A 72,089-nucleotide genomic window follows, 5' to 3' on the forward strand; every position below is an offset into this window, starting at 1 on the left:
TTGTGTCAATCCTGTGGAATTGGTATATGTAATACTTTAACTTTAGTAGAAATTTCATCATTGTTGTGGTAGAGATTGGACGTAGGTTGCATAGCACAAGGTAACCGAACCAGGATACATAATGGTGTTAGCTTTTCTCTTCTCTGCTATGTCCTGTTTTCTGATATTCAAGAGACAAAATGAAATTGTCTCATAAATTTTTCACTGCTAAGTTCAAACAGATTCAGACTGCAAGATCATTTAAAAAGGGTCTGTTCAGTAAGTTAAAAGAGAGGCATAGATTCAACTCCCCTTCTCTAAGCCTTCTACAACCTTCAAAGCAAGGTTCATTATTTTCATTCAGAAAAAAGGGATGATGGCCCTTAACAGCTCGGACTTTAAAAAAGAAGTTTTTGAAATTGTGGAACGACTCATCAAAAATACAAAACACCTTCCAACCTTGAATAGCTCGGAAAGAGACCCACTGCTGTTTGTTTTGAGGATTAAAAGGTCTGGTCAAGTGAAAAAAATAGAAAAAGACTATCAAAGAGATCGAAAAACCAAGTTCACGACTAACAAGCTGGTAAATTTTAAGAAACCCCCAAGAATTGGGGTGGAACTGGGAAGGGGCACCCTATAGTGGGACAACGCCACCATTTTAAAGGCAGAAAAAGGAAACGTAACTTCTAGACGAGAAAACAAACAGTCATACATGAAAATAAAGTGGGGTTCCAACTCAGTCACCCTCCAATAGCAAACCCGATCCTCAGGGTCAGGGGCAACTATTTTGTATTTAGCTTCGTCCTCAATAGAATTACAGATCCTATGATGCTTATGAAGTTCTTCTACGAAAACATTATCAACAAAAGGGTTGGATACGAGAACAGAGGAATCTACCCATCGCAACAAATCTTCAGAAATCTGATGATTAAATTTTTGACGGTTTAGAATTTCACTAATGAAATCTCGTTGTAAAGTATAGTCTCTAAACCAACAATAATCCTTTCATACAAAAATTTGTTTGTCACAACTACAAACCCCTAAAATCTCTAAACCGAAGTATTGAACCTCGGGTCGTTCTCCCTAGGAATTGTAATGAAGTGTCTTGTTATTGGTTGTGAGTTATTTTGGGGTTTTTGAGATTTTAGACAAGAATTATAAATGGCAAGGAAAATAAACTAACACTAACAAAGCTTTTGGCAAGATATGAGAATTATAAGTCCTATCCTAGTTATCCTCCTCAATTGTGATAACAAATTGTTCATTGCTCCCACTTAGTTAACCTCTAACCATGGAGGAAAGTCAAGTGGATGAATCAATTTGATTCCTCAAGTCCTAATCAACTCCTAAAGGATAGACTAGCTTTAGAAGCATTCAAATCAATTAACAACTTCTAATTATCAATCAACAAAGGAATTAGATAACTCAAGAGTCACTAATTACTCAACCAAGGCCAAGAGGAACAAAACCTACACTAAAACCTAACCAAGCATTTCATCAAACACTTGGAAGGTACAAAAGAAAAGCATAGTAAATTGATAACAAGAATGTAATCTAACAACAATTATTGAAAAGAATTAACAACAACAATCAAAAGAAACACATTTATTATGAATACCTGTAGAAGAAACAAAAGTAGATCTACAACAAAACACAAGAACAACATAAAAGAGATTACAACAAAAGAATGGAAGAAGAATGAATGTAACTACAAGGAATTGAGAAAATAGAAGTAGAAGAAGATGAATTAAAATCTAGATCTAAGAACTAAACCTAAACCTAATCCTAATTCTAGAGAGAAGTGAGAGCTTCTCTCTCTAGAAACTAACTCTAACTACTAAACTAAACTAAACTAAACTAATGGTAACTAGATGTTTCATCCCTATTCAATCTTTGGCTTAAATAGCATCAGAAATGAGTTAGATTGGGCCCACAAGGCTTCTAAAATCGCTGGCCACGAGTTGCATTAAGTGGATCATGTGCCACCATCGACGCATCCGCGTACCATGCCCGTGCACGCTCCTATGAGTGATATAATGATGAGCGGATAATTTATACGCTTTTTGGCATTATTTTTACTTAGTTTTTAGTATGATTTAGTTGGTTTTTAGTATATTTTTATTAGTTTTTAATTAAAAATCACATTTCTAGACTTTACTAGGAGTTTGTGTGTTTTTCTGTGATTTCAGGTATTTTCTGGCTGAAATTGAGGGAGCTGAGCAAAAATCTGATTCAGGTTGAAAAAGGACTATTGATGCTATTAGATTCTGACCTCCCTGCACTCGAAGTGGATTTTCTGGAGCTACAGAACTTCCAATGGCGCGCTCTCAATTGCTTTGGAAAGTAGACATCCAGGGCTTTCCAGCAATATATAATAGTCCATACTTTGCTCAAGGATAGACGGCGTAAACTGGTGTTCAACGCCAGTTCTATGTTGCAGTCTGGCGTCCAACGCCAGAAACAAGTTACAAGTTGGAGTTCAACGCCAGAAATAGGTTACAACCTGGCGTTGAATGCCCAAAACAGCCCAGGCACGTGAGAAGCTTAAGTCTCAGCCCCAGCACACACCAAGTGGGCCCCAGAAGTGGATTTCTGCGCTATCTATCATAGTTTACTCATTTTCTGTAAACCTAGGTTACTAGTTTACTATTTAAACAACTTTTAGAGACTTATTTTGTATCTCATGACATTTTTCAGATCTGAATTTTATACATTTTGACGGCTTGAGTCTCTAAACTTCATTGTTGGGGGTGAGGAGCTCTGCAGCGTCTCGATGAATTAATGCAATTGTTTCTATTTCTCCATTCAAATGTGTGTGTTCCTATCTAAGATGTTCATTCGCGCTTAATTATGAAGAAGGTGATGATCCGTGACACTCATCACCTTCCTCAATCCATGAACGTGTGCCTGACAACCACTCTATTCTACATCAGATTGAATGAGCTTCTCTTAGATTCCTTAATCAGAATCTTCGTGGTATAAGCTAGAATTGATGGCGGCCGCTCTTGAGGATCCGGAAAGTCTAAACCTTGTCTGTGGTATTCCGAGTAGGATTCAAGGATTGAATGGCTGTGACGAGCTTCAAACTCGCGATTGCTGGGCGTGATGACTAACGCAAAAGGATCAATGGATCCTATTCCAACATGATCGAGAACCAACAGCAGATTAGCCGTGCTGTGACAGAGCATCTGGACCATTTTCACTGAGAGGATGGGAGGTAGCCACTGACAATGGTGACACCCTACATACAGCTTGCCATAGAAGGAACTTTGCACTTTTCCATGGATGGAATATTACATTACAGAAATTCAGAAGACAAAGCATCTCCAAAACTCCAACATATTCTCCATTACTGCATTACAAGTAATTAATTCACGCTATTTTATTTTTCTAATAATTCAAACTGATAATTTTAATTGAAATCCTGACTAAGAATAATAAAATAAACATAGCTTGTTTCAAACCAATAATCTCTGTGGGATCGACCCTTACTCACGTAAGGTATTACTTGGACGACCCAGTACACTTGCTGGTTAGTTGTGCGGATTGCAAAAGTGTGATTGCAATTTCGTGCACCAAGTTTTTGGTGCCGTTGCCGGGGATTATTCGAGTTTGAACAACTAAAGGTTTATTTTGTTGCTTAGATTAGGAATAATTTATTTTTGTTGTTATAGAGTCATTAAATTCTGAGTCCTTTATTCCCTTTTCAAAATTTTTCAAAAAAAATATATATTATTTTTCTTTATGAATTTCTAATTTTCGTGAGTTTAGGCTCCGTTTGGTTGATGTATTTGATGAGACATAGACATAGAGACACAGACGTTAAAGACATGAACATAAAATATTTGTGTCTATGTATTGTGTTTGGCAAAAATAAGAAATAAGACACATATATTTAAAAAAGACTAAATTACTCTTCATTCAACCACAAGTTTTACCACTATTACAATACACCTATTATCCCAAACAATGCATGCCATCACCATTAAATTTTTATTTCTTCTAATAATTTTTTATTTCTTCTAATACCATCTTAAATTATCATTTAAATATTAAATATATAATTGTTCTTGAAAAAATAGAAAATTAAAGTTCAGAATTTATCAAAGATTAATCAAAATTTAAATAAATAAAAAAAATTAAATGTACAAAATTTTTTTTGAAAAAAATAGAAAAAGTAAATTTAGTTGTAGAATCTAAAAGAGAAAGAGAAAAAAAAAAGATTTGGGAAGATAAGAAGACAAATTTTAAAAACTCAATAAGGGTAAAAGAGTAAAAAATTAGTGTCTCACAAGTTGTGTCTCAGTGTCTCACCAAATTGGAGGTACACAAATTTAGTGTCTTCGTGTCTATCCATGTCCTCCCGTGTCCTTCGAAAATCTGTGTCTCACCAAACCAAACAGCAGACATGTGTCACCGTGTACCACTGTGTCTATGTCTCAGTGTCTGTGTCTCAGTAACCAAATGCTACCTTAGTGTCTTGTTCTAAGTTTGGTGTCAATTGCATGTTTTTTTCCTTGTCTCTTAATTTTTCGAATTACATGTTCTTGTTCTTCCTTGTTCTTCAAATTGTTCTTGTCAATTTTTCTTGTTTGATCTTTGGTTTGTCTTGTTCTGTGTCTTTTCTTGTTTTTCTTGTGTTTTTTCAAAACATTAGTTTTCAAAAAAAATTATTCTTATCTATAAAAATAATACATCTTTAAAATACGTTACATTTTTAGCTCAGTTGGTTAGAGCGTTGGCTTATGTTCTTGGCAATTGGGTATCTTCTTTATAAAATCTTTTCTTCAAAAATAATTTTTCTTGATTTATTCTTGTGCCAAACTTTAAGTTTGGTGTTTTCTTGTTAATCTTTTCATAATTTTCGAAAATTTTATTAAAGTTTTCTAAAAATTTTAAGTTTGGTGTTCTTTCTTTTGTTCTTGGAGTTCTTGTGAATCTTCAAGGTGTTCTTGAGTCTTTCTTGTGTTTTGATCTTAAAATTTTTAAGTTTGGTGTTCCTTGGTGTTTTCCCTCCAAAATTTTCGAAAATAAAGAGCATTAGATCCAAAAATTTTAAGTTTTGTGTCTTTTATGTGTTTTTCTCTTTCATCATAAAATTCAAAATTCAAAAAAAATATCTTTTCTAACTAATTTTAAACTATATTTTCGAAATTTTTATATAAAAATTCAGATTTCAATTTCAAAATTTTTCAATTCTTATCTTTTTAAGTTTCTAAAAAAAAATCTTTTTCAAAAATATCCAAACCACTTTCTCTCTCCTCAAATTTTCGAAAATCTTCATAAAAGTTTTCAAATTTTTTATTTTTTATTTTCTTTCTTTATTTATTTTATTTTTATTTCAGTTTTTGTTTTATTTTATTATTTCGAAAATTATTCTTATAATAAAATAGACAATATCAACATCCATACCATCTCCCTTGCTCCATCATGGAACTAAGTGGAAATGAACAGTCCAGGAGGACTCTGGGGTCATATGCTAACCCCACTACTGCTTCATATGGGAGTAGTATCTGTATACCCTCCATTGGAGTTAGTAGCTTTGAGTTGAATCCTCAGCTCATTATCATGGTGCAGCAAAGCTGCCAGTATTCCGGCCTTCCACATGAAGAACCTACAGAGTTTCTGGCACAATTTTTACAAATTGCTGACACAGTACATGATAAAGAAGTAGATCAGGATGTCTACAGATTATTACTGTTTCCATTCGCTGTAAAAAATCAAGCTAAGAGGTGGTTAAATAACCAACCTAAGGACAGCATAAGGACATGGAAACATCTGTCAAAAAAATTCCTGAATCACTATTTTCCTCCAAAACGGATGACACAGCTAAGGCTAAGCATCCAAGGCTTCAAACAAGGAGATAATGAATCCCTTTATGATGCCTGGGAGAGATACAGAGAGATGCTAAGAAAATGCCCCTCTGAAATGTTTTCAGAGTGAGTGCAATTAGACATCTTCTACTATGGGCTTACAGAAAAAGCTCAGACTTCTCTAGATCACTCAGCTGGTGGATCTATACATATGAGAAAAATAATTGAAGAAGCTCAAGAGCTTATTGATACAGTTGCCAGAAATCAGCATCTGTACCTAAGCAGTGAATCTTCCATGAAAGAAGAAGCTAAAACAGTAACTGCTGAACTCAGTCCTGTAGATCAGGCTAATGAATTCAATCAGCAATTAGACTTTCTAACAAAACAGCTAGCTGAGTTCAAGGAGATATTACAAGAAACAAGAATGGCTAATATGAATATGGAAGTACAGTTGAAGCAAACAGAAAAGCAACTGTCAAAATAAATAACAGAAGAATGCCAAGCAGTTCAATTAAGAAGTGGGAAAACATTAAATACCTCACTTCAAAGCAGCAGGAAGCCAAGAAATGACTACTCAAAATCCCTCTGAGGACAATCAGAGCCCAGAGAGGAATAATGCTGGCGCTGAACGCCCAAACCATGCTCATTCCTGGTGTTCAACGCCAGAAACAAGCAAGGGTTCAGCATTGAACGCCCAAAGGGAGCACAGTTCTGGCATTTAGACACCAGAAACAGGTAAGAAGCTGGCGTCTAACGCCACTCCAGCTTCCACCCCGGGTATTCAAATGCCAGTGGGGGATCAGACACATATAAGTGCTGATAACAACCCTTCTAAAAAGGCATCCCAATCCACATCTGTAGGCAATAAACCTGCAGCAACTAAGGTTGAGGAATACAAAGCCAAAATGCCTTATCCCCAAAAACTCCGCCAAGCGAAACAGGATAAGCAATTTGCCCGCTTTGCAGACTACCTCAGGACTCTTGAAATAAAGATTCCGTTTGCAGAGGCACTTGAGCAAATACCCTCTTATGCTAAGTTCATGAAAGAGATCTTAAGTCATAAGAAGGATTTGAGGGAAACTGAAAAAGTTTACCTCACTGAAGAATGCAGTGCAGTCATACTGAAAAGCTTCCCAGAAAAGCTTAAAGATCCCGGGAGCTTTATGATACCATGCATATTAGAGGGTAACTGCACCAAGACAGCTCTATGTGATCTTGGAGCAAGCATCAACCTAATCCCTGCATCCACTATCAGAAAGCTTGACTTGACTGAAGAGGTTAAACCAACCCGGATCTGTCTTCAACTTGCTGATGGCTCCATTAAATACCCATCAGGCATAATTGAGGACATGATTCTCAAGGTTGGGCCATTTGCCTTCCCTACTGACTTTGTAGTGCTGGAAATAGAGGAGCACAAGAGTACAACTCTCATTTTAGGAAGACCATTCCTAGCAACTGGACGAACCCTCATTGACGTCCAAAAAGGGGAGATAACCCTGAGAGTCAATGAGGATGAGTTTAAGTTGAATGTTGTCAAAGCTATGCAACATCCAGACACATCAGACAACTGCCTGGGCGTTGATATTATTGACTCCCTGGTGGAAGAGGTCCATATGACTGAGAGTCTCGAATCAGAGCTAGAGGACATTTTTAAAGATGTTCAGCCTGATCTGGAAGAACCAGAGGAAATAAAAGAACCTCTGAAAACTCCCCAGGAAAAGGAGAAACCTCCTAAACCCGAGCTCAAACCACTACCACCATCCCTGAAATATGCATTTCTGGGAGAAGGTGACACTTTTCCTGTAATCATCAGCTCTGCTTTAGGGCCACAGGAAGAGAAAGCACTAATTCAGGTGCTAAGGACACACAAGACAGCTCTTGGGTGGTCCATAAGTGATCTTAAGGGCGTTAGCCCAGCCAGATGCATGCACAAGATCCTATTGGAGGATGATGCTAAGCCAGTGGTTCAACGACAGAGGCGGCTAAATCCCGCCATGAAGAAGGTGGTGCAGAAAGAGGTCACTAAGTTACTAGAGGCTGGGATTATCTATCCTATTTCTGATAGCCCCTGGGTGAGCCCTGTCCATGTTGTCCCTAAGAAGGGAGGAATGACAGTGGTTCATAATGAAAAGAATGAACTGGTTCCTACAAGAACAGTTACAGGGTGGCGTATGTGTATTGACTACAGAAGGCTCAATACAGCCACCAGGAAGGATCATTTTCCTTTACCATTCATAGACCAGATGCTAGAGAGACTAGCAGGTCATGAATATTACTGCTTTTTGGATGGCTATTCAGGTTACAACCAAATTGCAGTAGATCCTCAGGACCAAGAGAAAACAGCATTCACATGTCCTTCTGGAGTGTTTGCCTACAGAAGGATGCCTTTTGGTCTGTGCAATGCACCTGCAACCTTTCAGAGGTGCATGCTCTCTATCTTCTCTGATATGGTAGGGAAGTTTCTGGAAGTCTTCATGGATGACTTTTCAGTATTTGGAGACTCATTCAACTCCTGCCTTAACCATTTAACACTTGTTCTAAAAAGATTCCAAGAGACCAACCTAGTTTTAAACTGGGAAAAATGTCACTTTATGGTGACTGAAGAGATTGTCCTTGGGCATAAAATTTCAAACAAGGGAATAGAGGTGGATCAAGCTAAAGTTGAAGTAATTGAAAAATTACCACCACCTGCCAATGTTAAGGCAATCAGAAGCTTTCTGGGGCATGCAGGATTCTATAGGAGGTTTATAAAGGATTTTTCAAAAATTGCAAAACCTCTAAGCAATCTGCTAGCTGCTGACACGCCATTTGTGTTTGACACAAAGTGTCTGTAGGCGTTTGAGACCCTGAAAGTTAAGCTGGTCACAGCACCAGTTATTTCTGCACCAGACTGGACATTACCCTTTGAACTAATGTGTGATGCCAGTGACCATACCATTGGTGCAGTATTGGGACAGAGGCATAACAAGCTTCTGCATGTCATTTATTATGCTAGCAGTGTTTTAAATGATGCCCAGAAAAATTACACAACCACAGAAAAAGAATTACTTGCAGTGGTTTATGCCATTGACAAGTTTAGATCCTACTTAGTAGGATCAAAAGTGATTGTGTACACTGACCATGCTGCTCTTAAATATCTACTCACAAATCAGGATTCAAAGCCTAGGATCATAAGATGGGTGTTGCTTCTGCAAGAGTTTGATATAGAAATAAGAGACAGAAAAGGAACAGAGAATCAAGTAGTTGATCACCTGTCCCGGATAGAACCAGTAGCAGGAGCATCCCTCCCTCCTACTGAGATTTCTGAAACCTTTCCGGATGATCAATTGTTTGCTATTCAGGAAGCTCTGTGGTTTGCAGACATTGCAAACTATAAGACACAAGGTTCTCCTTCTGTAACCATGGAGAGGAAGCATGAAAAGCTTCTCTCACTGCAGAGTCAACCAAAGCCCGCACAGTCAAACTCTAAGTTTGGTGTTGGGAAGCCACAACCAAACTCTAAGTTTGGTGTTGAACCCCCACATTCAAACTCTAAGTTTGATGTTGGGAGGTCCCAACCTTGCTCTGATTATCTGTGAGGCTCCATGAGAGCTCACTGTCAAGTTATTGACATTAAAGAAGCGCTTGTTGGGAGGCAACCCAATATTATTTAATTATATATTTATTTTCCATGGCTATTTTATGTTTTCTTTAGGTTGATGATCATGTGAAGTCACAAAAACAAATGGAAAATCAAAAACAGAATGAAAAACAGCATGAAAAATAGCACACCCTGGAGGAAGATCATTCTGGCATTTAAACGCCAGAAACAAGCATCTGTCTGGCGTTTAACGCCAGAAACAAGCACCAAGCTGGCGTTTAACGCCAGAAACAAGCACCAGTCTAGCGTTAAACACCAGAAACAGGCTACATTTGGGCGTTTAACGCCAGAAATAGGCAGCAGTCTGGCGTTAAACGCCAGGATTGCACAGTAAGGGCATTTTGTACGCCTAATTGGAGCAGGAATGCTAAATCCTTGACCCCACTGGATCTGTGGACCCCACAGGATCCCAACCTACCTCACCATTCAAATTCAAACCATTCCCCTCCCAAACCCACCCATTCACACACTTCCATCTCCTCCATCTTCTCCACTTCTTTCTTCTTTTGCTCGAGGACAAGCAAACCTTTTAAGTTTGGTGTGGTAAAAGCATTGCTTTTGTTTTTCCATAATTCAGTGGTAGAGCAATTGACTACAGATCAAAGAGCTATGAGGAAAGAGCAACAAAGGCAAGGAAGAGACATAGAGGAGCTCAAAAGCACCATTGATCCTTCAAGAAGAAGAAGACGCCACCCTCATTAAGGTGGACCCATTCCTTAATCTCCTTGTTCTTATTTTCCTATTTTTCGTTTACTATGCTTCATGTTTAATTATGTTTGTGTCTTTACTATATGATCACTAGTATCTAAGTGTCTATGTCTTAAAGATATGAATGTCCTATGAATCCATCACCTTTCTTAAATGAAAATTGTTTTCTGAAAAAGAAAAAGAAGTACATGAATTTCGAATTTTAAAATAGTTTAATTATTTTGTTGTGGTGGCAATACTTTTCGTTTTCTGAATGAATGCTTGAACAGTGCATATGTCTTTTGAATTTGTTGCTTATGAATGTTAAAATTGTTGGCTCTTGAAAGAATGATGAAAAAGGAGAAATGTTATTTGATAATCTGAAAAATCATAAAAATGATTCTTGAAGCAAGAAAAAGCAGTGAAGAACAAAGCTTGCAGAAAAAATGCGAAAAAAAAAGCCAATAGCCCTTAAAACCAAAAGGCAAGGGTAATAAAAAGGATCCAAAGCTTTGAGCATCAGTGGATAGGAGGGCCCAAAGGAATAAAATCCTGGCCTTAGCGGCTAAACCAAGCTGTCCCTAACCATGTGCTTGTGGCGTGAAGGTGTCAAGTGAAAACTTGAGACTGAGCGGTTAAAGTCGAGGTCCAAAGCAAAAAAAAAAAAAAAAAAAAAAAAAAAAAAAAAAAGAGTGTGCTTAAGAACCCTGGACACCTCTAATTGGGGACTTTAGCAAAGCTGAGTCACAATCTGAAAATGTTCACCCAGTTATGTGTCTGTGGCATGTATGTATCCGGTGGTAATACTGGAAAACAGAGTGCTTAGGGCCACGGCCAAGACTCATAAAGTAGCTGTGTTCAAGAATCAACATACTGAACTAGGAGAATCAATAACACTATCTGAATTCTGAGTTCCTATAGATACCAATCATTCTGAACTTCAAAGGATAAAGTGAGATGCCAAAACTGTTCAGAAGCAAAAAGCTAATAGCCCCGCTCATCTAATTAAGACTGATCTTCACAGATCTTTTTAGAATTCATTGTATATTCTCTTCTTTTTATCCTACTTTATTTTAAGTTGCTTGGGGACAAGCAACAATTTAAGTTTGGTGTTGTGATGAGCGGATAATTTATACGCTTTTTGGCATTGTTTTTACTTAGTTTTTAGTATGATTTAGTTGGTTTTTAGTATATTTTTATTAGTTTTTAATTAAAAATCACATTTCTAGACTTTACTAAGAGTTTGTGTGTTTTTCTGTGATTTCAGGTATTTTCTGGCTGAAATTGAGGGAGCTGAGCAAAAATCTGATTCAGGCTGAAAAAGGACTACTGATGCTGTTAGATTCTGACCTCCCTGCACTCGAAGTAGATTTTCTGGATCTACCGAACTCCAAAAGGCGCGCTCTCAATTGCGTTGGAAAGTAGACATCCAGGGCTTTCCAGCAATATATAATAGTTCATACTTTGCTCAAGGATAGACGACGTAAACTGGCGTTCAATGCCAGTTCTATGTTGCAGTCTGTCGTCCAGCACCAGAAACAAGTTACAAGTTGGAGTTCAATGCCAGAAACAGGTTACAACCTGGCGTTGAATGCCCAAAACAGCCCAGGCACGGGGAAAGCTTAAGTCTCAGCCCCAGCACACACCAAGTGGGCCCCAGAAGTGGATTTCTGCGCTATCTATCATAGTTTACTCATTTTCTGTAAACCTAGGTTACTAGTTTACTATTTAAACAACTTTTAGAGACTTATATTGTATCTCATGACATTTTTCAGATCTGAATTTTATACACTTTGACGGCATGAGTCTCGAAACTCCGTTGTTGGGGGTGAGGAGCTCTGCAGCGTCTCGATGAATTAATGCAATTGTTTCTATTTCTCCATTCAAACGTGTGTGTTCCTATCTAAGATGTTCATTCCCGCTTAATTATGAAGAAGGTGATGATCCGTGACACTCATCACCTTCCTCAATCCATGAACGTGTGCCTGACAACCACCTCCGTTCTACATCAGATTGAATGAGCTTCTCTTAGATTCCTTAATCAGAATCTTCGTGGTATAAGCTAGAATTGATGGCGGCCGCTCTTGAGGATTCGAAAAGTCTAAACCTTGTCTGTTGTATTCCGAGTAGGATTCAAGGATTGAATGGCTGTGACGAGCTTCAAACTCGCGATTGCTGGGCGTGATGACAAACGCAAAAGGATCAATGGATCCTATTCCAACATGATCGAGAACCAACAGCTGATTAGTCGTGCTGTGACAGAGCATCTGGACCATTTTCACTGAGAGGATGGGAGGTAGCCACTAACAATGGTGACACCCTACATGCAACTTGCCATAGAAGGAACTTTGCACTTTTCCATGGATGGAATATTACATTACAGAAATTCAGAAGACAAAGCATCTCCAAAACTCCAACATATTCTCCATTACTGCATTACAAGTAATTAATTCAAGCTCTTTTATTTTTTTAATAATTCAAACTGATAATTTTAATTGAAATCCTGACTAAGAATAATAAAATAAAAATAGCTTGTTTCAAACCAATAATCTTTGTGGGATCGACCCTTACTCACGTAAGGTATTACTTGGACGACCCAGTACACTTGCTGGTTAGTTGTGCGGATTGCAAAAGTGTGATTGCAATTTCGTGCACCATATAACTATATCAAATCTTATATCATTTTGAAGCCCCAGATGTTAGCTTTCCAACGCAACTGAAACTGCCTCATTTGGACCTCTGTAGCTCAAGTTATGGTCATTTGACTGTGAAGAGGTCGGCTTGACAGCTTTTGCGATTCCATCATTTCTTCATGAGTTCTCCATTTCTACATGCTTTTTCTTCATTCTCTTGGTCCAATCCTTGCCTCCTAAATCTGAAATCACTTAACAAACATATCAAGGCATCTAATGGAATCAAGGAGAATTAGATTTAGCTATTTTAAGTCCTAAAAAGCATGTTTTCACTCTTCAGCGCAATTAAAGGAGAATTTACAAAACCATGCTATTTCAATGGATAAATGTGCGTAAAAGGTTATAAAATTCCCTAAATCAAGCACAAGATAAACCCTACAAATGGGGTTTATCAACCTCCCCACACTTAAACCAAGCATGTCCTCATGCTTAAACCAAGAGAAAGCAAAGGGCATCAACATTTATTCAATGTGAGCTAATCTAAATGCAACCTAAACTATATGTATCTATCTATATGAATGCAACTAAATGCAAAATGATTCTACCTACTTGGTTAAAAATAAATCAATCTCCAAGACATACATGCACAAGTAGGGCTAAGGTCCCATGACGACTCATGAATCCTACCAATTCAAATATCAAAATGAAGTTCAAGTAGATTTGCAAGAAAAACGCTCATAAAAGCCGGTAATTAAGGAATTGAGCATCGAACCCTCACCGGAAGTGTTTGCACTCTAGTCGCTCAAGTGTATAGGGTTGATTCTCTCAATTCTCCCCTACTCATGCTTTCTAAGATTTGTTTTTCACCTAACAATCAACAATTATTCAATGCATGCATACATTCATCATGAGGTCTTTTCATAGGTTGTAATGGGGCCAAGGTCAAGGTAAGATCATATATGGTTAAGTGGACTAGAATTTGAATCTTTGATTAACCTAGACTTTCCCACCTAACCTATATAATAACCTATACAATTAAGTACTAATCTAACTACCCATTCCTCACTTTTCACATACTCATGCATTTTCTTTTCGCTTCACAACACATATGCATTGACTTTATTGAGCTTCGCTTTGGGACATTTTGTCCCCTTTTTATTGCTTTTCTTTTTTTTCCTTTCTTTTTCTATATATTTTTTTCTTTTTCCTTTCTTTCCTTTTCCACTTTTTTTTTCTTTTGTTTTTCTCCTATTTCTTTCTTTCTTTCAAGAATATCAATGCATATGGTTTTACATTTAATTAACACATGAGTATGTACCCAATTCCCAATATTTTTAACAAAATACAAAATACACCCTTTTTCCCAACCAATGTCCCAAGTTTTTCCACTCTTGAATGATACTCACACACACTAACCTAAGCTAATCAAAGATCCAAATTAAGGACATTTATTGTTTTTCGCTTTAAGGCTTGTAATGTGCTAAATTAAAGAACAAGTGGGTTATGCGTAGGCTCAAAGTTGGCTAACAATGGAAGATAAAAGGTAGGCTATTTGGGTAAGTGAGCTAATAAAATGATGGCCTCAATCATATAAATGCATGAATACAAGGAATAATTGGACATATAGACTCAAACAAAGCAAAGATCACAATCATAGAAAGAGAATAATTACACACAAGAAGGAAGATAAGTGGTTATGAGATGTAACCACGCAATTAGGCTCAAATCTCACAAGCTTGTGTTCTTAGCTCAAAAACCATGTTTCGAAATAAATTCTTTCAAGCAAGTTCAACAAAAATATTTTCTCAAATCAGTAGGGTGCCCTAAAAATAGTTTCTTAGAAAAGAAATCATCACCTTAACCAAGTAGTCCTAACGAGAAATAAATGGTAAAAATATGTATAAATTCTAACTAACATGCAACCTATCATGCAAATGCAACAACTAGCTAACATTAGTGTTGAAAAAGGAAATTGTTACCCATGGAGATCGGTCGGACGACCTCCCCACACTTGAAGATTGCACCATCCTCGGTGCATGCAAAGAAGAGCAAGGTGGACGGGTTGTGACAACTGATGAGCTTCTTCAAAGGATCGTGCAGATGACTTGTTTGTTGCTCCATTTAGAAGCTTTTCTTTCCTCCCTTCTTGGTGGCCAACCTAAAAGGGGAGGGAAGAAGAATGACAATTAAGCCTACAATAAGAATATCAAAACAAATAGAACGTAGGTGGGGGCTAATGCCAACTAAGAGTAAGGGTATCACTACATGGTAGCTAAGCATGTGAGTGAAAAAATAATATAAGCTAAGGCATATCAATACTACCTTTCAATATTGAACAAGTCAAGTTGCACCAAAATAATGCAAGAAATTCTCAACAATTGAGTAGGAAGATGCAACACCATTATTAGAATAAGAAACTTAGAAAAGAAAATAAGGAAAAGCTATAAAAACAAAATTAAAATGCAATGAAAGAAAATAAGCAAATGCAAGAAAAGAAAATGGAAGAAAAAAAAATTTTTTGTATTTTATTTATTTATGTATTTATTTATTTATTTTTATTACTATTATTAGTATTTTTCTTTTTTTCTTTTTTATTTTTTTAAATTTGTTTTTATGTTATTTAAAAATTTATTTTTCAAGAGAGGAAAAAGAAGAATGGTAGAAAGAAAGAAGAAGAAAAGAAGAAAGAAGAAGAAAAGAAGAAAGAAAAAGAAAGGAGGAAGGAGAAGAACAGGATGTAAATCCGCGCACGCGCGGATGCAGCGGAGACAATCCGTACACGCGCGCTTATGCGCGGATGAGATTGTGCTCCCAGCACAATGCCAGCACAACGCTCGCACAACTCTCAGGTTTTTGTACTAGAAGTAGCGGAAGTGCAATCCGAGCACGCGCGCACAGCGTGCTAGTGCGCCGATGCCCCTTTTTTTTTAAGAAGCATAAGAATACAATTTAACACTCTCTTAACCTATAAACATTATAAAGCAACTAAAATTCAATTTTAACAAAAATCTTCAAGTTTTCAAAAAATTTTCAAAAACAAAACTTGTACTTCAAGTAACATACTTTAACAACAATCTAGACTAATCAAAATACACTACAACAACCTATGAATCACAACAAAATGTATAAGAGTATAGAAAATAAGAAAACTATCTATAATGGCAACTCAAATCACTTATTAAGTATATATACAAGAGAATGGAAAGAGTTTACTATGGTGGGGTGTCTCCCACCTAGCACTTTTATTTATGGTCCTTAAGTTGGACTTATGGGGAGCTCCTCATCAAGGTGGCTTGTGCTTGAAGCTATCCTTGAACATCCACCAATGCTTGAATCTCCAATAAGCTCCATTATTCAAAATCAATATCTCCAAGCTTTGATGGAGTTCTTCACAAACCATGGGCTCCCAAAATTGATTCACATCTATCCCTGGATCCCATATCTTGTTTCTACACCCATCTTTAAGTTGATCATCATTAATCTATTCGGGTGGCATAATCTTGGAATTCTCATTTAAGCAACCAAAAAACATCCTAGACTCAAGCAATCTAATTCTACACCAACCGTTGCAATCAAACTTTGAACGTGTAATGATGAGAGAACTTTTGCGTGGTCTAGAAATTTGCGGATAAATCCTCGTTGCAAGTATAGTTTCTAAACCTTCAAAAGTCCTTTCATAGAAACGTTTTGGTTGTCACAAGTAACAAACCCCTTTAAAATTGATAACCGAGTATTTAAACCTCGGGTTGTCTTCTCAAGGAATTGCATGGAGGTATGTTCTTATTATTGGTTATGAGTTGTAAATTGGGGTTTAGGAGGTAAGGTGCGAATATATTATATGATAATTAAAATAAAATAAAATAAAATAATAGCTGTAAAATAAACTTTTGGCAAGGTATAAGAACTGGAGGTCCTTTCCTAGTTATCCTTATCAATTGTGATGAGAATTGGATTTTTCTCCCACTTTGTTAACCTCTAACTATGAAGGTAAGTTAAGTGGATGAGTTCCAATTTTCAATCAACAATGAGTTTGATAACTCAAGAGTTACCAATTATTTAACCAAGGCCAAAAGGGGAAAAACTAAATCTACTAGAATAACAATATCCTCAGATTGGGAATAATAAAAAGGGACAATCATAAACTAAAATACCTCAAATATCATTAAATAAAAATGTCATCAACAGCCAATTGGGCAACATCAATCAAACATAATAAAAGCTTCAGAGTAATCAAAATATAAAAGAGAGATTTAAATAGAAAATAGGAATATTGAACCTGGGATCGAGAGTCACTCTAGAAAGCTAAGAGAAGTCCTAAATCCTAGTTTCTAAAAACACTACCTAAATCCTAAAGGGAGAGAGAACCTCTCTCCAAACTAGATCTAAATCATGAGAAGTGAATTATGAGAACATGATAATGAATGGATGCATTCCCCCACTTTATAGCCTCTAATTTGTGTTCTCTGAGCCGAAAACTGGGTCAGAAACAGCCCAGAAATCACTTCCAGCGCTTTCTGGTCCGTACAGGTCGCGGAAAAGTGACGCGGCCGCGTCGTCCACGCGACCGCGCGGATTGGGTGTTGGCCAGGTCACGCGTCCGCGTGACCCACGCGTTCGCGTCGCCTGGCGTCGGGGCAACTATGGCAAATTATATATCAAATCGAAGCCCCGGACGTTAGCTTTCCAACGCAACTGGAACCGCGTCGTTTGGACCTCTGTAGCTAAAGTTATAGCCGTTTGAGTGCGAAAAGGTCAGGCTGGACAGCTTAGCAGTTTCTCCAACTTCTTGCATTCCTTTCACTTTTGCATGCTTCCTTTCCATCCTCTGAGCCATTCCTGCCTTATAATATCTGAAAACACTTAACACACATATCAAGGCATCTAATGGTAATAAGAGAGGATTAATAATAAGCAAATATAAGATCAAAGAAGCATGTTTTCAATCAAAGCACATAATTAGGAAGGCAAATGTAAAACCATGCAAATAGTATGAATAAGTGGGTAAAGAGTTGATAAAAACCACTCAATTGAGTACAAGATAAACCATGAAATAGTGGTTTATCAACCTCCCCACACTTAAACATTAGCATGTCCTCATGCTAAGCTCAAGAGAAGCTATAAAGATGAAGAGCGATGGTAGAATGTATGAAATGCAACCTATGAATGCAACTACATGCAAGAATGTTTCTACCTACTTGGTTAAAAGTAAATAAGTTCTCCAAGACAAAAATAATTCAAATTCCACTAATTCAAATCATACAATAAAAAGCAAGTAAACTTGTAAGAAGACAGCTCATGAAAGCAGGGAACATAGAATCAAGCATTGAACCCTTACTGGTAGTGTATATTACTCTAATCTCTCAAGTGTCTAGGGTTAATCACTCTATTCTTCTCTAATCATGCTTTCTAAACCTTGTTCTTCATCTAACCAATCAACAAATATTTAGCATACTAATGCAAACATCATGAGGTCTTTTCAAGGTTGTAATGGGGCTGAGGTAAAGGTAAGGATATATGTTTGGCCAAATGAGCTATAATATGAATCTTCAATTAACCTAAGCTCTCACCTAATATACATATACTCTATATACTTTTAAATTCATGCCTAGCTACCCATAATTCCCACTTTTGTATAATTCCCATACTCATGTACCAAATTTTCTTTTATTTTTTTATCACATGTGCATTGATCTTTTTATTAACTTAACATTGGGGTAATTTTGTCCCCTTATTTTTTTATTTATATTATATTATATTATATATATATATATATATATATATATATATATATATATTCTCTTTTTTTCTTTTAGAGAAATAAACATAACTTATCAATGCACATGAATTTTCTATTATTTTTCTATTTTGGTTTTTCATGAGTAGGTTCCCAAATTCCTAATATTCAAATAAATTAGAAACATGTTACATTCTCTTATCGACCCATGTTCCCACAATTTCTCACACTTAATTGATGCACAATCTCTAACTTAAGCTAACCAAAGATTCAATTTGGGATAATTAATTTGTTTTTCTGCTTAAGGTTAGTAATGTGGTTATAGAACAAGAGGGGATTAAAAGCTCAAGGGGCTAACAAAGGTGATGTAAAAGGTAGGCTTATTTGGGATAAGTGAGCTAATAACAAATAATGGCCTCAATCATATGCAAGCATGTAAATATACTAAATAATGGACATATAGAGTGGAACAAAGCAAAGATTGCAGTTATAGAGAAGAAAACACACAAGAATAAAAATTTATGGTTAAATAATGTAACCATATAAATAAGCTCAAATCTCACAGGTTGTGTGTTCTTTGGCTCAAAAACCATGTTCCAAATACAACTTCAAACAAGTTTTAACATAAAAATTTTCAATTTAAATTAGTAAAATTTTTCAAAAAAAATAGGATCTTAAGAAGAAACTTATTATTTTAACCAAGCAGTAACTAAATGTAAAAATCAAATAAACATGAAATTAAATATGCAAATGCAACAATTAACAAAAAACTAAAATATTGGTGTTTGAGACAGGAAAGTACTAACCCATGGAGATCGGTATCGACCTCCCCACACTTAAAGATTGCACCGTCCTCGGTGCATGCTGAGATGTGCAGGTGGACGGGTTGCTCCAACTGATGCTTTTCTCATCAAGGAATGTGCATAGGAACTTGTTTGTCTCTCCCATGTAAACGTCTTTCGGTTCTCTTCTGGGTGGCCATCCTGAAAGAAAAAGGGAAGAAGAGTAACCCAGAAATAAAGATAAGAAAATAAATAAAGTATGGGTGGGTTAATGCCAAATGATAAGGGTCTCAATTACATGGTAGCTACAACATGCAAGTGAGAAAATAATAGAAGTACATGGCAGATCAAAAAATTTGCAACATAGGGAAGAGAGTGGGTAATGAAAGACAATGTAAGTTCATGTTAATGCAAAAGGAATAGCAGTAATATAAAAATTAGCATTGATTTAAATAATATTACCCAATCAGAATAAAACAAGTTATGAAGCACCCAAATTAATTCAAGAGAAAATTGCAACAGTGAAATAAGAAAATTTTAACACCAAGAGAAAAATATTTAATTTTAGAAAATAAAATAAAAATATGCACAAAATTAAGATGCAATGAATGAAATATGCAAATAGAATGGAGGTGAAGGAAAATAAGGAAGGAAGAAGAAAGAAATAAGAAAAGAGAAGAAAAATAAGGAATAGAGAAGAAAGAATAAGAAAATTGGCTAATCTGGATATTCTGTGCGCCGCTTGTGACGCGGTCGCATGAGTGACGCGGTTGCGTGATGCGCAAGAAGGTCAGGTGACGCGGACGCGTGGGTCACGCGAACGCGTGGGTCACGCGATCGCGTGGCCTGTTTTGTGCGATTAGCGCGAGTGCAGCCTCGCGGTCGCGCAACTCTCTGTTTGAAACTCTTTTTGCCAAAATTCTGGGTGACGCGATCGCGTGGTCGACGCGTTCGCGTGAGTGGCCATCTTTTAAAAATGACGCGGACGCGTGGGAGGGCTTGGGCTTCCAGCACGAGTCCAGCCCAACTCCAGCACAACTTTCGGCCATGCACCCTTTTGACGTAGATTTTCAGGTCACGCGGCCGCGTGGGTGACGCGGTCGCATGGGAGGCCATTTTTCCAAATGACGCGGACGCGTCATCAACGCGTTCACGTGGAGTCAATTTGTGCTAATAGCATGCCTCCAGCCCTGCTCCTGCGTAACTCTCTGTTCAATTTATTATTCTCTCATCTCCTTGCGACGCGGACGCGTCGCTGATGCGGTCGCGTCGCGGGCTCGCTTTTTTTTTTTTTTGAAAAGATGCAGAATGCAGTGTTAATATGAATGTGATGCAAAACTCCTAGTTCAATATAATAAAATAAAATAAAACTCAAAAGCAAATAAAACTAAATAAAAATGAAAAATGAACGATCATACCATGGTGGGTTGTCTCCCACCTAGCACTTTTAGTTAAAGTCCTTAAGTTGGACATTTGATGAGCTTCCTGTCATGGTGGCTTATGCTTGTACTGATCCAGGAATCCCCACCAATGTTTGTATCTCCAGTAACCTCCGGGGTCCCAGACTAAGCACGTAAAGCCCTTACGAAGCTTCAAATAGATTCTTAGGCTCCCGGGGTGACAAATGTCAGAACAGATTCCAGGATCCCAAACTTTACCTTTACACCCGTTTTTGTCTTGATCTGCATTTTTCCAGCCGGGTGAAAGGTGATCTGAATTCTCACTACGGTGACCAAACAGCTTCCTAGACCCATTCAGTTGAGCTCTATACCAACCTTTGCGTTTAAACTTAAAGCTTCCAACCATAATGAACCTTGCAGGACAATTCTTACCACTGACCATCTTTCTTTTACTCTTAATGCCACAAAGAGCTCTAAGTTGACCATCCGTCTCCAGTAGCCCATATTCAAGTGGGATTAGAAAGCTATGGGATATGAATTTTACCCACTTGAATGTTGTGAAGGATGATGGCGACTTAGGGGGAGGTATCTTTAATGAAATTGCAAGCTCCACTCCCTTGTGCTCTTCTCTGATAATTACCACCTCTTTGCAAGTTTCTTCAATTTCAACCTCTTCCTCTTGGTAGCTTTCTTCCAATTCAATCATCTCTTCATTGCTTTCCAAGGACATGGGAGGTTGTGCTTCTTCTTCTTGAATCTCCATCTCTTGATCAACCTCTTCCAAGTCTTTAACTATGATATGCTTTGGAGGTTGTACACCCTCCTCAGCATCAATTTCAACCGTCTTGGAAGGAGGCTCTATGTCTTGACTTTCCCATGGAGGTTCTACATCTCCTAAGTCTTCAACCAACTCTTCTTCTTGAACAATGATAGCTTCTTCTACTTGTTCTAGTATGAATTCATGCTCTGTCTTGTCCACTGGAGTTTCTGGTATCTCCTTTATGCTATGCTTTTCACTAGACTGTCCACATGGGGCTGTGGCTGATCCTTGTGTATTTAAGCATCTAGAAGCCCATTGAATTAATACTTGCCCCAGTTGTTGAGTGGTTGCCTAAAATCGATCCATTGTTTCCTTGAGACGATCCTTTGCCTCTTGATGCACTAGGTTTTCATAAGTAGGATCATAATGCTCTTGGATTGATGGATATGGAGATGGTGAATATTGAAGTGGTGGTTCTTGTGAGTAATTGGATTGGAATTGGGGTGGTTCTATATATGGTTCATATGGCTCATAAGGTGGTTGGTATGGTGGTTGAGGGTTAGGGTCATATGGAGGTGAATGGCGGAAAGGGGCTTGTGAGTGTGGTGGGTTGAGGTTGTGTTGAAAGGATGATCTCTGAGCATAGGGTGGGGCTTGTTGGTAGCTACAAAGTAGTCCACCATATCTATCAGCTTGGGATGCATTGTAGCCTGGTCTTTGTCCATGATACCTAGGATGGTGTTGTTGCCAAAAGGGTTGATTAGATCCTCTTGGCTCCATCCATCCTTGATTGGTCTGACCTTGATGCATATTCCTGCTGTGGTTTCTATTTCCTTCAACAAAGTTAGAACCAAACTCAAAGCGAGAGGGGTGAGAATTCATAGTAGTTAGAGAAAATAAAAACAAAAATTAATAAAAAGAAAATATTTTGAAAAAAGATATAATTTTTGAAAAAGATAGGAAGAAATTTAAAAAAAATTTTAAAAAAAAATATTTACAATAACCAATAATAAGGCACACGTTTGCAATTTCCCGGCAACGGCGCCATAAATTGATAAGAGAACTTTTGCGTGGTCTAGAAATTTGCGGATAAATCCTCGTTGCAAGTATAGTTTCTAAACCTTCAAAAGTCCTTTCATACAAACGTTTTGGTTGTCACAAGTAACAAACCCCTTTAAAATTGATAACCGAGTATTTAAACCTCGGGTCGTCTTCTCAAGGAATTGCATGGAGGTATGTTCTTATTATTGGTTATGAGTTGTAAATTGGGGTTTAGGAGGTAAGGTGCGAATATATTATATGATAAGTAAAATAAAATAAAATAAAATAATAGCTGTAAAATAAACTTTTGGCAAGGTATAAGAACTGGAGGTCCTTTCCTAGTTATCCTTATCAATTGTGATGAGAATTGGATTTTTCTCCCACTTTGTTAACCTCTAACTATGAAGGTAAGTTAAGTGGATGAGTTCCAATTTTCAATCAACAATGAGTTTGATAACTCAAGAGTTACCAATTATTTAACCAAGGCCAAAAGGGAAAAAACTAAATCTACTAGAATAACAATATCCTCAGATTGGGAATAATAAAAAGGGACAATCATAAACTAAAATATCTCAAATATCATTAAATAAAAATGTCATCAACAGCCAATTGGGCAACATCAATCAAACATAATAAAAGCTTCAGAGTAATCAAAATATAAAAGAGATATTTAAATAGAAAATAGGAATATTGAACCTGAGATCGAGAGTCACTCTAGAAAGCTAAGAGAAGTCCTAAATCCTAGTTTCTAAAAACATTACCTAAATCCTAAAGGGAGAGAGAACCTCTCTCCAAACTAGATCTAAATCATGAGAAGTGAATTATGAGAGTATGATAATGAATGGATGCATTCCCCTACTTTATAGCCTCTAATCTGTGTTCTCTAGGCGAAAACTGGGTCAGAAACAGCCCAGAAATCACTTCCAGCACTTTCTGGTCCGTACAGGTCGCGGAAAAGTGACGCGGCCGCGTCGTCCACGCGACCGCGCGGATTGGGTGTTGGCCAGGTCACGCGTCCGCGTGACCCACGCGTTCGCGTCGCCTGGCGTCGAGGCAACTATGGCAAATTATATATCAAATCGAAGTCCCAGACGTTAGCTTTCCAACGCAATTGAAACCGCGTCGTTTGGACCTCTGTAGCTAAAGTTATAGCCGTTTGAGTGCGAAGAGGTCAGGCTGGACAGCTTAGCAGTTTCTCCAACTTCTTGCATTCCTTTCACTTTTGCATGCTTCCTGTCCATCCTCTGAGCCATTCCTGCCTTATAATATCTGAAAACACTTAACACACATATCAAGGCATCTAATGGTAATAAGAGAGGATTAATAATAAGCAAATATAAGATCAAAGAAGCATGTTTTCAATCAAAGCACATAATTAGGAAGGCAAATGTAAAACCATGCAAATAGTATGAATAAGTGGGTAAAGAATTGATAAAAACCACTCAATTGAGTACAAGATAAACCATGAAATAGTGGTTTATCATGTAACCATAGTAAACCTAGAATAATTTTTCCAACCACTAACCATCTCCTTTTTACTCTTAAAGCCACAAATCTGTCTAAGTTGACCATCTGTCTCAAGTAAACCATATTCAAGGGGAATAATAAAGCTTAAGTATAAGGAATTTACCCACTTGAATGAGAGAATGGATGGTGGTGGCTTGGGGAGAGGTATCTCTAATGTGCTAGCAAGCTCTACTCCCTTGTTTGCTTCCTTGTCAATCTCCACCTCTTCATAAACTTCTTCATTCTCAATCCTTTGTTCATCAACTTTATCTAACTCTTCTCCATCACTCAAGTCATAAATGGGAGGTTGAGAGAAATCTACCTCCACATCACTTTCAAATTCATTGGGAGAAGGTTCATCAAATTCAAAGGACTCACCACCAAGAAGGTTGGATGCATGATCTTCATCACTAAGGGAACTCAATTCTTGCTTCATTCTCTCCAAGTTTTCAGATAGAATATGCCTCGGAGGCTGTGCACATTCCTCCTCAACATCAAATTTACTCTTCTTGGAGGGATTTTCTTTGATTTTAGCTTCCCATGGAGGTTCCGCATCTCCTAAGTCTTCAACCACTTCTTCCTTTTCTTCAATAATCATAGGCTTCTCCAATTGTTCTAATACAAAGTGGCATTCCTCATTTTCCACCGGAGTTTCCAATCTCTCCTTCATGCTATGCTCTTTAATTGATTCTCCACATGTGACCATGGGAGTGCTTTGAGTACTCAAGCATTGGGAGGCTAAAATGCTTACTACCTTGGTCAAGGTAGCCATAAATTCTAGTGTCTCCCTTTGCATTTCTCCTTGCCCTTGAAGTATAAGGCTAAGGATTTCATCCATTGAGGATTGGAGTGGATAAGAGGGTTCATTGTCTTGGAGAAAGGGTTCATTATAGGAAGGTGGTTCTTCTTGATAAGGTGGTGGTGTGTATTGAGGTGGTTCTTGGGAGTAATAATCTTGGAATTGTGGTTCCATGTATGACTCATATGGTTCAAAAGGTGGTTGGTGTGGTGGATAAAGATTAGAGTCATATGGAGGTATTTGGTAAAAAGAGGCTTGTGAGTATAGTTGATGATCATGTTGAGGATATGATTTATAGGCATATGGTGGTGGTTCTTGAAAGTCACAAGGAGATTCACCATAGCCATTTGATTGGTATGAATCATAAAATGGCTCTTCTTCATAGTGCATTGGTAGAGGTTGTTGCCAAGAAGATTGATCATATGCATATGGCTCCTCCCACCTTTGGTTGTCCCATCCTTGATACACATCTTCATTATAGTCCTCATTTCCTACAACATGTTGATAACCAAACTCATAGCCAAGGTGAGAATTCATGATAGCAAGAGGAAAATGAAAACAAAATCAAATAAGAAGCAAGAAAATTAAATCCTAAAACTAGCAAGAGCTACCAAAAGCAAACATATTCACACTATTCACATATATACAATAACCAATAACATAACACCATTGCAATTCCCCGGCAACGGCGCCATTTTGATGATTAGATTTTTGACGGTTTAGAATTTCACTAATGAAATCTCGTTGTAAAGTATAGTCTCTAAACCAACAATAATCCTTTCATACAAAAATTTGTTTGTCACAAGTACAAACACCTAAAATCTATAAACCGAAGTATTGAACCTCGGGTCGTTCTCCCTAGGAATTGTAATGAAGTGTCTTGTTATTGGTTGTGAGTTATTTTGGGGTTTTTGAGATTTTAGACAAAAATTATAAATTGCAAGGAAAATAAACTAACACTAACAAAGCTCTTGGCAAGATATGAGAATTAGAAGTCCTATCCTAGTTATCCTCCTCAATTGTGACAACAAATTGTTCATTGCTCCCACTTAGTTAACCTCTAACCATGGAGAAAAGTCAAGTGGATTAATCAATTTGATTCCTCAAGTCCTAATCAACTCCTAAAGGATAGACTAGTGGTGGACGAAATTGTGATCACTGTTCTTTGATCTGATTCATTGTAATTGGATTTATTCAATAATTGTCCTTATTTGAAGTCACAACTCCGTTCAACTAACCAGCAAGTGTACTGGGTCGTCCAAGTAATAACCTTACGTGAGTAAGGGTCGAATCCACAGAGATTGTTGGTATGAAGCAAGCTATGGTCACCTTGCAAATCTCAGTTAGGCAGATTAAAATTGGATTTATTGGAATGGATAATGAATAAAAAGGAGTTAATAAAAAGGGATAGAAATACTTATGCAGATTCATTGGTGGGAATTTCAGATAAGCGGAATGGAGATGCTGTAGAGCTCTCGGACGCCTGCTATCCCATTGCTTCTACTCAATCCTTCTTACTCCTTTCCATGGCAAGCTTTGTATAGGGGTTCACCATCAACTGTGGCTACTTTCATCCTCACGGGGAAATATCCTATGCGGCTGTCACTCGCATAGCTAACCAGTCTGGAGGCATCACCCATGGTTGATAGCTACATCCCATCCTCGCAGTGAAAGCTAATGCTCACGCACTCTGTCACAGTACGGCCAATCACCGGTTGGTTCCCTCCCCTACTGGAATAGAATCCCTCTTTTGCGTTTGTCACTAACGCCCAGCAGGTTACAGGTTTGAAGCACGTCACAGTCATTCATGAACGGAATCCTACTCGGAATACCACAGACAAGGTGAGACTTTGCGGATTCCCAGGATCCTACTCGGAACACCACAGACAAGGTTGGACTTTCCGGATCCAGACAAATGCCGCCATCTATCTAGCTTATACCACGAAGATTCTGTTGGGGAATCTAAGAGATACACATTCAAGCCTTGTTGCATGTAGAACGGAAGTGGTTGTCAATCACGCGCGTTCATCAGTGAGAATAGTGATGAGGGTTATCTAACTCATCATCATTCATCATGTTCTTGAGTACAAATGAATATCTTGGAATAAGAATAAGATAGAGAATGGAATAAAAGAAAATAGAACTTCATTAATCTTTGAGGTACAGCAGAGCTCCACACCCTTAATCTATGGTGTGCAGAAACTCCACCGTTGAAAATACATAAGTAAAAGAAGGTTCAGGCATGGCCGAATGGCCAGCCCTCTCCATGATCAAGTGACCGAATGATAAAAGACTTAGAGTGGTCAAAAGATGTCTAATACAATAGATAGATGTCCTATATATACTAGACTAGCTACTAGGGTTTACATGAGTAAGTAATTGATGCATAAATCCACTTCCGGGGCCCACTTGGTGTGTGCTTGGGCTGAGCTTGATCTATCCACGAGCTGAGGCTTCTCTTGGAGTTGAATTTCGAGTTATGATGTGCTTTGGGCGTTCAACTCCGGATTATGACGTTTTTCTGGCGTTTAACTCCAGAAAGGAGCGTGTACTTGGCGTTCAACGCCAAGTTGCGTCGTCATTCTTCGAATAAAGTATGGACTATTATATATTGCTGGAAAGCCCTGGATGTCTACTTTCCAACGCCGTTGAGAGCGCGCCATTTAGAGTTCTGTAGCTCCAGAAAATCCATTTCGAGTGCAGGGAGGTCAGAATCCAACAGCATCAGCAGTCCTTTTGTCAGCCTTTTTCAGAGTTTTGCTCAAATCCCTCAATTTCAGTCAGAATTTACCTGAAATCACAGAAAAACACACAAACTCATAGTAAAGTCCAGAAATGTGAATTTAACATAAAAACTAAGGAAAACATCCCTAAAAGTAGCTCAAACTTGCTAAAAACTATATAAAAACAATGCCAAAAAGCGTATAAATTATCCGCTCATCAACTAGCTTTAGAAGCATTCAAATCAATTAGCAACTTCTAATTATCAATCAACAAAGGAATTAGATAACTCAAGAGTCACTAATTACTCAACCAAGGCCAAGAGGAACAAAACCTACACTAAAACCTAACCAAGCATTTCATCAAACACTTGGAAGGTACAAAAGAAAAACATAGTAAATTGATAACAAGAATGTAATCTAACAACAATTATTGAAAAGAATTAACAACAACAATCAAAAGAAACACATTTATTATGAATTACCTGTAGAAGAAACAAAAGTAGATCTACAACAAAACACAAGAACAACATAAAAGAGATTACAATAAAAGAATGGAAGAAGAATGAATGTAACTACAAGGAATTGAGAAAATAGAAGTAGAAGAAGATGAATTAAAATCTAGATCTAAGAACTAAACCTAAACCTAATCCTAATTCTAGAGAGAAGTGAGAGCTTCTCTCTTTAGAAACTAACTCTAACTATTAAACTAAGCTAAACTAAACTAATGATAACTAGATGTTTCATCCTTCTTCAATCTTTGGCTTAAATAGCATCAGAAATGAGTTAGATTGGGCCCACAAGGCTTCTAAAATCGCTGGCCACGAGTTACATTAAGTGGATCATGTGCCACCATCGGTGCGTTCGCGTACCGTGCGCGTGCGCGCCCTTATGCGTGATGCAACTATGGCAAATCTTATATCATTTTGAAGCCCCAGATGTTAGCTTTCCAATGCAACTGGAACCGCCTCATTTGGACCTCTGTAGCTCAAGTTATGGTCATTTGAGTGCGAAGAGGTCGGCTTGACAGCTTTTGCGATTCCATCATTTCTTCATGAGTTCTCCATTTCTACATGCTTTTTCTTCATTCTCTTGGTCCAATCCTTGCCTCCTAAATCTGAAATCACTTAGCAAACATATCAAGGCATCTAATTGAATCAAGGAGAATTAGATTTAGCTATTTTAAGTCCTAAAAAATATGTTTTCACTCTAAAGCGCAATTAAAGGAGAATTTATAAAATCATGCTATTTCAATGGATAAATGTGAGTAAAAGGTTATAAAATTCTCTAAATCAAACACAAGATAAACCCTACAAATGGGGTTTATCAAAATCCAGGAAGACATTTTGGAAAATAAAGGCTGAAAAAATAAGAAGGTATACCTACATAGCACAAAGAGAAGAAACTGTAAAAAACAAGTTGGATAGAAAGTACTTCTCTTCAACAAAACAAAAGAACAATCAAACAGTTACAAAGAACCCATCTTTCATAAGAAGAAAAGTGCAAAATTCTCAAAAAGCTCCTATTGCAAACTACAGTGAAAGCACAGTAAAACTCTCTCTCAAGCATGCAGTTCACTTAACAGAAAGCACTGAAAAAACCAAGAAAGTGTGAGAGTAGCAAGGAACTAACCTTTTCAAAGAAGGGAAAACGGAGATGGAGCAAGCGCCAAAGAGCCGGGAGCCAAAGGTTTAGAGCACAAACACTAAAGATACAGAGAAATACGGGTGAAAATGAAAGCGCGAAAGGGCGTTTGCAGGGAAGACGAAAAAAAAGAAAGAGAAAGAAGGGAAAAGTATTTATAAGGCACCAGGGGCATGATCGTAAAATGACCCACTCATTTAAAGGATGCGCCGTTACCAATGTAACCGCTCCCCACGTGTTAATGCGAAAAGCCAACGTACGCGACGGTTGAAAATTTTAAACCACGTCAGTTTTAAGTTGAACTCACGTCGGTCTTACGACTTGAAAAGAAATTGCCGAGTTACGTATCTCCGTCCTTATCCAATACTTGAATCCGACTCAAATGAAGAGATCGGACTCGAGTAGAGGCACTGTTCGTACCCTAGCTCAAAATTTAAGCCATGCCCAATAAAGTTAAAAGGCCCAATCTAGAAGATTGGCCTCAACCGCTTGTCCGACCTCCTCAAAGAGGTCGGGATCAATGCAAGCAGGCAATTAACAATTATCCAAGTGAGTAATTGTCTCCCTAAATCTCTCATCACTCCTGGAAGAGAGATCTCAACAATCCTAAAATAAAGGGACGGTTATCCATCATCAGAAGTAGAACTACTTCAACGGTCATCCCCTTATAAATACACTGACACACTCAAGTAAATTTAAGTTCTAATACTTTAAACCTAGTTAACCCCTTACTAACTTAAATATTGGAGTATTTTGCAGGTACCACACCTCACCTTTTCACAAACAACTTGGACGACTGCCATAAGACGTGGGACAAATCGGAGCACACTCCATTAAAAATTTGGACCTCACTTACAAGCCTAAAAAAATTCTTGTTTCTGTGTTTCAGATAATTCTCAGAACACATATTAATTTATTATTGTCTAAATTATTTAGTTGAATTCTATTTTTTTTTATTCACATATTTTAATGGCATTACTCTGTTACATTATCAAGGGATCCAACAACTATTCCCAGTCAAACAAGCTAACATTTCCATCAAATATTCTTCATAAATATATCTCTAAAGTTTCTAGAAAGTTTGTAATTAACAAACAGGTGGACACAGCTAGCAAGACACAGCAAAAAGGTAACATCTCATACACAAGACAGTACAATCTGCAAAACTTGTATGTGGTCTGCAGTCTGCAGACATTTTATTAAAAGGTTATTTGGAAATAAAGGCAAAATTTACAAGTTAGTTGAGTCGGTCACCTCAGAAAATAATTAAGTATTTCGATATACTGATATTCTGGGTCTCATAATAATTAGTATAGAATTATAGATGAATGGATTAATAACATAAGACATGGACGTGTGGAAGACGCGGTCCTGAAGCCCATTGCTGTATGTGGGTCTTAATTGATAATAATAATATTATTGGCTGCGTACTCGTTCGCTCAATTAATCATACCTAGCTAGCCACATCTTATCACCATTCTCATAAATTCTCTTTCCCCTTTCTCCATTCTCCAATCACCAAACACCCCAGCTAGCTAGTAAGCTTAAGCTTATTCTTTGTTTTAATTTGTAATAATTCAATTGTTCATTAATTATATATCTCTGTAGATCAAATCACGAGTCAGTACGTGTGCTACATTTTTCCAACCTAGTAGAAAATTAAACTAGTTTCTGAGATCTTAATTCCTCTATGATGTATATCGCCTTATGTTGGATATATATTAGTCAACCACGTGGCTACTTAGCTTATCTGATCTCTTTCTCTCTACATATATATGTGGAGCATATATGGACTGGATCCTCTCCAGTGGAGAAAAAACTGGATGGTGTCCAGTGGAGGATCTCACCTTTTATTGTTTTCTATCTCCTATTTAATTTTGGTCCCACTTATAGAATTAAAGGTGAGAGATCACACTTTACTCTCTGAAGTGTTAGAAAAAATGGAGAGGATCCATTTCCGAGCATATATACACCAACACCAGGAACCCATGAAATTGACTTGTTTAATTTCTCATGTTTCCTTTCCGTGTTAAGAAAATTAAATAAATAACTTTCATGTCTTGGGTGTTTCTTAATTCTTAGTATACCGTATATCATGGTGTTCCAACTTCCAAATTCACAGTCACACGGCCTACCCAAAATTTAATTTGTAAAAAAATAAATAATCATGATTTGTTACTTATTAACATGTCAGCGAACAAATTAAACATTTTGGCTACATAACACTGGAAATATAGTAGAGAGGCTGGCTTGCATATTCATGAATCATATGATGAGTCATGGTTAGTTGGTACATCTTTTTTCCTTAATTATTAAGGTCGTTTATTACGTAACTGAACGTACTTGAATTCGTCTTGATTAGATTTCATCATGTGTTTATATATATAAAAAAACTAATTATAAAAAGGATACATCGATGACTCCATAGTTTAGTACGTGGAGATTATACTTGAAAGTCCAAAAAATATATTCCACGTAGTTTGAATTCTTATGAAGGAAACAAATAAAAGGACAAAAATATATATACATACATCTAACCATTTTAAGTGTTGTAAGTTTGTAAATTAATGTTGATAAATCAATCATTTTGCTTGATGAAATATTATTTTACTGATATTTACTTGTTGCACGCAGTCCTGATATTGTATCAATGAATTGAAGAGGAGTTATATTGGATTTTTCCCATTAAAGAACAAAGAAAATAAGTACGTAGAAGAATGAATATTTATGACTTTTTACCCGTAACAGAATCATTTAATCGATTAAACTCGGCTTGATTGTGTACGTATAGATACGCGAGACATATTCTATTCTGTAAATTATAAGCATTCGAGAGAATACAAGTTGCGTTCTTGAAAAAGCATTGATCTGGTGATAAAAACCCTAGTGGCTCCAACACTAAACTTATGAAAAGGCAAATTTTCATTGTCAAAAAAAGAAGGGGCACCGATAAAACAATGAGAAAAGGGACAAATAATAAAAAAGCAACCAATCTCATTGGCACGAGAAGTTGTCTTTCCTGAGGTGAATACTTAGGGACCACAACGAACCGGAACCACCATCAAAATTATCTTTGATATTTATTCATAACTCTTAGCTTTTCTTCTACCTAGCATCCAAACAAAACCGTTCGGCCAAAATGATTTATTGTCCTTTTATAATATTCTTTTTCTTTCCGCGTATAAACTACAAATATCTTCAATCCTAAAAAAAATCTCATGTTAATTTCCACTTGTTTTGTTAGGCCACTGGTGGTAAATGGAAGCCCCCGGCCCCATCAACCTTCTCACGAGGCTTTCTAAAAAAGAAGCTATGCATATTTATACGCCAGGATCATAACAAAAATAATCTTTTGATCACTATTATGGGTGTATATATACAGAGAAAGACTAATTAAAATTTGAGTACCACTTAACCATAAGAAAAATAAATAATTTCACACTATTAAACACTGATAATAGTTAATTAATAGTTACAAATCACAAAATTTATTAACTCTCTAATACTCCTTTTATATATATATATATATATATATATATATATATATATATATATATTGTTTTTACAAAATATATATTAAAATATAAAAATATATACGTAAGAATCTAGCATCAATATAATTATATGAAAGATTCTATTCGAAAATAGAGAAGGCATGAATTAATATCTTCAGTTCATCAAACTATATATATAATCATCTAATCACTAAGTGTCCGATCCGTAGCAAATTGAAGCTTTATGTATAAAAGCATTGTGAAGTATTGATTTTAATATTCAACTACAACTAATTAATTTCTAAAAGAATAATATTATTCTCTGTGTCCTCCTTTATCTGTTACTATAAAAATTTGTATAAGATACTAAATTTGTAGAGCAACAGATAAAAGAAAAGGAAGAGAGTAAGCGCATTATTTTCTATCCGGCCAAGTCATGAAGCAACTGGGTCCCCATCAAATTCCTGTAGGGCATGGCGTGTGCTTCGCCATCCAAAAGAGAGTACTGAACTGGTTGACTACAGTCTTCAATAATCTGGTCCCTTGATGAGTAGAACATGGAGGCCTGATGCTGATGATGAGTTTCTGGCGGGAAAGCCAAGCTCACCCCATTTCCACCGTGTTGCTGTAACCCTAGCGTCAAAGAAACCGCACCTCCTCCACTGTTATTGAAGCCCTCAGGATATGATGAGAAATCAATCTCCACTGATCCAAACGTGTCTGCGACACCTCGCCCTAAGTACTGTTCCTCCTCTTGTTGATTCATCTGCTCATGGTTATCTTTGTGATGATCAGAGTTGTTGTTGATGATTGAGGACATGCATTCCGAATCGATTCGAAGTAGGCGAGGCTTCTGATCCTCTGGTCTTGCTGCTGCTGAATTTGGAGATAGGTTTTGAAAATCTTCAGTGTTGCTGCCTCCTCCTCCCTCCGAGGATGCTGCAGCAGCCTCCTTCTCTTCTTCCAAGTACATTTCCTCCACCATTGGCTTCCATAGCCTCACCCTTGCATTGATAAACCAATTTGAAACCTGCTTGTATATGTATTTGTGTCACCAATAATAATTAATATTAAATACATGATGGATTATAATTAATTAGGTGAGAAGTCACTTGCCGAAGATGTATTCATATAAAGTTGATAGTTGATAATTATTAGATGATAATTTAGTTAAAGATGTTAAATTATTAAATAATTTTTAACTATTAATTTTATATAAAGATAATTGCAGCTGAATCTTTCTCTTATAATTATATATGTAATTAAAGTGAATAAAATGGAAGAGTAAGGGAATTAGGGTATGGGTGGACGTACCTGGCTTCTAGAGAGACCAGTTTGGCGTGCTAAAATATGTTTATCAACATCACTTGGGTACCTGCAAACGTTTTTTACCCAAAAAATTATTAGGAATATGACCTTCCATAAATACTAATATATTGAGATAACAAGTGGAAAAGGGGTCCTACTCAGAAGAATTCAAACCCAGAATTAAAAGGTAGTAGGTAGAGAGATAAAGAATTAACAAATTAAGCAAACGAAAGAATTGCATATATAAATATATCTTGTAAAAATAAAATACGGAAAAGGTTGGAATCGGAATGGTGATGCACAGAAAGTGGCAAAGCATAAATGATTGATGATGAGAATCTGCAAATATGAGAAATGAAACTACTTGCGCTAACATATATATTCGCTTCTACTCAGCTACTTGTTGCTTTCCTTTGGAGAGAACTAACATTGATTCTTTAGAAAAATCAATTTTGCAGCATACTTAATCCGGCACTGAATATAATTTTGTGATCTACCTATATTACACAGCATGAGATGGAGTAGTTGTAGTAGGAGATAATTAGGAAATAGGAAAAATGATTATATATGGTAATTAAGAATTGAAGATTATTATTACGGGTGAAGAAAATGCTCGAAAAGCCAAGCGCGGAGAAGAGAAACGGAACGTTCAGGAAGGCCACGTTGGGGTCTCCAGGGATGAGATTCCATGGAGATGGTTTGGTGAAAAGCCCTTTGCTGTCTCAAAGCCTGGTCAATGATTCTAAGCCTGGGGGTTTGGCCCTTAGTGGTGCCCGGTGCAATTGGATCCTTCTCTCCCATCCCCTTCCGAGTGGCCTCTATCTGTTCCAGTATCCCATCCTTCAAGCATCTGAAGTGGCGTGACATGGCCTTCAGCGCAAGTGCCGAGTACACGGTGGCCGCTCCCTCCCCGGCCATGGCCTCAAATGACGCCACCACTCCCTTCATCTGATTACAGTAGTGCTCGTATCTTGTGTCCACCTGCTTATCATATCAAATTAAATCATCACATATTAATAATTAATTATTGAGTAGCACTAGCGTTACCTCTTGGAGCATGACAAGGAGCTTAGCCTTTCTCTTGTGCAATTCAACCAAGTCTAGAGAGGTAAGAGGTGGGGGGTTGGTGTTGTTCTTGTTACGCTTGATGAGTTGATTATTGAGTTGCTTGGTTCCTAGGCTACAGAACTCGTTGAGGAGTTGCTGTGCCGGTAGCAAGAACCTGGACGCCTTGAGCGAGTAATGGCCTTGCAGCGCCATCTCATGGTGTTGTTGTCTTAGGGGAAAAGATTGGAGAGAAATAGAAGAAGGGTTGTTTGAGCTAAGAGATAGTGAAAGGCCTTGGCTTGGCGTGTTTTGGAGTATTAGATCAAAACAAGTAGGAGGTGGTGGTTCGTTGTTGGCGAACAAGGTTTTCCATTTCATCTCCATCTCTGGGTCAGATACAAAGCCGCTTCCTCCTCCTCCTCCAGGATTATCGCTGTAGGTGTAGCAGAATCCACCACTTGATGATGAAACCATCTCTCTCTCTCTCTCTCTTTCTCTCTGTGTTTGTTAATAAGGCAAACAAGAGATCAGATCAGATAGATGACGGAGTACGGTGTATACTATGAAACTCAGAGAGAGGTAGACGAGGGGGTCATCATCACCTCCATCCTATTATCATCATCATTTCCTCTCTCTCTCTCTCTCTCTAAAGACACCATTCATGAGTCAATGCATTATCATCATAATATAAATATAAATAATACAACCAAAATAGTGTTCGCACAAGTCCAAAAATATCAACGAAATTTTCCAAATTAATATTATTATTATTTTGTAGTCACATTAGATTAAATTATTAGTAACAAAATTAAACTTAAGTTTAAGTTGAATAGACAATAGACAATAGTAAAAGAATAAATAAAAAAATACTAGACCTCTAGGAATTGAAGTGTGTATGGAGGAAAATGATAATGCCTGCTACATAAAGTACAAGCCGCCACATCGCTCCGGTTTCCTTTGATTATCCCTTTATTAATACCCCGAAACCCAAACCAAAATCAAAATTAGGAATGAAATCAGCCCTAGCTGGACTTTCTCAGATGGGTTTGAGTGAACCAGGACGGTTCTTTTAGTAGGAGTAGGTGGGTCCTCCTCTTCCCCCTTCTTCTTCTTCTTCCCTTGTGTGGCTATTTAGAAGCCAAAGAAAGAGAAAGAGAAAAAGTGTAAATGAGTTTAGGAAGGGTCATGTAAAAAGTAAAATAAGGAGGAGAGGATGGTGTGGTGGTCCTGCTGCCTTAGCTTGCTTAGCTTTGCCTATCTAATTCTTATTAATTGGTCACTTAAAGTACTCCACCCATTCTACTCTCTCTATCCTCCATGCCTGGGACCGCATCTTTTTCTTTTCTTTTTCTTTTTCTTTCATAAAATAAAAACAAAAGGAAAAATTGGTGCCTTCCATATTAGTTAGCTTATCAAGATCATACATCAACCTTATACTCAATAAAATTCCCATTATTATATAAAATAGGTGCTTTAACAAAATCGAAACTAATTAAATATTTGCAATTTACGTTTTAAGCCTTTTATTACGCGCGGAATCACATACATATTTCTTATTATATATTAGTTAATTTTAAACATATATTTTCTTTTTATTCGTTCATCAGCAACAATGCTTTCCCTTCCACGCGCATTTACATAATCATTTAGTTTGGATATACTCACACCTTCTTTTCGGAGAGAAAAAATAGATAAGGTAAAAATTTGCATGTAATTATTTTTATATAAAATTAATAGTTAAAAATTTATTAGATAATAATTTAATAAAAAAATTAAAAACTAATTCACAATGTAATTAATTGTAGCCAATTAAGGAAAAAAGTTTCAATAAAGAGATCTTCATCCCATCAACCGTACATACATAGTAAGAAAAAACCATCACACAAAGTTTTATCCCTTTATTCACATCTATGTGTGCGCCGCTGCCATATCTGCCAACCATTGCCGCACGCACGCGCCGCCATTCCACCCCCGCACGGCGGACATAGCGCTCCCTCCCACTGCCGCACCCACAGACGTAGTGCCCCCTCCCACACACTGCCGCACTCATGGACGTAGTGCCCCCATCGCCGCACGCACGCATGCAGTCCTGCTGCCGCACACACAGACGCAGTGCCCTCCCTCTGCCTCCGCATGCATTAGCGCCCCTCCCACCGTGATGTTTTTTAAGTTTGGGATGTTTCTCATCTTTATCTTTTGCATGTTTTTTTGGGTGGATGATTTTTTGATAGTTTTAGATTTTTTTTTTAGTTTGTGAAATTTTTTAATATTTTTTGGATATTTTATTTTGTTAAATTTTAAAATTTTTATAATAATTTTAAATATCTCTTTTTTAAAAGTTTTGGATTTTTCTTTACATATTGTATGTTTTTTTATTATAAATGTTTAGAATGATTTTAAAAATGATAATCGAATTTTCGAAATGAATTGTAAAATTTTTTTAAAATAATTTTAGAATTTTAAAAATGAATTTTGAAGTTTTTAAAAGAATTTTAGATTTTTTTTAAAGTTTTTTTATTAAATTTTAAATATTTTTTTATGATAGTTTAAATTTACATTCTCTTTAAATAAAAATAAAAAAAGTTATTAATTAATTACAGTTGATTATATTTTTAATTAGTTATCTAACAAAATTATTTAGTCAAATACGTTATATTATTTAATACTATTTTTGCTATGCATTAATTTTTGTCTCTATTTTTGCTATGCATCAATCTTTGTATTTTCTTTAGTTTTGTTTGTATTGGGTTCCACTTTCACTTCATTCTGTTAAATTGAATTGTGATGCTAGTTGTTTTGCTCCTTTTGGCTATACTGGTTTTGATTGTATCATTCGCAATCCTGATGGATGTTGGTTGAAAGGTTGCACTCGGAAAATCGAAGTGTGCAGTATTCTTTTTGCTGAATTGTATGCAATTTGGAGAGATTTACTTCTTGTTTGGGAGAATAGATTTCGTGAGGTTATTTGTGAAACGGACTGTTTAAAAGTTCTTTTCTTAGTAAACCAAAGAATGCTTAGTAAAGATATTTCGAAATGGGATTTGGTAAAGCATATACAGGAGGTTATGAATTGGAATTGGAGAGTCTCTATTCTTTTAATTTAGAGAAATGCAAATAGTGTTGCAGATTGTATGACTAAAACAATTACTTCTGACGCGAACATTCACTCGAATTGGAACCAAATATAGAATGAGCTTCGGCATCTAACAGATTTAGATATGAATCTAGCCATTTTTTTTTTCTATTTACTCACAAAAAAAATACGTTATATTATTTAACAATTTTTAAGTTAAGTTAACTTAAGATAAACACAAGTACATTAAAAGTCTTCACCGATCGATAATTGTCAAATACAATTAGCGTTATTTATAAACAATGTTTTTTGGTGGATTTTACGTTTTTTTATTACATGATAGTAGAGAAAAGTGAATGTATATTTTGGACAGATTTCGGATTTGCAGTACAGTATATATATATATATATACATGCTGTTGCTCCTTTAATTTGTCTAAATCAAGAAGGCAATTCGAAGAATGAATGCTCTGTTGTTACGTACCAGCAAGAATGTTGTCTCTTATGTTATACATACATGACAAGAATGCAGCGAATATAACGAAGGTACATTTAATGTTTTAATTTCATGTTGGCTTATTTTATTTCTGATTTATTTTGCAAGTCATCATTTTCAATCACAGAACTATATATTAGCATGTTTTGCTTCTCACCAATTGTTATTTTCCATGCTGGAAAAATAGTTCATTTCCTTTCCGAAATATAATGAATTATTAATTAATATACTAAATTTGATGTATTCTATTGATAGAACGGGGAATAGACGCGCGAGAGGGAGACGGGGTTGTGAGGTGAATGCTTTATATTACACTAGCAGCTCAACAGACATAATCGTACTTATTTAGTCGATTTTTTATTATTTTTAAAAGATTAATTTATTTTTAAAAGTATAAGTTTAATAAAATAATTTAAATATTAAAAATAAAAAATTTTAAAAAATAAAAAGTTTTATAAATTATTTAATTTTTAGAATATATTAAATTTATAAATTTAAATTAAATAAAATATTAAACAAATTTATTATATTATTAGTATGTGTATAAAATCAAAATAAAAATTTAGAAATAATATTTATAAATTAACTATTTATAAACGTTTATAATTATTTTTAATAGTATGTAATTTAATTTAAAACAAAGTAAAAAGTTTATATTTAAAACATTTTTTTATTTTTATATATAATTTCAATTGATAAAAAATTATTTTATCTTTTTAATTTTATATTTAATTTCTTAAATTATTTTTTAAAATTATTAATTTATATTTTATTATATCTCCTCATTATATCAAACATTATTCTTTTTCTTACTATTATTTTCTATACACATATTTGTCATTATCTCATTGTCAATATTATTTTATCTTGTTTTTCTTTCTGATTTTTTTCTCCTTTTACCTTCTCTTCACCCCGATCATAATTAATTATCACCAAGCATCATTATCACAACTTTTAATCTTATCTATTATATTAATTTATAACCATCTATTCTGTTAACTTTTATGAGTTGTTTAAGTTTTGCTAAAAAAATTAAGACATAAAGCATTTAAAATTTGTGCACAAATTATCAAAATTTAATGTTAATCTTAAAAAACAATATCAAAACATATTATTTTTAACTAATAATTATAAATTTAAGTCACGGTTTAATATAGTACCTTAGGACAAAAGGCATTCATTAATTAAACTGTACTTTATTATTTTATTTTACATGTTTTGATATAATGCCATCGTATTCTAAAAATGATATTAATTTTCATAATTTAATGCGAATTTTCTTATTATTTTGTTTGTCATTTGAATACTATCTATAAAAAATAATAACTTAAATTAAAACATTATATAAAAAAGACAGAAAACTTTTAAATTTATGTTTTACTTCTTAATCCTCACTTAATATACTCAAATTTAATAATTTTAATGGTGGTAATATTTTGTAATTAGTTAGAAGGTTTTAACTTTTTCTTTTTCTCTGTCTCTCTACCATTTTAAACAAACTCAATTTTATTATTAAATAATTAAAAGCTTAGAATATTTTTAACTTTCGGTAAGAACTTGATTTTCAATAAACGGATTTTTCTAACCATTTTAAAATTTATTTTGCAAAATTTTAAACCAAGGCCCAATAAAAAATAGTGAGGCTGGCCCAATGGTAAAAAAAATAAAAATTAAAGAAAAAAAAGAGAAAAGAAAGAAAAAAAGAAAAAAGAAAAAAGAAAAAAGGCCATTAATATGGTCAAAATTGACTTTATTAGGGTAATTAATCTCCCTAAGTCAAGTTTGACTAGTAAATAATAAATATTAGCTTACCATTGGTTTATTTTTCTCGCTAGAGACTTTTTGAGCCGGAAATTCACTTTTAATGACGGTTTTGCGTGTGTCGAAAAAAATTCTAATAACCGAAAACTTCGGAACTAATGGTCAAAATAATTTTTACCCAACTAAATGTGTCTCAAAATTTATATTAGCAATCCATTCATGATTTACTCCTTTAAGAATAAATAGTAGCCATTAATTATTTTACCATACGGTAAAATTTACTCTTAACCGAATTTCTGACTAGTATTCCGTAAATGACTCATAGAGACCCCAAATTTTTTTACTTGGCATCTAAGTAATTTATATCTCCTTCTCAACCTCTAGGCCAAGACTATATTACCTTTTACCTTTCTTTGTTGTGTTTTAACCTCGAGTAACTAGCTGCGGTTAACTGTGGATAAGCTCAACAGGCAAGTGCTGATTAAACTTCCTCGTTTTCATGCCCCTTATTCATTGAAATTCAGCCCTTGACTACGAAACTTTTAGCCACTTTTGTCATCATAAATTTATTAAGACTTTGATTTTTTATTTAAGGAAGCACTGGTCACAAAATTCACAAAACACTTTATACATTTTTACAATCTTTTGACCAAATTTTTGAGAGAGAAAGAGAGGAAATTATTGCACCTATTCTCTGCACCACAGCCCCTATTTCAATTCTTCTTCCATTGTTCTTCATGTGTTCTTCAAGGAATAAAATCATACAAACACAAACTCTTACCCGTTTTCGCTAATTCTTGCATTTATACTGAAATCTCGGTTAGATAAACCCTTGCTCTTCCTCTTTCCTTTTCTATTTTTAAAAATACAAGCCATGATGAATTCTTACTCTCCTCCGTATTAGATAAATCCTCTTGAAACATCCACGAAACACGCCTAAGAAATTAAAGAGATTCCAGCTCAAAGTGCTTGAATTTCGATATTTTTGCGACACTTTCGACAAAAACGAAACTGCACCATCACCAGCTGTGTTTTTGTCTTTGTATGCACGCTTTCTAGCATGAGAAAGGTTTACTAACTGAATTACATAAGAGGTAAGGGTTAGGATTAGTTAGAGTGTGTTTGTGTTTGTTTTCGGTGTTCATATGAGCCACTTTGTGATGATTTTGTACTTGATTCTTAATTTGAGAAATTCAGTGATACTTCTCTATTTTTAGACTGTTATTTGAGTAATATTTGAAGCTTATTTGCCTCTGAAAAATGTATGGGATAGTCAAAAATTAATGGAGCACTTGGGGTTTAAGTTTCAAACTTTAAAAGTCACTAAAAGTGGATAAAAATGAAAAACTGTACCCCTGAAAATCCAGCCACTAAATGATCATGAAAATCACGTGTATAAGGATTAGAAAGAGGTTAGAAAACTGATTTTAATCCATAAAACAAAGGTGTAAAATTAAAAAAAAAATGTTATGGTCATTTTTGGGTAAAAAAATAGTTAAAAATGTAATTTAAATAAAAAATAAATAAAATTCTGAACTTAGTATCATTAGGAGTAAAATAATAATTATATAAATTAATTGGATCAAAATTATAATTACAATAAAATTTCAGGCCTAAATAAAAATTTTAGAAAAAAATTAGAAGTAAAATGGTAAAAAATGGTAACGAGAATAAATAAATAAATTAATAAAGGGTAAAATGATCTTTTAAATCCCTAAAAGTGGAATTGGCATTAATTAAAAGTACTATGGATAATTTGGTTATAGAAAAATATTAGGATTAGTTCGGTAACATTTTGACGCTAAATCAGATTAAACGGTAAAACTAGAGTATTTAAGAACATATTAGTAATTCTAAGAATAAAGGATAGGAAGGTCTTTTAGAAAAAATATGAGGGTAAAATGGTGAAGTACACTAATGATGAAAGCATCACTAAAAGTCCAAAAAAAACTAGAAAAACAAAGTTATGTATAAAAAAAAGTAAAATTGAAAATGTACAAAACACCAAGGATAAACTTTTGACAATACGGATGTTTCCTTTTGCGTTGGACAAGAAAATATATTTTCTGTCGAGGATTTTTTATGAAATATGATTCGACTGTAAAAAAATAGTTTCAACAAAGTTGACTAATACTCAATTAATTTTTCAGTTGAACTTTTAATGTTTTAAGATGTTGTTGCCGTTATATATGAAGGTATCAAGAACCTAAATCAAACACTTAGAGAGCTAATAGAAGGTTCAGAAAAAAGAGAGAGAAGTGAAAAAGAGAGAAATAAAGAAATGAATCTGTGAATTGTATTGTGAAATTGAAAAGTGGTTACTATAGTAGTGGGTATTGCTACTTGATGAGTTTGGAAAACTCTTATTAAATTTTGATGATGAATAAACATTATTAAAATATTAAATTACAAAATTATTAATTTGATCTTAATTCATATTTGCTTAATTAATAATTTTGTTGTGCAGATTTTATGCTGGGCCAAAACAAAAGAAAATTAACAAAGCCCAACTGTTGCATTATTGTTTCAGCTTTGTGTTTAAAGCTAGTTATAATTGGGCCAGAATAAATATTATTGTTGCAAGCCCAAACAAATGCTTTCTTGTGTGCTTTCCATGCTTGATCCGAAATCAATTTTATCAGGAAAGCAAATGTTATCTAAATGGGCCAGCTTTGATCATAAGCCCAAATTATATTAAGTGATAATAGGTTCCATTCTTGGTCCGAAACAAAAGGAAAAATGAAAGCATAGTGCTTCCAACAGAACCAAGCCTTTAACCATGTGATGGATTTCAAAATCTATTACATTGTTAAATAATGCATGGGGAACATGAGAGAGAAAATTCAGATGAATTGATTGATGGCTATTATGTCAAACACGCCACTCTATGTTAGGGAAGTAAAAGCAAGCTATTCCTAATTAATTTGCTTAACCACTTTGCATTGCTTTTCTTCAGATTCTTTTCATTCTCTCTCATCTCTTTCTTCTTCTTTGTTCGGTCCTTGTCCAGGAAACAATGGAAGAAATGTTCTTCAACCAAGAAAAAGAAGAAGTTGCATGCCTCAAGACCATCAAGCTAATGATGGCAAGAAAACATACTAAAAGAAAGATGAGCTGTGGCTGAGATTTTCACCAAATGTGGTTAGATTTGGTGAGGTAATCTTGAGCCTTTCATGTTCAAAAAGGGACGGTGAAGATTCGGCCAAGAGGAGAGATTCTTGAAGCATGGCTTGTCTTCGATTCTGATCAACCACCACAGGGAGTAGCTAGAGTGGCGAAGTGATGGTTGAAGGCAGAGATTGAAGCAGATGAAGTCATCATCATCATGAAGCATCAAGGGCCAGAAATCCATCTTGGAGAGCAAGCCAAGGATGGAGAGCCCGGATTGATGAAGGGTGATGATCAAGAAAGGACTAGAGGTAATTGCATGTTGGTTAATGCATGGTTATCTCTTCTCTCTCTCTGTGTGGCCGAACCGGTTCTGTGTTTGTTGAAGGAGGAAGAAAGTTGGTTCGGTTTTGGCTTCAAGTGTGGAGGCTTTCCTCTTCTTTAAAAAGGGGGAACAACCACTGTTTGAAGCAAGGAGAAAATTTGAGAGTGCAAGGCACAGAGTTCTCAGAGCTACCTGAGCTAACAGATTTCTCTTCTCCTTCAATGTATTCTGTTTTGTATTTTTCTGTTTAATTTTGTCATGTCTTGAGTCTCATGGAAAAAGGCAAACAAGTGAGGTTTGTAATGAAAAAGCCATAGAGCGGAAAAAGGCAGAGAGTGCAAAATTAAAAGAAAAAGCCATAGATGTCTTAGAGGTCCTTTGTTCATATATGTTGTGTATCATGATTCTGTGGGAATCCCCTTGTAAGTTGGGTTAGCACTTTACAAGTTGTAATCAGATTGATTATAGTGAAATTCCATCATGGTTGTGATGGAGACTGGATGTAGGCTGCACTGCACCTAGCAGCCGAACCAGGATATATCTGGGTGCCATCTTCTTCTACTTTCTACTCCATTTCTGTTTTCAAATACACAGGAGCAAAAACCAGAATTATCTCGTGGCAAGTGACGAGACAAAAAGAAAAGTCTCGTGGCAAGGGACGAGACAAAACAAAGTTGCTCGTGTCTATTGACAAGCAAAAACAGAAAAGTCTTCTCTGAAGGTCAGCAAGTATTAGCATCGAAAAGGGGGCTAAGATTCAACCCTCCCTTCTCTTAGCCACTGAAACCATCAGCTACTTATAGTCAAAGAGTCTCTAGAATTTTCTAACCACTAACTAATTCCAGCTCAGTAACTGGCTGGGTAACTAGGGTGGCAACGGGGCGCATAGGGGCGAGTTTTTGTTCTATCCGACCCCGCCTCACCCTACAAAAATCTGCATCGAATCCGTCTCGCTCCTATCCGCGGGTAGTAAAATGTTAAACCCTAACCCGCCTCTGCGAGTACTCGTCCCGCCCCTATAATTATTAAATCCAACAAATAAAATTAAATTTTAAAAATTATATAACCATCATTTACATACATAACATAAATTAAGGTAAAAATTTAAATATGATATAATATTATTAATCATTTTACTAATTATTTTATATATATTACATATATTGTATATTAAAAATATATATTTATATAAATATTATATATATCGGAGCGGGTAGGGGCGGATTTATTCTAAACCTGACCTCGTCCCGCCACGTTAAAACCCGCCTCGGTGCGGGGGCGACTAATTAGCCGCCCCAAACGAGTACGGGTGGAGTGGATATCCACAGATTTAAATACTATTGCCATCTCTATGGCTAACCAATTGTGTTAACACCATGCTAAGTTGCTAACTGTGTTTGCCTGACTCAGCTAAAAGTAATTATCTAAAGGTAATTATTGGAACTTAAACATGCCTAACAATATATATTTCTAATATTGAGTTTACACTTTTTCCTAAGAAAAAAATAAATCCTAAAAGTTAATGTTTTTAATGAAAAACATAAAAATTAATTAATATTAAGTTCCTAACTCAAATAAAAGATAAATACAAAAAATAATAATTTAATAATAAAAAAAGTAGTCAAATTTATTTAGAGTTACTGAATTTGTGTAGTGTTATATATATATATATATACCATTTAAATTTAAATTTAAGTAACCCTAAACAGACTGTTACTAAATTTGGTAGCTTTCTCCGCCGCTTGCTAAATAAGTAAATGAGTTGCCTATGAAATCTACACTCTGATATGCTCCAATTAAGCTCTGTCACCATGACTCGTGATGTCACCCTTCGCTTCCTCTTATTTCTACTACCACCTCCATCACTTCATTTTCAATAAAAATAAGATCATTGCAATGACTTTACTTCAGCTAGTTTAGTGATTAATAGTTGACTTTTTATTTAATCTTAATTTTCACAATTTTAAATCTATTATTTAATTTAAATATCATTATTCTAAAACATATTATCAATATATCGTTATATTTGTATTAAAAAAACTGTTTGGGGGTTAACCGTCTTGGTAAAAAAAATAGAAAATTAATTGATTAAAAACTTGTTGGCCAACATTTTTCTTAAGAACGATTCTTCGTATACATATTAAACCGTACCGTACCTCTAAAATCCTATTTTGCATTATGACTTATGAGTTATATATCACAGTCAACAACAAAATGCACTGTCCACCCCTAAGTTAGCTAGCTAGCTATGTACTGTAAAAGAATGGGTGAGAATCCGAAGAAAAAGCATGCATAATTTTAGAGAATGATGATATATAATTGAATACATACATGTTCTCCTTAATTCGTATGTGTTTGTTCATTGTTCAACACTGGCAGTGGTAATATTAATTAAGTTCCCCCCCTTTTCCCGAAACTTGTCTCTCTAATCTGTCAAGAGGTTAATTATATGCTTGCTAATATATGAATGAATTTAAATATAATACCAAATAAAAAAGAAATCAAACCTCCCCACCGTAGTACATTTGAACATTCTTTAATTAATATTTATTTCGTGTAAAATTTATACATTTCTTGTGGAAAGAGATGTAGAGGAAGTGTGTTACAGTGACGTAGAGTTACAGATTTCAAGGGAGCAAGAATTAAAGGCGTGGCTATGGGGGAGATAGAGAAGGGTCAATTAACTAGGTACTCCACAAATGGCGGGGGATACTGTAGGAATAAGACCCAGTTTCAGCTCTATTTTTGAACACAACATAGGGCTTCATACTTGAAACTTGCAACTACTCTAGCCTATTAGGGTGGTCCATCCCCTTAAATTTTCTTTATGTGTATAAAAATAATAATAATGCTTCTTTATCATATTGGTACGCAGTTAGTATATTTGTGGTGTGTTAGGACCACCCTAGTATTAATCATCATATGGTAGGGTTACTGCTAACAAATAGGGAAGGCATGCATAGCTATATAGCCAAAAAACAAAAATCGTATCATATTGTATATCATACCATATCATATATGCAGCTTTTATTTAATGTCTGAGATTGAGAGAGAGATCCTATTCCTATATTGGAAAACCCACAAACCCAAACTATAATTTGCTCCCTTCCACCATTAACATGCATGTATAGTATAGTAACAAGAAACATTCTTTTGTCTCCATATTCAAATCACCATCAACTCCAAGTGTAGCATTATTATATGCCTGTCATGCACAATGTTTAAGAATTAACACATAAATTAATTAAAACCGTATCTATGTTACTATACCACGGTCATAATAACGAGTACAAGCTAAGCACCGTACTGTAGACCAAGCAACGAGGACTTGAACTCCATGGAAACCTATTTGTATCTGGCTCGTTGAACATTTAGAGAGATTACCTTCCACACTAATTGTATATAGCTAGAAAAATGTTACTTCTTGTTATACTTCTACTTCTACTTTTGCTTTGTTTTAATATCCTTTTATTATAACTAGTGTATAAAAATAATAAAAATTAAATTAGTGGAGGTGGCAAATGATTTATAATTTAATTATTAAAAGGTCTTGGATTTAAATTTTGGAAAAAATATTTTATAAATTATATATAACAAAAATTATTTTTTAAACAAAAATTAAATACTAATTCTTTTCATATTTCTATATAAATCTATTAAGGGGAAAAACATTATAGGTTATTATTAAATTCAACTATAGTCTGTCAGGCCCAATTGGAAGGATACATCTTTGACTTTAAAGTTTCAACCAAGTAAAGTAATACACATTATATTTACCCTTGGCCTTGGGTGAAAATCTTGTCATTAATCACACAAGGTATGATTGGAGTGACTTTAATGCGATCAATTGTACCGTGTGTAGATATAAATTGAGATAAGGGTCATGTCATTAGATGCTAAGGAAAAGTTAATCCTAATTACAAAAAGTTAAAAGCTTGTACAGTACAAAATTAGCTACCACCATCATGAATAGTCAAATATTTAATTTGTGCAGACAGTTATATCACTCAGTACTTCAATTTCCCATCCACAATTCGTCAATTCCACACATCCTTACCCTTTTATACACGATATACTATAGGCTTCCCAAATTAATTAAAGATGTAACGGCATATATACTTTTTTCTAAGTTCTAATTCTTAAAAGAAGGTTATACCTTTTTGTTCAAAGACCACCGTTACCTTATTGTATGGGAAGCATGATAACAACAACTTTTGGCACCAATCTGTATATACGTGTTTTATTAAATTCATTTTATTAGTGTTTCACTCTATTGATAGTAATCTTGACAGGGTGTCTTGATAGAATGTTGAATCAAACTTATATCAAGATTTTAGTTCATAGAGTAGATACGAATTTTCTAAAAAAGAGTGGACTCGACCCAGAAATTACTTAGTGTTCGTATCAAAATATATGAGATGCTTGAATTGTGGCAAAATAATAAAAAATTGCGATAAAACATATGAAGCTTTAAAATTGAAATTGAAAGCAAGCAAAATACTTGAAGAATAGAAGTAAAAATAACATGCATAAAGCAAATAATGAAAAGAAATGAAAAAAGAAAATAAAAGAAAATAAAAGAAAAGCAAATAAAAGTAAACTTCCAACACTCACATGAACTTGTACTCCATAGTCTTCCTTTTCGTCGCTGGAACTGGAATTTTGGCAAAGGCTTATGTGTGATGATCTAGTATTTTTGAAGAAGTCCCATAACTCTTCTGAGTTTCTACTATTTATAGGTCATGGAGATAGTCTTGCCATGAAGCATGTTGTCTACTATCTTACTTCCTCCTTTTTCTCAGTCATGACCTTACCTTGACCATGAAAAATCTTCACCCCCAAATTTTGACACTCACGTCTTCCTTGGTCTTCAAGTCCTACGTTTTCTTTATCTTGCTCCTCAAATCTCGCACCCATGTTTTTCACTTAACTTGATAGTCGAGCAACAAATCTTGATGCTCAAGGAAAGGCACTAACTACCTTTCTACTTCGACGTTTTTTGTACCATCGTTCTTTGACTTCAGCTTGCCCGTTTTCACTTCTTGTAGCCGAAACTATTGCTTTTGTAGTCAAAACCATTGACAGTTAAAATGTCCTTATGTCGAGAAAATTCATTTTTTGTACCAACAAATTACCCTTTAAAACTTGTTATTTTGTTCAAAAATACAAGTTTTAATATTTCTCGTGCCAAGCACGTGCAACCTTTTCAAATATTCAAAATTTGAAAGGACAGTTACGCATCATTTAAAATGACGCGTGCTTTTATGGGAATACATAACGTTTTCTGGGCTTTAATGAGCCGTTCTTTAAATAGAGTATTCACTCCATCATTAATTTTGCAATCAAATCATAATTTTCAAAAATCTTACCTTTCGAAAACCCTAATCTATTTTCTCTCTGCACGACGCATCTTCCATGGCTTCCCAATCCATGCCTCACTCGAGTTCTACGCTGGCTATCATCGCTGCTTCTTTTTTGGCAACCATGGCTGCTATTTCTCATTCTCGTGAAGAAGGTGATAAAGTCATTCCCCCTCCTCCATTAGTGGATGAAGTAGCGTAGTTTTACAATAAAGCCCTAAACCTAAATGCAAAAACCTCTGATCTCTGGCGCTGCTAGGTACGTATTTCTGCCATTTTCAGTAATAGAGTAATGCATTCTTTCTTAGGCCCTTGGCAACCCAAGAACAGATTGAGTCTATTTCTTCTTTCTTTCCATCACTCTTAGAACATTTACCGTTGATTTTCTGTAAGAATGTCAAGGCCTCATACTTTGCTGGTCGAGTCTTTAGAATTGCTCTCCCTAAGGATTTGAGTCCCCTTTTTTTGACCTGGATATTTCGACTTGCACCTGTGTATAAATCTATTTAGGAAGCTCTGAATATTGTGCATGCCGTAGAATTAGCTACCTTCGACCTTTCTTATACTGCTCCCTTACTAGAGGCTAGTCTATATTAATGGTGTCCTACCACTAATAACTTTCATTTTTCTTATGGAACGATAGGTCCGACTCTGATGGACATTTCAACCCTAACCGGTTTATTGATCGATGGTCAACTTGTGTCATGGCCGACCAATTATCCTGAGGATATTTTTGACATTAATTTCGACTCAAACTCTATATCGAGCTTTATTCAAAACAACATGGGTTCCAATGGAGACCCTGTTTTTGATAGTGAGCATATAACTTTCCTCTTACTTTGACTCAACTCTCTTGTTTTCTGCTCGAAATCAGTCTAAATTCAAAAGAATAACTATTTATCCCTGACCATTATGCTTCATCACAAAAAACTCATCAACCTTCCTGCCTTGATTCTGAGTCAACTTTATGAAACACTTTCTTTGATTGTCAGTGAAATTCATCAAGAAAATCCTTCGATTAATCCTTTCGGTCTCTACTGGGTTGTAAATTTATGGATAAAAGTTGTTCTTGAATCTCAACTCATAGCTTCTGATTATATAGTTTCCAACACTCCGATTGATGGTATCCGTATCTCCCAACTTTCTTGGACGAAACCAAAGACCATGTCTCCCATTGGTGTCTTTTGACACTTTGTTAAGATTCCGTTCGACATAAAAAAAGATCACAATATTTCTTATTTTTCAAACCTATTCTCATTTTGGCCCAACTTTGTTTCATGCCTTAACTCTTTTACTAGCTCTTAGCAAGAGAATCAAGCAATAGTCGATGATATATAGGCTAAGATCTTAACTCCTTAAATTCTCCCTATCACCCTACCTCATGAATTAACCTAGGCTCTTAAAAAGAAATTAGTCATTTATTCTCTCTAGTATGTAGCCCGACAGTTTGGATTAGCTCAAGCCTTACCTTCTCCTCTGTTTCTCGACTCTAAAGCTCAAATAATTTACTAGGAGGTGTCAAAGACAAAAAAAATTTGACAAGATGTTAGAGATGAACCACCAAAGGATGTCGACTCAATACCAACATCTGAATATCAATTGTTGTTTCTTGTTGACTCCTGGTTTTCATGAATGGTGGTCAAAATAGTTTTTTACTCATTGTACATCTGTCGATCAAGCCTTCTTGAATATGGTTTTTCCTACTGCACAGATAGCGTTGAAAAAAACCAAAGGTAAGTATATAGAAGAAATCTTGAATTTCTTTTTAAGTACTTCATACTTTTTAGGCATCATTTTGATACTTAATTCACCTCACCTTTTAATTTCTTCAATTACTTGACAGACACTCATCACTCAAATTGCTGTTGACCCACAACTAATTAAAAAAAATGAGAGACTGATGAAGATGCATCCTCTAAGAAAAAGACCAAACAAGGGGGAGGTCGAAGTAAAGAAAGGTCAAGTGGTGCAACCTTTACCTCAAAGAAGCGTAATTTCATTGATATTCTGACGAGAGCTAAAACACCAAAGCTTCAAAAAGTTCGACCTGAAACCTCAAAGGTATATACTTAATGATGTCTGTCGTAACTAAGAAATTTCACCTTATACTTGCAAATTTTTATTTTTTTCTAATATATTGCAATCGAAGCAATCCCAAAAAGGAAATTCCTCTCAAGCAACTAATATTAACAATTCTTCTAATCAAGGAGTGGATCAGTCAATTTATGTTGAAACATAATTCCTTCAACTTATTCAGACTACTCATATTGTTAGTCCGTCTACTCCTGTTTTGACTCTGACTCAGAATCCATCATCGACAACAGCATCTCATCTTTCGACCTCTTCTCTATTGGTACTTCTTTTGTTTAGATTTTCAATATTAAGTTCCTTTCGACCGCCACCTGATCCTTATATTTTTGCCCTTTTTAGGTTCGCTATATGCCTCTTCCTAGTGATGCTGAAACTCACCAAGAATCTGGGCCTGCATATGGATCAGGGTCAACCGTTGCAATTTTCACTATTGTTCCTGGACATTCGACATAGAAATTCGTCGAATTGTTGATATAGAAATTCATCGAAGAGGACACTACTCCTATACTGTCGACATAAAAATTCGTCGATCAAGATACAAAACCACCTTTTAATTTTCCTTCTCCAGAAGCTGGAGATTTGAATTGACCTGAAAAATATCTTGTTTGAAGCTCGACAGGTTTGTTCCTCTGAAGGAACTATGGGGATGTCTTCTAGTCCAGAGTTGAGCACTGTTATCCCTCAAGTTGAGAAGTCGACTCAGGAAGCGTCGATCAAAGAGGAAGATGTTATAGAAGAAGTTACTTCCTCTATGCCCACGGGTCCATATCCTCAAGTTGTCAATAGAATCAACATTGTTCTTGATTGCTTGAACCATTCCATCGAGGATATAGATGACAATACTGTCCTAAAGTCTCGACTTACTGATGCGCTTGTCTTTCTCAATCAACGTATTTTCTCCGACATGCATTCATCTTTTGGCTCATTTATTGAGGATGTCTCCTCCCACTTTTCCAGAATTCATGATGCTGACCAAGAACTGAACAAGTCACTTAAGACTTTAGTTGATTGTGATACTCAGCTGAAAAAATATGACACAATTAAGTATTAGGTTACCGAGATTTTGTCGGAGGGTCGGGCAAAGGAACGACAAATGGAGTCGAAGATTTCAACCTTAGAGAGAGAACTGGCTAATCTAAAATTAGGAAAAAATAAAGTCGCATCCACCAATGATGTTCTCTCTCTTCGACTGCAAATGATTGAGAAGACTCATGCTTCCAAACTTTTGAGTCGAGGTGCTTTAGTCGAAGTAGTCACTCGAGCCATCAATGCCTAAGAATTAGCACAAGAGTCCTTAAGCCTGGACCAATGTCAAGAGGATTTGAAACTCATGTTTAGGAGCTTGCTCTAGCACTCTTTTGCAGTTATTTTGTTTAGTATTCTTGACTTATTTTGTTTTAGTGACAATGGTATTTTTTGAGATACTTACCATTTACATGCTGGTTCAACTGCTGTTTGTATTTTTTATTCCATACGCATTGCTATCAAAAACTTTTTCTATTTCAAAGGGTCTTTCTCATAAAAGAGATCATTTGCCTTTGACTTATTCAGTCGGAAGTACTAATTTCAATATGAAGTCACACATTGCAAATGTTTTACCTTTTACTTTTCGATTATATGACTTAGATATCATTTCTTTTTGCTTTATCATTCTGTCTAGCACCATGAGTCAAACTTGATCTAACTCATCTAATTCATCAATCATACTCGACCAATATTGTTCGATTGGAAAATCATTTTGCCTTGCCACCCTTATGTTTTGCAAATTTATTTCAAGTGGCAATACAACTTTTTGGCCATACACTAACTCATAAGGTGTCAATTTAATTGATTCTCTTGGAGAACACCTGTAAACCCATAGCACCTGACTTAGTGTAGTATGCCAATTTTGAGGCTGCCTCCTTATATGCTTCTTTATCAAACTTATCAGAATTTTATTAATGGCTTCGACTTGGCCATTAGCTTGTGCATAGTGGGAAGTCGATTGTACTATTTTAATTCCTCGTGACTCAGCAAACTTCTTTATTTGTTGACCAGTAAACATGGTCTCTTGATATGTAACCAGCATTTAGGAAATGCCAGATCTATGAATGATCGACTCCTCAAAAAATTGATTATCTTGGCTTTGGTAACTTCTTTCATGGGCACAACTTCTACCTATTTTGTAAAATAGTCGATTGTCACCAAGATAAACTGATGCCCCTTAGTCGAAGGAGGATGGATCATTCCTATTAGGTCAAGAGCCTAATCTCTAAATGATCAATGCCTGATTATAATATGTAAATCGGAGGTAGGAACTCTTTGAATTGGTGCATGCCTTTAGTATTGATCAGAATATCGAGTAAAATTGATACAATCCTTTATTATTGAAGGCCAATACAGTCCTTGTTGATGTAGGGTCCAATGTATTTTTTATTTACTTGATGAGCTCTACAAATACCTTCATGCACCTTTGCCATAGTTAAATATGCATCTTGCATACTTAAACATTGGAACAAAGAACCATCGACACTTTTCTTGAATAGATCCCTTCCAACCAATACAAAGCTCAATGGTAAATCTTAATTTTTTGATCTGTTCTTTGATTAGACTTTTTAAAGAAGTCGATGATCTTATATCTCCAATCATTTGGATCAAGAATGTTTGCACAATAAACCCTTCTTGCTTCTAAAGGAGTTAGATTAGTTTTAATTTCACTAAACTTCTTTATCAACTTAAGAGATATTTTATAGGCAGAAGCCATTTGAGCTAATTCGTTAGCTTCCTAATTTGACTCTCTAAATATGTGCTTTATTGAAAGTAAGTCAAACTCAGCTAAGAGTTGAACGGCCACCACAAAATATTTGGATAAATTTTGACTAATAACTCGATAGTTTCTAGTTAACTGTTAAATTACTAATTGTGAATCTCCCAGAATTTCGATAAGCAAATAAAAGTGGATTTTCAACACTCGCATGCACTTATGCTCTATGGTCTTCTGTTGCATTGCTGGGATTAGAATTTTGGTAGAGACTTATGTGTGATGATCTAGTATTTTTGAAGAAGTCCTAGAATTTGTTTTTCCCTTAATCATGCTTTCCAAGATTTGTTTTTCATCTAACAATCAACAATTATTCAATGCACGCATACATGTATCATGAGGTCTTTTCTTTAGGTTGTAATGGGGCTAGGGTCAAGGTAGGATCATATATGGCTAGTGGACTTAGGATTTGAATCTTTGATTAACTGAAACTTTCCCACCTAACCTATATAATGACCTATACAATTAAGTACTAATCTAACTACCCATTCCTCACTTTTTCACATACTCATGCATTTTCTTTTCATTTCACAACACTTATGCATTGATTCTTATTGAGCTTCACTTTGGGGCATTTTGTCCCCTTTATTGCTCTTCTTTTTTTCTTTCTTTTTCTATATACATTTTTTTCTTTTCTTTTCTTTTTTTCTTTTTCACTTTTATTTCTTTTTCTTTTCATTTTTTTCTTTTTCTTTCAAACTATACACAAGAACATCAATGCATAAGGTCTATACATTTAATCAATACATGAGTATGTACCAATTCTCCAATATAAAAATACAAAACACAAACACCATTTTATCCCAACCAATGTCCCAAGGTTTTCCTACTCTTGGATGACACTCACACTCACTAGCCTAAGCCAATCAAAGATCCAAATAAAGAACATTCATTGTTTTCCGCTTTAAGGCTTGTAATGTGCTAAAATAAGAATAAGTGGGTTAAGCGTAGGCTCAAAGTTGGCTAACAAAAGAAGATAAAAGGTAAGGCTATTTGGGTAAGTGAGCTAATGAAATGATGGCCTCAATCATATAAATGCATGAATACACAAAATAATGGACATAAAGAATCAAACAAATCAAAGATTACAATCATAGGAAGAGAATAATGCACACAAGAAGGAAGAATAAGTGGTTATAAGATGTAACCACACCATTAGGCTCGAATCTCGTAAGTTTGTGTTCTTAGCTCAAAAACCATGTTCCAAAATATATTCTTTCAAGCAAGTTCAACAAAAAATTTTCAAATTGGTAGGGTGCCCTAAAACGGTTTCTTGGGAAAGAAATCATCACCCTAACCAAGTAGTCCTAATAAGAAGAAATAAACCCCATTTGTAGGGCTTATCTTATGCTTGATTTAGGGGATTTTATAACCCTTTACCCACATTTATGCAATGAAATAGCATGGTTTTGTATATTCTCCTTTAATTGTGCTTAAGAGTAAAAATATGCTTTTTAGATCTTAAAATAAATAAATTTAATTCACCTTGATTCCATTAGATGCCTTGATATGTTTGTTAAGTGATTTAAGGTTTAGGAGGCAAAGATTGGATCAAGGGAATGAAGAAAGAAGCATGAAAAGTTGGAGAACTCATGAAGAAATGAAAGAACTGGAAAGCTGTCAAGCCGACCTCTTCGCACTTAAACGACCATAACTTGAGCTACAGAGGTCCAAATGATGCGGTTCTAGTTGGGTTAGAAAGCTAACATCCGGGGCTTCGAAACGATATAAGATTTGCCATAGTTGCTACACGTATGGTGGCGCGCACGCGCATAGTACGCGCACGCGCCGTTGCTGCCACCTGGTTCACTTAAAGCAAAACGTGGCTAGCGAATTCTAAAGTCTTGTGGGCCCAATCCAACTCATTTCTGATGCTATTTAACCCAAGGAATGAAGAGGGAAACACATGTTAGTTACCATTAGTTTAGTTTAGCATAGTTTAGTAGTTAGAAGTTAGTTTCTAGAGAGAGAAGCTCTCACTTCTCTCTAGAATTAGGATTAGGATTAAGTTTAGTTCTTAGATCTAGGTTTTAATTCATGTTCTCTTCTACTTCTACTTCTCAATTCTTTGTTGTTACATTCATCATTCTTCTACTCCTTTGTTGTAATTTTCTTTATATTGTTCTTATACTTTGTTGTAGATCTACTATTGTTCCTTCCATTTTCTTTCAATTCAATAAGAGGTAATTCATAATAATTGTTCTTCTTTGCTTTTCTATTGTTGATCTCTTGCCTTTGTAGTTAGATCTCTCTTTAATTCTTGCAATTTATGTTGTCTACTTTTATTGCCTTTTATGTGTTTGTTGAAATGCCTCTTCTAGATATAGTATAGATTTTGTTCCTCTTGGCCTAGGGAGAGTAATTAGTGACACTTGAGTTATCTAATTCCTTTGTTGATTGATAATTGGAGAGATTGCTAATTGGTTTGGAGTGCACAAAAGCTAGTCTTTCCTTGGGAGTTGGCTAGGACTTGTAGCTCAAGTCAATTCATCCACTTGACTTTCCTTTATTTAGTAAGGGTTAACTAAGTGGTAGCAATGAACAATTCTCATCACAATTGAGAAGGATAACTAGGATAGGACTTCTAATTTTCATACCTTGCCAAGCACCACAAAATATTTGGATAAATTTTGACTAATAACTCGATAGTTTCTAGTCAACTGTTAAATTACTAATTGTGAATCTCCCAGAATTTCGATAAGCAAATAAAAGTGGATTTTCAACACTCGCATGCACTTATGCTCTATGGTCTTCTGTTGCATTGCTGGGATTAGAATTTTGGTAGAGACTTATGTGTGATGATATAGTATTTTTGAAGAAGTACTAGAATTTTTGAGTTTTTACTATTTATAGGCCATGGAGATGGTCTTGCCATAGAACATGTTATCCACTATCTTACTTCTTCCTTTTTCTTAGCCATGACCTTGCCTTAACTACGAAGAATTTTGACTCCCAATAAATTTTGACACCCACATCTTTTTTGATTTTCAAGTTCCACGTTTTCTTCAACTTGCTCCTCAAATCTCGCATCCATGTTCTTCCCTTAACTTGATGGTCGAGTAGCAAGCCTTAATGTTCAAGAAAAGACACTAACTATCTTTCGACTTTGACGCTTTTTGTACCATCTTTCTTCGACTTCAGCTTGGCCATTTCTGTTTCTTGTAATCGACACTAATACTTTTGTAGTCAAAATCATTAGCAATCGAAACGCTCTTATGTTGAGAAAAAACCATTTTTTATACCAACAATTAGAAATAGGACTGGCCATGGGCGATGTTAATTTTGCTCTCATGAAATGTAGATTTATTATAGTTTGTATTATTTTCTTTCTAAATTATGCAGATTTAGAAGCTTATAAGGATAGCAATGGTTATAGTGTATCTCGTTTTTATTATTGAAAAGAATAGACCATTATTGGACTGTCAATATCCAAATTAAATATATAGACAGATGAGATATATAGGCCATTTTAGTTCAGAATAAATAAATAATCGTATTACTTCTTCATCAATTAAAATGATATTTTCCCCTGTCAAATCCTCTTGTCAGTACTTATCAACTGATTAAAATTGAAGGCTTAAAATTAAAGGCTTTTAAGAGACGAAAAAGAATATTAGCGTACAGCGTTGATTGGAAAGTAGATGCCAGGGTGAAAGGGAAAGAATGAATTTTCAACGTATTAAGATATCTAATAATTTAATACTACCTTTTTTTTTATTTTTTATTTTTGGTCAGTTAATCAGTTAGAAGTTAGAACTGGAAATAGTAAGACTTAGCTTGGGAACAAAGTTAGGACATTACGTCTAAGATTGCGAACACATATATTAAAATGTTGGAATGGTTATTTTATGTAAAATCTTTAAAAAATAACAAAATACTATTATAAGTATAGTAAAAACTAAGAATTATCCTCCATGAGTTTTGTGCAGTATGATATTTTTCAAGAATGGCAGAAATTGAACAGAAGTTAATCCAGCAGAAATGATGAAACCGCAAACAATTAATTAATTAATTAATTAATTAACTAAATCCTTTCTCATTGACAGTTTATTTTTTTCTAATTCCACATACAACCTAACGGTTGCGTGCACTCTTTGTGTAGCTTTATTCTAATCCATCTATGATAGCAGTATTTAATTAATTAAATACGAGTTTATCCTGGTAGAACCCCCCGGCCCCCTTTGTTTAACCTTAACTCTGGATGATTATGTGTAAGGCTTTTCGCAGACGACAACTCTTGTGAAAGCTACCTTCAATACATTTTTGTATACGCTGTTACAAAATAATAATGAAAATAAAAGAAGGTTGCGAAATTAGAGAGGATAAAATGCAAGTACAAAGTAAAACAGCAATGAAACCGACGCTTTTCAATTTTAATTGTGTTCTCTTCTCAATCCATGGTATGATAATTACTAGTGGACACATAAAAAATACGTAAAACAGAAAACTGTATCAAGATTTAAATTATTAAAATTGTCTAACTTATTATAAATTGATGATTTATTTAAAATTATAATATCAAAAGAGTTTAGAGTTAAATCGATATTCTAATTACTGTTTTGATGGGTTATACTCTGTATAATTGTTTTTACTAGTTCTTTGAGGTTTTATTAGATTGTATAAGGCCTTCCAATTTCTAATTAATTTCTTTGTTCGTCACGTTCCTCTATAATTTTCTAACTAGCAGTTTCTTGAACCTTTTTACAGCTACCTCATACATCTTTAATTTCAGCCAATTAATGGACATTAGCGTTTCGAATAATTCATCCCTACTCTGGCTTTGTATGGTGTAATAAATAGTACTGGTGCTGGAATAAAATAAAACATGATAAATGATATTACTATATGTACTATATGTTTATTCAGATATAGAATGAAATAGGTTTAACCGATACATCCTTTTCATGAAATATCCACGCCAATTTTCAGCAAAAAAACTTTAGGTTCTTGTTAGGGAATTAGTGACAGTTATTACTGGTCAATCATGAAAGTTGAAAGTGTGCCCCGTTGCCGAGGGTATTAGGCAACAACTCCTAATATGTGGGGAGTCCACTCCATTCATTACCTATCATTCTCCATTCCAACTTTGACCCTTGCTTTTCTTCCAACCATACTCTACCACAATTAAATTAATTCTTTTATCCACTCTTTCTTAGTTATTAATCAAAAGAAGCAAGAATTTTTTTACAAAAAAAACAATCAAAGAAAAACAAATTATCATTCCTGAAACTATTTCATTACTGAACTCATTTCAACTTTTAAAGTAAGACCATAATTTTTTTATTTGGATTTTTTTTTCTTGTGAAGAGTGAAATTCGATGAAGTTGCATTATATATTATATATTTATTTTTTATCATAAAAAAATACAATCTTCACTCTTCACTCAACATCGATTTTCACTATAGATCCGTTTTATTCTACTAATTTTTCTCTAACAGTAGTAGGAGTTTTTTTTATCAATTTAAACTTGTGTATTATTAGTGAAAAAAAATATTTTTTTTTGTTACAAACTGTAGTAAATAATTTAATGACAAAATATTTTTCCTTACAAAAGTATGCATATAAATTTTTTTTTTCATAATATAGATTTTTCTGGATAAAAAAAAATATGCATACTAATTAAACCTTTTTTCCTGTTTTTTTGCTTTCGTTTTTGGGTAGGGGTTTGGGTTGGGTGAGGTCAACATGTGTAGGTCAAGAAGACCATAATGCGTGGGCAAGCCGATATTGAGAGCTTTGGACCCAATAAACAAATAGCACGCTTTCCAAGTCAACAGAGCCCAAAAGAAACGTCAATACGAATTAGATTCCTTCTATAACTGATCTTTCGTTTTCGTATTTTTTTTTTTTGTGTGGCTGAAAGTAAGAAGAAAAATCGTATAACTGATATACAAACTCTTGCTCTGTTCATCTCTGAATTAGTTTGATGTTAGTTTTTATTTTATTAACTTTTAAGATTTATATTAAAATATAATAAACTTATAATACTTACATGAAAAATAATTAATAGTTCAAAATAAAAATATCGTCTTGTTCTCCCAACACTTAAAATTTTCTACCACAATCCAAAAGTGAGAAGGGGTTGAAGGAAAAGCAAATCACATGGTAGTAGCTAGGGGTGTTCAAAATCGATCCGGACCGATCTAAACCGATCAACCGAACCGAAAAAATCGAAAACCGAATAAACTGAAAACTAAAAAAACCGAAAAAAATACATTTTGCTGTTTTTATTGCGGTTCGGTTCGGTTTTCGGTTCTGACAATGAAAATTCCAACCGAACCGAACCGAACCGGTATATTAAAAACCATAAAAAACCAAACCCCCCCACCCTAATGTGACTCTCCTCTCCTGAATCACTCGCGACCTAACCCCCCCTCCCCAGTCCCCAGTCCACACCCCCAAACGTAAACCTAGATCTAGGTGTCTCGAGACTCTCCTCTCCTCAGTCTCGCACTCTTGCTCTCTCCACTGGAGTCTCGAGCTCGAAGCCCTTCCTTCCAGCACCTGGCAGTGCCGCCGAAGCCTTCTTCCCAGCGACCACGGACCCAGCAACGCTCTTCCCAGCGACAGCGAGCACCCCAGCAGTGTTCTTCCCAGCAGCGCCGAAGCCTTCTCCCAGTTCCCTCCGAGCCACCCAGCACAGCACAACACAACACAGCACGCCGAAGCCTTCTTCCCAGCAGCGTTTCTGGCCACCCACAACACAGTACAGCACCGAGCCACTCAGCCACCGATTCAAGTCAGATATGGAGCCCGTTGACTAATTTTTGTTTCATAATTATTGATTCATTGTTTTATTCTGTTCAACAGCTTTTGATTGTTGTTCATTGTGTTATTTAGTGTTTATTGTTTATTGAAATTGCTTTTCATTGGTTTATTTGTTATTCATTGTTTAGGGAAATTGCTTCTGATTGTTGGTTATGTGGTTCACTGTTCACTCAATTTGATTAGGGAAATTGCTTCTGATTGTTCAATGTATTTGTTTAGGGAAAATGGTTCTGTGGTTCACTGTATTTGTTTAGGGAAAATGGTTCTGTGGTTCACTGTTCAATGTATTTGTTTAGGAGATGCTCTGTCCAATAATTATGTGACTGCCGGAAGATGTGTAATCTTGAAAACCTACCTTGGTCAAATAGGTTTATCATACTCTGAAGTAGCTTAGTATTGTTTGATGTCGAAGGGTATGTGTTCCATTTCTTCGATCAGCTAGACATACTTGTTCAATGATACAGTTAGCTGAAAATATCTGAAAACTTTATCTGAAACTGCTTCTGCTTTATTATTATTATTAGTTTTTTTGGAAAAATAATATGAAATAAAAAATTACTTTTGAAGTGATTTAGTATGATTTATCAAGTGTTGGAAGTTCTGGATATTGATAGGAAGAGATTGAAATTAGTATAATAAGATAAATTTGAATAATGAAAAATAGAAGCAGTTTTAAAGTATTAGATTACCTTCGTCACTGTATCTAATGATTTAGTATATGTCATGAGAAACTGGATATTGTTGAATTATTTTTGTTCAATTACTTTATTGTTGCTATTGTTGCTGGTTGTTGGTATCGTTCTGTTTTTAATTTATTTGTTGTGTTTCTGCTATTTATTTGTGATTTCATGTCATATTAGATCTTTGTAACTATTTATGTACATCAGTTGCCATTTTAAAGTCCCTTACAATGTTAACAACAGCAACCATCTGCTGTAAAGCTCCTCCATTGTCTGTTGTATGATGTCATTGCAATATTCTTACTTGATGACTAGAGAATGTGATCTCATCATACCACTGTGGTTTATATTATAATACCGAAATTTTATTCACTGCCACATAAAATGCAGTGGCTATTCTTTTGTTCTTCTCTTTTATCTCTCGCAGGTCTACTTAATTAACACAATCAACAAAAGCAAAATGACTATTTTCTTTGACCACTACACTTTGTTTTATTAAGCGATTTATGTTGCTTGTAAACTTCTGACATCATACTATGTAGGAGACAAACGCAGATGCACTGGATATGATAGTTGCTGCTGCCTTTTTTTTTCTATTTCAAATTTTCTCATTTAAGATGAATTAGAGAAGAATATATAACTAGATTAGAATGTTTTCTACTAGTCTTATATTATTGTTGTTGTTGTTCTTATTATGTAACTGCTTTTGGGTTGATTTGTTGCTACTTGCTATTTACTGGTGGGTGCATTGTTGATTTGATGAATTATTTTATTGTTGGTTTTGTTGCTGGCTTGCTAAAATCCAATGCTAAACCGTCCAAACTATATAGCTTGATTATGCATGATTAGGTAGAAGCTAAGTTGGGGATATGTATCCCACATATTGAGTATATGAAGTTTTTTATGTATCTATTTGAGCATAATTTTAATATACAGAACATGGATGCTTTATGTTGTTTTCCTAACTCGCATTCTTTGCATAATAGTATGGTAGAATTTTTTTTATTTAATTGAAAAAACCGTACAAACCGAACCAAACCAAACCGATTTTAATTGGTTTGGTTTGGTTCGGATGACCTTGACAAAAAAACCGAACCAAACCGAGCCACACTTTAATTAGACGATCGGATCGGATGGCTTTTTCCTCAAAAACCGAACCAAATCGCACCGCGAACACCCCTAGTAGTAGCCTTGGCACAATAATAATTCATTTGTCTTGTGACCAGGGACGGATCTACTTGGTAACATGTGGAGGGCAAATATTCTATTAAATTTTATAAAATTCTCAAGTAGTATATAATATTAAATTTTAGTTGTTTTTATTATATAAATAATTTTGACCTCACTTTTTATAATTACAATATTATTAAAAGATATTTAACTAAATTTGATTTTATAAATATATAAAGTTTAATTTTAACTATTTAATAAAAAAGTAATTAAATAAATAATAATAAAAGAATAAAAAAATAAAATAAACAACCTTAATCTTAATTATTCTCAAAATCAACATTCTTGCTATTATCTTTTTTCACTTTTTTTTTTCAATTTTCTATTTTTTCTATTTTCTTTCTTTTATTTTTTAATTTCTTTTAATTTAATTAAAAGTTTATTTTTATTTTTTTATAATTTTTATTTTATTAAATTATGCTGCATTTATTTCGTAATTATACTATTGTGTAATATTTTTATTTTTTAGATAATGATTATTGTACAATAAAATTTTATTCGTATTTTTTAATGATTGGTTTGCTGAGTATTTTATACTATTATACTTTTAATTTTTTTGTGAAATTATAAATTGTATTTCTATAATATTTATATTTATTAATAAATTAATTTAAGTTTATAAATGTATTTTCTAGTAACGAAGAAATATTTTAAAATAAAATCATTACCATTAGAGTTTGGATCTCAAAACAATTTATCAATCTCTTCCAGTAAAAATACGTTTTTAAAATTTAAAGTAAAATGTCTTATATCATATCTTGGACAATGACAAAAAATTTCAAATTATGTTTTATAATAAAATATAATTATAAAAATTAGGGTAAAGTATAATTTTTGTCCTAATGCTTGCAGTTTTTTTCAAAAATATTTCTTACGATTAATTTCATTCAATTTTTTTCCTAAAATTTTTTATTCATTCAATTTTATTCTTAATGTTTTCGATTTGTGTCTGTCACAATAAAAAATGAGCCATGACCAGTGCTCAGAAAAATAATCCGATAGCAAGCCTAATATACTCAAATATAAATTGAATAAGAAAGTTACAAATATTTTACAAGTTCTAAAATAAATAGTTATACATTTTTAACAAAAATTAAAATAATTAAGAATGGTTGGACTCTGCCTGTGTCATATGGAGCATATACATCTAGAAACTGGTCAAGAATAAATACTCATTGCAGATAGTTACATCTTGAATAGAAAGTCTCACATAGACAAGTAATTGTTCCTGAAAAATAATTTTAGAAAAATGGGGTGAGTTTTGCAACTCAGTGACTAAACAATATATCTATAATGGACATGAGACCATATAAACATTATATCAAAATAATTTTAATTAGAAAATAATAGTTGATAATAATAAATGAATCAATAAGAGAGTTCTCATACAGAAATCAAATCAAAAGTCCACACCTGGGCGGCTCCACCTCTATGGGTAGCCCTTTTCTCTTGTGTGTCCTAACAGAATAACAAATCTAACGTGTGGGCTACACGTTAGGCTAGCAACACCCCTACTAGCTGGAGTCTGAGTTAGATGCATCTAAGTTAACGTTATAACCGCCGTTAACTACGGTTTTCTAATACGAGCCTCTCAAACCAATTCAAAACATATAATTTCAAATACAACAAATCTTTGATATTTCTAATATATAAGATATCAAATCAAATCAAATCAGATAATTCTTTTTCTTCAGAGATCTTTTCCAATCACACTTTTTCCCTCAAAAAAATTTCAAACATATTTCACAATTTTAAAATAAGCGAATATCAATAAATAACTTAATGCTTCAAAAATAGATATTCAAGTAAAATCAAACATTTTGGAATAATGTAAAACTTCATCAAAAATATATATGGTCTCATGTATAGTTCTTAAAGTATAGACTTTACAAAAATGAATTATTCAATTCTAATAAATCAATTATTCTAATAAATTTAAACACGTTCAAGACAAATATAGTGAGTATAATTCAAAAATCATAATAGATATATGTCAAAATAATTAAAAATAGACAATCAAATAATTATAAATGTAAAGCCTACTCACAACTTGGTCCCAAAGGACCGAAGATACCAAACCCGGAATGCCAAAATCCAAGGTAAGGAGGATTGATGTAGAATGGAACGAATGAACGCAGAATTTGGATTGAGGTAGCAACAAGGTGGAGCTGGCGATAGTTTGGGTTAATGACAGGAACAATTCAGCTCCAGCGACATCAACAGCTCCAGTAGCAACCAAGGTTCACCCAAACGGCGATGCAACAATGGTGACGGAACAACCCTCTATTCACGGCGGCTTTTCTCGCACATCATATGTCTCTGTTCGAGCTCTCTCTTCTCTCTCAACAATTGCGACAGCGACGACGACTTGGCATAGCGGTGGTTGAGACTCAGCGGTGACGAAGACAAGACACGGCATAAAAGTTCAACTAATTACAACATAACCACACAATGCAACATATTTCTGTCATTTAAAGATATAAATACATTTAAATAGCTAATCTATGACTCAAATCATATATCCAAACTTCATAAAAATCATACAATATAGATAAATTTACAAATTTTAGTATAAATTTTCAATCAAAACACGTGTTATCCAAGTAAAAATATAGTTTTTAATTAATTTTTTTTGAAAAATTATATGATGCATTTAAAATTATTTATTTATTTATACTAATTGTAATCATATAAAGTAACTCTTGTTATTACTATTACTATACAATGGAAGTTTGGTCTTGATCCTTTTTAAGTCAACGGCACATAGGTGAGAGCCAAGGTAAAAAGGGGTATAGCACCCTTGATATACTCACTTACAACAAATAAGATGCATCATCTATAGATATGTATATCAAAACATATGAACTTGTCTCATCATCTAAAAGACAATTTAGGACAAAAAATTTAGGACAATCTTAATCTTGATGAACAATAAAATAAGATTTTGATGGATAAACCAAAAATTATAGATTATGAATTAGAGTATAAACTTGAGAATTAAGACTTAGTAATTTTTCTAATAAAGTTTATCAAGTTTATTGGCAGCAAAAAGACAAAGAAAATATAAAGAGACGTAAAATTCTCTAAAATGTTAGAGAAAAAGGAAAAAAGACATCAATCAAATTGAATGAAATATAAAGCAGCATGACGTGAGTGACAAAACTTACACCGTTATGAAAAGAGAGAATGAAAAAAAAATATTCAAACACAATCAATCAAAGCATACTGATAAAGGAAAGATTCAAAACAAGCAAATGCAACCTATGATAAAATCTAAAATAAATGAACCAATAAAAAAGAAAACTCATGAAAAGAAAAAAATTGATAAATTTTACATATTCAAGATCAAACTATGATCAATCCATATCCATTATTTTTTAGGTTAACAAGCTATGATGGAACAACTCAAGATCAAACCCAATACTCAAAAGGAACTAACAATACAAAAAATCATTCATCAATTTATTTAGAGTTTGGACATCCCCAATTTTTATACATTGCAAATAAGAAATTTCTCAAACTCCATCTCCCACAATTTCAGTGCAAAGTGTCAAATATGAATGGGCTGGAAAATTAAAATGTTTCCGACATAATTCTATAATCATAAAAGAAAACATATGCAATATATAGGAGTTTATGCCACAATACAGTATTTATTGTACAAGTACATAGTTCTCAAGTGAGCATTACCATACTAATCATATGAATTTAAAAGAAAAAAATTCTTCTTTGATATCTTAAAAGCGAAATATCTAAAGAAAATAGCATCAACTAATCGAGAGTCATCACTATATTATAAAGATAATGACGTATAAGTTGAGCAATTAGAACTTAGTTCATTCACTCTTTGTTCATGGAAGAATAACAACAAAATAAATAAATAAATAAATAATCGCATAAGTATGAAAGTCAAGTTTAAACCATAGACACTTTAAGAATAAGATAAGACATGAGAACCTCTTAGCTCACTATTAACTGACGTTAGTAATTCTCAACCAAGATTCATCAAGTTACAACCACATCAATCACCAATTTAGCAACAATTACATATTATTAAACTACTTTATAGCAGCAACCAATAACCTCATGCATCCCTTGAAAACAATTAATCCAAATTACTTATTTGTTATATTAATTACTGTAATAATCACTAATCAAGCAACATATAACGGCAAGCAATTATATAAATTAGTAGCTAACACTCACGTGCAAGCTACAATTTAACACATTTAAGATAATCATCGTATGCTTTATAATCATTAGTTGAATATAACAAGAAAAAAAAAACTTATATATAAAATTTGTTCAGCTTTAAGGATTTAGATATCTAGACTTTTTCGTTGAAAATCAATAGAAATTCTTTTCAATGTGTAAGATCTAAAATCACAGTTTCACAAGACACTACAAATCAAGAAAACTAATTTCTCTAAACCTTTGAGAATAAAAACTAGTTGAGAGCAGAAAAATTTTCAAAAAAAAAAAAACTAAGGTTGAGAGAATTCTCAAATTTTAGATCTTAGCTAAGAATAAAATTCATCATCTAATCACCAACAAAAAATAAGCGTTCATAATCAAATCACCTGAACAATCAGAAAAATAGTTCCATAATAGAAAAGCCATATTTGACAACATAGTACCATAATAAAACCAAATCAACAAATTAAAAAAGCTCAATCGAACTTCTAGATTGAAAAATATTTTCAATCCAACCAATTAATCACTCGAATAATTCACTACAACTAAGCATAGAAAACCCTCAATCAAACAAACAACAATAACACTCCATTCATATGTTTATAGCATCATTCTTCTCCTTGAGCAACTGAATAACAATTTTTAAAATTATTGATTCGAAAGAAAGACAGAATCACAAACAAATTAAACCTCATAACTTCAAAGACTATTAATATAAGAAGAACAAACTCCAATATCTAGAACAAAGCATCTCGATCAACAACTAAGCAACTTATACAATCCGTAAATTCAAATAAAGCTCTATAAAAAAAATTAGATGATGATGCACATCAAACACAAATTGAATCTTCTAAATAATACATAAAACCTTGTCATCAGGAATAGTACAGAATACGAAGATGAAAAAGATTATAGCATGCATTTATAAAAGCAAAAAAATTAGAACTGGCAACGAGAGAAATTGTGAATTGAAGCCGAAACTGAAGCCATTGAAAAAAACACGTTCAAGAAACCTACTAAAGGATAACCGAAGATTGGGTAGAAGAAAAGAATATGAGTAGCAAGAAGTGGCAGAGCATGCGTGATCACATTAATCAGAAGACAACAATGACATAGAGAACAAGAATGACATTCCTATAGATCTCTGATAGTGCCACATTTGTATAAATAGACGCGCTTCTATTTATACAATTATAATCCTACCATAGGACACTTGCTCCATATTACACAGATTAAACCTAAACTCTAATACCACTTTGTCACAGCTTAAAATGAGGCATGACCGGCGCTCAGGAAAATAATCCCATAGCAAGCCTAACATATTCAAATATAAATTGACTAAAAAAGTTACAAATATTTTACAAGTTCTAAAATAAATAGTTATACATTTTTAACAAAAATTAAAATAATTAAGAATAGTTGGACCTGCCTGTGTCATATAGAGCATATACATCTAGGAACTGGTCAAGAATAAATACTCATTGCAGATAGTTACATCTTGAATAGAAAGTCTCACATAGGCAAGTAATTGTTCCGGAAAAATAGTTTTAGAAAAATAGGATGAGTTTTGTAACTCAGTGACTAAACAATACATCTATAATGGACATGAGACCATATATATATTATATCAAAATAATTTTAATTAGAAAATAATAGTTGATAATAATAAATGAATCAATAAGGGAGTTCTCATACAGAAATCAAATCAAAAGTCCACACCTGGGCGGCTCCACTTCTATGGGTAGCCCTTTCCTCTTGTGTGTCCTAACAGAATAACAGATCTAACGTGTGGTCTACACATTAGGCTAGCAACACCCCTGCTAGCTGGAGTCTGAGTTAGATGCATCTAAGTTAACGTCATAACCGCCGTTAACTACGATTTTCTAATACGAGCCTCCTAAACCAATTCAAAACATATAATTTCAAATACAACAAATCTTTGATATTTTTAATATATAAGATATCGAATCAAATCAAATCAGATAATTCTTTTTCATCAGAGATCTTTTCCAATCACACTTTTTTCACTCAAAAAAATTTCAAACATATTTCACAATTTTAAAATAAGCGAGTACCAATAAATACCTTAATGCTTCAAAAATAAATATTCAAGAAAAATCAAACATTTTGGAATAATGTAAAACTTCATCAAAAATATATATGGTCTAAAGTATAGACTTTACAAAAACAAATTATTCAATTCTAATAAATCAATTATTCTAATTCATTTAAACTCGTTCAAGACAAATATAGTTAGTATAATTCAAAAATCATAATATATATATATATATATATATATATATATATATATATATATATATATGTCAAAATAATTATAGATGCACAATCAAATAATTATAAATGTAAAGCCTACTCACAACTTGGTCCCGAAGATACCGAACCTGGAATGCCAAAATCAAAGGTGAGGAGGATTGACGTAGAATGGAACGAATGAGTGCAGAAGTTGGATTGGGGCAGCGAAAAGGTGGAGCTGGCGATAGTTTGGGTTAGTGACAGGAACGATTCAGCTCCAACGACATCAACAGCTCTAGTAACAACCAAGGTTCACCCAAACGGCGATGCAACAACGGTAACGGAACAACCCTCTATTCACGGCGGCTCCTCTCGCACATCCTGTTTATCTCTTGGAGCTCTCTCTTCTCTCTCAACAATGGCGACGGCGACTTGATATGGCGGCAGTTGAGGCTCAGCAGCGACGGAGAAAAGGCACGGTGGCTGTAGCTGCTCGACGGTAGCAAGGCAGAACCGCGTCAGTCTTTCTTCCACGATTCCTCTCTTGCACTCGTCCCCTCTCTCAGACGCATCTCTCTCGGTTCTGTCTCTGATGGCAATGTGACGGTGGTAAGTTGGAAGCAGATGGCGACGACGCAATGGGACACGAATGGCGAGCTCCTGGCCGGCAGTGACAAGGCACGGCTCTCTCTCCTCACGTGGTGGCTCAGCGTGGACAAATCTCTCCTTCCTCCTCCATTCTCTTGTCATGGTCTCCCCTCCTCTTTCTTTCCCTTTTCTTTCTTTCTTTTTCCTTTGAGTATGTGTGTGTGCTCTAAGGAAGAGGGTATGTGCGGCGGTGAGAGGTGAGTGAGGGTGGGACTAGGGTTAGAGAAAAGAAAAATATGTAGGGGTGGGTCGCACCGTTTGCTCTATTTATTTATTTTTTCTTGGCTATTACAGTGTCAAAACTATCCCTAAAAATTTTCAATTTATTCCTAACATTTTACATAAGTTGACGTCTAGGGATCATTTTGACACAAATAGAAAATGTTAGGGACAAAATTGAATGTAACTAAACGTTAGGTGTATTTTTTAAAAAAATTGCAAATATTAAGAACAAAAAATACACTTTACCCTAAAAATTATTGTCTTATTATGTATGATTTCCCCCCATTGATAAAATTTTCTGGATCCGTCACTGCTTGTGAGTAGGGGTGGCAGAACGGGTTGAATCCGTCGAGCCAACCCGCCGAACTCGCTAAAAAAGACGGGTCGGGTTAGATTTTGGAACCCGCAAAATTAAAAAAATTCGCCAAACCCACACCGCCAAATTTGCGGGTTTTGACGAGGCGGGGCGGGCCGGTCCGCACAGGCCATGGATTTTTTTTTTAATTTTTTTTATTAAATAAACGAGTGATTATTACTATAAAATTAATAATTATATAATTTTCAAACACTTTTTTTCATTTTTTATTTTTGTTCTTGTTTTAGTTATTAACTTTATTTATTTTATTTTATAATTTCGTATATATGCTTAAATTATGTGACTTATTTTTTAAAATAAAGATAGTTCTATTAATAAATATTGTTTTGAACAATTTTATTGAAGTTAAAAATTAAAAAAAAGATATTAAAAAATTTATATATATAATTTGACTATTTTTTATTTGTATTTAATTTTTTAATTATTATTTTTTGACTAATTTTAATGAATTTTATTTTTCTAAAAAAAAAAGTCAGGTGGGTTAGTCCGCCAGCCTACTAATATGTCATAAAATAGGACAAACTAACATTTTGAACCTAATTTTATTGACGGGACGGATTGGCTCACTCGTTTATAATATAGGCCTAGGCAGGGTGGGCAGGACGGACCGACCCGTCCCATTTTGCCACCCGTAGTTGTGAGTAACTACATCCAGGTTCGAAATTGGCTGAGACCAAGTAGTTAGTGGATAAGATTCCTTAAAGTATTGCGTGTTTGAGTGTGTAGTGTCAAGTGTGTATTAGTTTGTGATGTTATAATATCTAGAGTTAGAGGATGTCCAACCCATCTTAACAAAAAGAAAAAAAGAAAAAGCAAAACATCAAAAGAGAAAGTGAAGAGAAATAGTAGTCCAACTTTGCCCTTTAATTTCTCCAGCCATAACAATAGAATTTAACTGCTGGTCCTATCGGCAATTTCATGAATGAATTCGTCTTTGGACCAATTAAACATTGATTATAATAATAATTAATTAATTATATTTATAGATGATATTAAGGATACATATTGATTAGGGTCCCTCAAGGGTGGCTGTATAGACCACACTGTTAAACCACCTTAGTCCTTAGGCTTACGAAGCATTAGGTTGGTAGGTCTCTGAAATATAAGCGAAAACAATAATGACAATGTACATTTCTACCCCTTAAATAAAGGACGAACAAGAGTTGCAACATATGACGATGGGATGGGCCTACCAGTCCTGTGTCTCTATCGAGTACACATGCATCATGCCATCATGCATGTGCATGTTTATCGTTTGATTACTACTACTGATGCAAACTACAACGCCAAACATATTTTCTCTTATGCTGAAAAGAATTGATTGGAATTGGTGTTTCTTCTTTTTTATGCTGAGAACAATTGATGTCTCCTCTCCCATTTCTTGTTTATAGCCACTTTTTTAACAGAAACAAACTGGATCAGTTAAAATCCACGCCAAACAAAATGCCCCACAGTCCTGTTACTTGCTTAAACAATATACAAAATCCCATAAATGAACCAAATGGTGGAGTTCTCGGATCTCTCATACTTGTGTTGAAAGCAAGAAATAAGGGGGGGAAAGAAAGCATCCATCATCCGCAATAAAGAAACAAGTTACGCTCTCGCAGCTAAACCACCATCCAAGTTATTCCTATACAACACTCTATACTCATTCTCACTCGATAGCCAACAAAAATTAATTCGCATGGGAAGACATTTAAATTTTTAAGTATATTAT

The 72,089-nt window shown here is 34.6% G+C and overlaps 2 protein-coding genes across 2 annotated transcripts in view; both read right to left on the reverse strand.

Annotated features, from left to right (window-relative positions):
* Positions 1 to 32,755: 32,755 nt before the first annotated feature.
* LOC130968083 (homeobox protein BEL1 homolog) lies at positions 32,756 to 35,663 on the reverse strand. Its single transcript, XM_057893167.1, has 4 exons — positions 34,988 to 35,663; positions 34,539 to 34,921; positions 33,947 to 34,007; positions 32,756 to 33,662 (listed from the first exon to the last, which is right to left on the reverse strand). Exons 1-4 carry the CDS (start codon positions 35,459 to 35,461, stop codon positions 33,054 to 33,056), a joined length of 1,527 nt encoding a protein of 508 aa, XP_057749150.1. The 5' UTR covers positions 35,462 to 35,663; the 3' UTR covers positions 32,756 to 33,053.
* A 36,127-nt stretch (positions 35,664 to 71,790) lies between these two features.
* Positions 71,791 to 72,089, reverse strand: part of LOC130969761 (BTB/POZ domain-containing protein At1g63850) — a 3,465-nt gene continuing 3,166 nt past the window's right edge. Inside the window, exon 3 of the mRNA XM_057895644.1 lies at positions 71,791 to 72,089. This exon is cut by the window's right edge and continues 227 nt beyond it. The gene's annotated coding sequence lies outside the window, so the exon portion shown is untranslated.

Source organism: Arachis stenosperma, chromosome 3 (assembly GCF_014773155.1).
Source record: "Arachis stenosperma cultivar V10309 chromosome 3, arast.V10309.gnm1.PFL2, whole genome shotgun sequence".
NCBI lineage: Eukaryota > Viridiplantae > Streptophyta > Magnoliopsida > Fabales > Fabaceae > Arachis > Arachis stenosperma.

Bases quoted from the DNA above. Each gene is read 5' to 3' on its own strand.
- LOC130968083 (XM_057893167.1), bottom strand. From the start codon at position 35,461: ATGGTTTCATCATCAAGTGGTGGATTCTGCTACACCTACAGCGATAAT. The intron at 34,922-34,987 runs GTAACGCTAGTG...TATGATAAGCAG, and splicing joins TCCTTGTCATGCTCCAAGAG to GTGGACACAAGATACGAGCA. The intron at 34,008-34,538 runs GTAATAATAATC...AAACGTTTGCAG, and splicing joins TTCGAGCATTTTCTTCACCC to GTACCCAAGTGATGTTGATA.